The 71,096-nt window shown below is 43.4% G+C and overlaps 3 protein-coding genes and 4 non-coding genes across 14 annotated transcripts; 6 read left to right on the top strand and 1 right to left on the bottom strand.

Annotated features, from left to right (window-relative positions):
* The first annotated feature begins 3,033 nt into the window (after positions 1 to 3,033).
* On the top strand, positions 3,034 to 3,107 carry TRNAT-CGU (transfer RNA threonine (anticodon CGU)). The gene has a single exon. It is a non-coding gene; the product is annotated as a tRNA-Thr (tRNA).
* A 4,306-nt stretch (positions 3,108 to 7,413) lies between these two features.
* TRNAM-CAU (transfer RNA methionine (anticodon CAU)) lies at positions 7,414 to 7,486 on the bottom strand. Its single transcript has one exon. It is a non-coding gene; the product is annotated as a tRNA-Met (tRNA).
* Positions 7,487 to 9,107: 1,621 nt separating this feature from the next.
* On the top strand, positions 9,108 to 9,189 carry TRNAL-AAG (transfer RNA leucine (anticodon AAG)). Its single transcript has one exon. It is a non-coding gene; the product is annotated as a tRNA-Leu (tRNA).
* Positions 9,190 to 20,131: 10,942 nt separating this feature from the next.
* Positions 20,132 to 20,205, top strand: TRNAT-UGU (transfer RNA threonine (anticodon UGU)). The gene has a single exon. It is a non-coding gene; the product is annotated as a tRNA-Thr (tRNA).
* A 13,637-nt stretch (positions 20,206 to 33,842) lies between these two features.
* LOC108177333 (olfactory receptor 2B11-like) lies at positions 33,843 to 34,781 on the top strand. Its single transcript, XM_017344809.4, has one exon. The coding sequence runs from the start codon at positions 33,846 to 33,848 to the stop codon at positions 34,779 to 34,781; it is 936 nt and encodes a 311-aa protein (XP_017200298.3). The 5' UTR covers positions 33,843 to 33,845.
* A 4,080-nt stretch (positions 34,782 to 38,861) lies between these two features.
* On the top strand, positions 38,862 to 54,151 carry ZSCAN23 (zinc finger and SCAN domain containing 23). Of its 8 annotated transcripts, XR_016234781.1 has the most exons (6): positions 38,924 to 39,054; positions 41,910 to 42,409; positions 42,632 to 42,776; positions 43,134 to 43,760; positions 52,761 to 52,806; positions 54,031 to 54,151. XR_016234781.1 is itself a non-coding variant. In XM_017344930.4 (5 exons), exons 2-4 carry the CDS (start codon positions 41,999 to 42,001, stop codon positions 43,745 to 43,747), a joined length of 1,158 nt encoding a protein of 385 aa, XP_017200419.3. In that variant the 5' UTR covers positions 38,924 to 39,054; positions 41,910 to 41,998; the 3' UTR covers positions 43,748 to 43,760; positions 52,761 to 53,384. The 8 variants fall into 8 exon arrangements, 7 of the variants coding, with proteins under 7 accessions (XP_089190534.1, XP_017200419.3, XP_017200417.3 ...); XM_017344930.4 differs by lacking the exon at positions 54,031 to 54,151 and having other exon boundaries at positions 42,632 to 42,764; positions 52,761 to 53,384; XM_017344928.4 differs by lacking the exon at positions 54,031 to 54,151 and having other exon boundaries at positions 52,761 to 53,384.
* Positions 54,152 to 56,758: 2,607 nt separating this feature from the next.
* Positions 56,759 to 66,948, top strand: ZSCAN12 (zinc finger and SCAN domain containing 12). Its single transcript, XM_070074345.2, is given in 4 exon segments — positions 56,759 to 56,893; positions 57,769 to 58,248; positions 63,055 to 63,199; positions 65,525 to 66,948. Coding segments are annotated over 3 exon segments (1,842 nt in total). The 5' UTR covers positions 56,759 to 56,893; positions 57,769 to 57,837; the 3' UTR covers positions 66,811 to 66,948.
* Positions 66,949 to 71,096: the final 4,148 nt, after the last annotated feature.

The following is a 71,096-nucleotide window of genomic DNA, read 5'->3' as shown; positions in this document are numbered from 1 at the left end:
TTCTCAAATAAATACAATCAAGTGTTTTTAGAAATACTTTGGCTCAAAGACAAAAAGAAGACTGAAACTACAGGCTATATGAAATAGAATGCCAATAAGAGGATATTTCACAACAGTGGGATGCTACTAAAGCAGGTCAGAGAGTAAGGTGTAGGACTTCAAACGCATCTTTTTAATGGGAAAGATTTAAAATGTTTGAACTGCTGGTCAGTACCTCAATTTAGAAGAAAATAAAAGGCCAACAAAAGCTACCATTGAAAGCAGAAGGAAAGAATTAACGGAGAAATGATATGTACTTGCTGTAAGAGCTAAGAAAGTATTCTGGATAACCAAAAACAAAATAGAAGCCTGTGGAACATTCTCATAGGCAAAAAAAAAAATTACAATGGAAAGTTCTCATTCCCTGCAAAGTGCTGTACATTGTCAAGGGTCATTCGTGTGGGTTGAGCAGTTCCAGGATATAAAGAACTGGAAAACTGCCCAATCCACTCACTAAGGCCACCAAAACTTCACCATCCAAAGCAAAAATAAGAAAACAAATCAGATGAGAACAATTGATTTCTATATCTAGTGATCAGTATATATAAAATATTAAAAAGTAGAATCCAGCCAGTATGTATAAGAATAATTAATTCAATAGATCCAAAGAAAATCCACTCCAGGAATCAAAGGATTTTGAAATGGCCAGCACTCATTATTTAACTAGTGCCTCATAGTGAGTTTGACTTGTAGCTAAATAAAGAGGCCAGAAGTTCTTTTCTAGCTTGATAATCATAAATACTTCAGTTTAAAGCAAGGCGGTTTGTGAGCCACACAATTGCCTGGATTTAGAAAACACTTGCAAGTGAACTCAGAAGAGAAATGAATAACTAGCCAGAAATGATTACATCCACAGCTCATGGGATTTTTACGAAGACCAAATGTCTTAATGAATGTAAGGGTGGCAGATATTTAGCATTTTTTCTGAATGCTAAAGGTCACTGTTAATAGACTGGGCAGGTCATGGGATGGTAGGTGGGTCATGGTACAATAAGGTTGACTGAACATTATCATTAATACCCAAGGAAGCCTAGTGCGTAAGGCCCATCAGCATTAACATCACACCTGTGTTAGATTTATCCATTCCACAGACAGAAACGTTCCACAAACACGTGAGATGGTCAGTAGACCAGGTTGTTCAGAGTAGCATTGGTTATAGGGGAAGAGGACTGGATGGATAAACGCAGAGAGATAGTAGCCAACAGAGAAAAGGAGGAAGTGGATGAAGGTGTACACAGCAGTGTACTTAATACTCCATCCTTCGAGCTAAAAATGAGGACCATGCTACGCAGGGCACACTTGTACTACTTGTGTGTGTAAAACACATCCCTGGAACAAGGCAGAGCAAGTAATGCATTTGCCTGTAAGGCTGGGTCTGGGAGGTCAGATGGGGGGTAATGGATGAGGAGGGTTTGTCTGACATTTTTTTCCAGCGATGTAAAAATATTACCTACACAACATGTGATCCTTTTTACAAAAATCAATCTCTGTTCTTTTGTACTTCAATTCTTGATCAAAGATAGGAAAAATAAGGGGAAAGATGCTTTTTATTGTAACTGAACCTTAATGGCCCTTAATCCATTATGATAAAGACAAACTTTTTTTTTTCTGAACATGTCTCTCCAAACCACCAATTTACCGCTACAAAAAAAAAAAAAAAAAAAAAAAAAAAAAAAGGCATTTCGAATGTTCGAGAACTTAAGCTCATTGCGGACGTTGTGTCTTCTCTATTCCCTTTCCACACACGCTCATTGGGACCTTCACGGTCCTCAGCCCGGTTAAATTAGTGTTCAAACTGTGCGCGCGGCCCAAACCCTGGACCCTCGGCTGCAAGCGCTCGACCTCCTCCGGGCGAAGGCTTCTCCCACAGGGTCAGTTTCGGGTCGTCGGCTGCCCACCAGAACCCCTCAGATGAGCCGAATGACCTAGGAGAACAAAAAGCCGCTCCATTTCTAGAAAAACCCGTCACAGAGAAAACGCTGGGACACCCGACGGCCGAGCTGACTGGGGCGGCGACGGCGCCGGGCGCAGCCTCAGTCGCCGGCGGCGCGGGGGACGCCGTCGGCCGGCTCGCAGCCCCGCGACGCCGCGGCTTCGTCACGGAGCCCCGGCGCTGAGCCCCGCGGAGCCGACGGTGAGGCAGCTCCACTTGTCGCCGAGTGCGCGCGTGGCCCTCGTTCCCGGAGTTCAGGGCACGCGTGCGGTTGCGTTTGATGCGGCTTGGAGAAGCAGCGTCCCGCCGGCTCCAACACCACCAGCGCGGGCTGGGAGGGGACCGGGCGCCGCCTGCGCGGTCGCAGCCCCCTTGCCCTCGTCGCCCGGGCGTCCCGGCCCCTGCCTGTCCCGGGGACCCGGAGCCGCAGCCTCTCCCGGCCTCCCTGCGCCCTCTCCCCGCCGTCCTCGGGGGTTCTCCGCGGCTGGCGGGTCCCGGAGGCAGTGCGAGAAATGGGGTCACCCCGATGGCTTTCTCTCGGTCGGGTTTTCTGTGAGCGTCCATTGCAGTCCTGGCTGTACCGGCCTTCGGAAAACGGCGTTCCGAGACGCGACACCTGTTCGTGCAGCCGCGACGGCCCAGCCCGGCCTGCTGCGCCTCCCCCTGCAAATCCGGGGCGGTTTCAGGCACCCCCAACCCTCGCAGGGCAATCCTTGAAGAGTCAACGCTAAGCGCTCGGGAGGAGCTCCAAGTCGGTGAAGATGGGGTTAAAAGATGGAGTGTGTTTCCCGCGAACCGCTAGAAGTGCACGCAGACGTTTTCGCGGGTAGAGCCTTTCCCACTGTTGCGGAGCCGCCACTTTGTGTAAATCGTGTCACGCGCTCCTTTTTCTAACTCGCAACTGCCTGGTGCTTGCCTCTGCGTATTCTTAGGTCACCCACGCGCGTCGCGAGGAAGTGAGGCTTCTCTCTGGGGTTGGCAGAGCTGAGGGTGACAGTGTTAACGCGTTTATTTTACAGCAGTAAAATGAGGGAGATTCAGTCGGATCTTTGCTCTCACGTGGCCCTATGGCTTAGTTGGTTAAAGCGCCTGTCTCGTAAACAGGAGATCCTGGGTTCGAATCCCAGTAGGGCCTTCTGATACGCCTGTTTTCTTTAACCCCTAAGGAAATCAGCTTTTGTGTTTTTTGGACGGTTATCAAGCTTACAGCAATATAGCACAGTCATACACCTGTAAGTTGTTCGGCTGCAACCTGCTTACATTCCTGAGTTTTAAAAATTAAAAAAAAAATCCTAAAGAGGTGACTATTCAAATGCAAAACACTTCCAAAGGCCCTGTCCCAGGCACTTGTAAGATGTGTCCGGAGTTGTGGCACAGTGAGTTAAAACATCATAAAATGTTTTTGAGTCTCTGAAATATGCTCAGTTTGCAGTACTTCCACACGTATAGGTGCGTCATCTCTTTAGATTCTGATGATCTCCGGTTATAAAATTCACCTTAAGATAAATTAATGGATAATGAACTCACTGTTGGCTACAGAGGAAAATAGGATGTTTTTAGGGACATGTTTATCATTTTGAAGAGACCATGAGGAAAATTATATGCCTATGTTAGTCCTCTAAAGGAAGGACTTGCATAACCTCGCCAGTGATGATCCCTGCAAGCCAAAAATCCTAGAACCCACATACTCTCAGAGCTAGGACAGCATTGCTGTGAGAAGAGATCAGATTTAGGAATTGCACCAAGTATGTAACGTGATTTAAACTTGACCTTAAGGATGCATGGAACTTCTATACCTTTTTGTCTCCCATTCATTCAAGGATTAATTTAATAAATATGAACTCTTGGTGTTTTATGTGCAAGGCATATTTCTGAGGGTAGGAAATACAGAGTGAACAAAGCTCACAAGCTTTGATGGATCTTGTTGGCAGGGACGTCACACACACACACGCAAAGAAATGGATATGTACAATAAGTCAAATTCTGACGACATCTGTGGAGAAATTTAAGGCAGGGAGAGAGTAGGGGGGTGTACAGGTTGGACCCGGGTAATCAGAGATCACCGTCTCTTAGATGAAGTCACAAGTGATTAACTTATTTTCAACCTTTTAATGAGAAATATTCACAGTGTGGTTACTACGTTTCTCCAAGTACCATAGTAGCAAGATTAAATACTGGTAACCAGAAAACTATTCTACATGCCTGAAACCTTTTGACTGGGCCTTTGAAGTATGTGGCGCTACCTGTATTCAGACCTTAGCTGCTATGGGACCTTTGCCAACTTGCTTTAGCTCAGTGGGCAGCCTCTCCTCATACGTGAAGGGAAATAGCAAGAAGCTGACCTAATAGAGCTGATGGAAGAACTTGGTGAGGACACACACATAAAATATTTGAGAAGGGCACCTGACACATAAACAATCAAGTTCACTGTATTGCTTTTCTCATTACTCTTATTTATTAAACACTTATTTGTGGACAAGTGTTTAATTCTTTGATCCATTATTATGCTTAAATTTATGGATAAGTCCAGGCGTGTTTTTGATTGAATAATGTGCTTCCGAAAGATACTCAAGTCCTAATCCCCAGTAACCGTGAATGTGATCTTGTTTAGAAATAGACACTTTGTGTAAGTAATCAAGTTTGGATGAGATCGTATTGAATTAGGGTATGCCATTATCCAGTGACTGGTATCTTGAAAAGAGTAAAGAGAGGGAGACTTGGACACAGAAGCATAGATATACTGGGAAGAAGACCATGGGAAAACAGAGGCAGAGATTGTGGTTATGACCACAGGGCAAGGAACACCAAGCACTGCTAGCGCTAAACAAAAATTATAGCAGGACATTGTTTTGGACTAAATGCGTGCACTGGGCCTCAACGGATTCGACCGGAAATTAAAATGAAGTCATTCATGTTAAAATTCTACATCACCAAATGGCTCTCACTAGGCAGGGGTGCCACCTGGTGAGTTGTCCTTCCTGATGGCCTCTTTGTAGTTAATGCTTACTTCATCCATTCCAGAGGTCTCCCCTACTGGCCATCTCATTTTCCTAAAGGTGACAGCATGTGTGGAACATCCCCATTGCTAACTCTACCCACTGGTGCTATATTGAAGAGAATTGAAATATCCCTGTGAGAGCACAATGAAACAATGCTTTAGCCTGCTCTGTGTGAATGCAGATTGAGTCTCAATCTCCAATGCTGGAGACAGCATTAACCAAATCACTAACAGTGAACCAGTCTCCAGTGTGGGCCACCACCACTTCAGTGATTGCTCTGATGCTGATACTGCTGGAGTCGAGTGGTACCTTGGTCAACGTGCGTTAGTCTACTATCAGCCTCCAGGCTCCTGAGGCCCTTGTTCCAAGCCAGAAATTTTTTTTAAAAAAGATTTATTTATTTGAAAGTCAGAGTTACTCAGAGAGAAGGAGAGGCAGAGAGAGCGAGCTAGCAAGGTCTTCCATTTGCTGGTTCACTCTCCAAATGGCCTTTACAGCTGGAGCTGCACTGATCCAAAGCCAGAAGCCAGGAAGCCCAGTGCCTTGGGCCATCTTCTACTGCTGTCCCAAGCCATAGCAGAGAGCTGGATCGTAGTGGAGCAGCCAGGTCTTGAACCGGAGCCCATATGCGCTGGGCTTTAAGACTTGGTTGTTAAACTAAGACAAGGTGGTGCGTAGCTCTCTTTCTATAGCAAGTTCCGTACCAACAGGATAATATTCTTTCCTCCGCCTAGCATTCAGTACTGCCTTTGTTGAGGACCCTGTCAGCCTTGGATAATTTGGGTGTTGGACAAGAGTGAATGAGTCCCACCATCATGTCTAGAATCTTTTGCTATGAGGTGGCACATTTCCTGATGCTGTCCTGATGCTCTGTGCCACAAGAAACCAAAATGTCAATACTTGTAATGCATTCAGCTCCAAGAATCATGATCACAGGTGTTCAAAATGGCCCAGGGCCCCATGCAAAGCTCACCTGCTGTGAGTCACAGAGTCACTCCTGAAGTCCTCCAATGCCACCAGATTATCCCTACTCTTGCAGAGAGTGAAATTACTGTCACTTGGATCCCAATGTCCAACAGCCCCATAAAAACTCCTGCTCCCCTTTTCCCCATTCCACCTTCTCTTGTCCCTGGCAGGAATGCAGAGAACTTGACCTCATGCTTCATCATTCATTTTGGAAGGAGTAAGGACAGGAGAAACGTGGGAGCCATCCTCCTTACTTGACTCATGCTCACAGTCGGAATTTTCTTCTGCGTCTGGTCAGAACTCATGGTCAGAATTCAGAGGAGCCTTGGTAACCCATTCCACCTTCCCGGATTGAGTTCAGCAACTTGGACGGCTGCTGTCTGGCTGGGATTCTAATTTTTTCCAGTCCTTCAAGCCTTAACTGCTGACTTAGAGAAATCTCCTTCCACCTTATACCATTGGTGGACATAGGTAGGAATCCATCAATTTCTAATTCATCTAGTTTGCGTCGATAGCTCGAGACGACCTTGCTCTAAACTTCAGCTCTGCTCCTTTCTTCCTTTTCCCAGGGCTGCCCTTTGAGGCCCCTTCTTGGCCCCCGGGGGTGTGGCTCCCTATCAGCAGTCTATGCCACTTTGCCTTGCCCAGATGGCAATGCCTGAGACCACCTTGCCATTGTCACCCTGAAGCCAGATGTTGCAGTGAAGTTTCTCCATTGCCTTTTCCATAGTCAGCCCTGGAGGTCGTAAGAGGACCAGAGAGGAGAGCCTTGTCTCAGAAATCTTCCAAGTTGTTGGGTCTTCCATGTCATCTAAATCCCATTGGAGAATGGAATCAGATTCCACATTTCTGTTGTCTCCAGCTGCAGGGCAGTTTTCTGGGGGGCTTTACAAGTCTCTCCCAGTGGAGTGTACAGCTTTTATGCCTTTATCAACCCAAACCAAGAGTGGCATAGTTTTTCTTGCCCCTGTCCTGTTGCTTCTCTCTGAATGCAAAGGCATCCTGCAACAAGGGGTCTGTGGTTGGTTCTCTCAAACCGAATCACATGGCAGGAGACTCCTGAATTTGCAATGCCCCTCATCAAACAGAGATATCAATCAGGTTGCATGAGATTCCCCAGAGAAAGAAGTGTACCGCAAAAGCAGAGTAGTGACGAGGCCATAAGCTGAGGAATATGGCAGCCTGAAGTTGAAAAAGGCAAGGACTGGGTTTTCCCCCAGAACCCTCACAGGGCGCACAGCTGGGCCATACCTTTTACAAGCCACTTTCAACTTCTGACATAAGATAATACATTTGAGCCACTTTGTGATAATTATCTGGAGCAACTACAGGTGTAGGGTATCAGATCCACGTTATCCTATTATATAATGCACCGCAGTCCGTCCTACTAATCCCAGAAGTTCATCTCATTCCCAGTTTAAGGATGGACCCAAGACTCTGGGCATAATACCAAATGCCGCACAGGAATAAAACACGTGCCCTCTCTGAGGTTCGAACTCAGGACCTTCAGATTATGAGACTGACGCGCTGCCTACTGCGCTAAGAAGGCACTCCCTGCCACCGGTGTCGCAATAACGACAATTCTCTTTCCATTTTCCGAAACTATTTTTCTTCACAAAAAGATATGTGTCTCATATCTTAAGCGTTGCTGGTCCAAGTATGTCGTAACGCTGGGCCACAACTATTTCAGTATTTTATCCTTTGTTAAATAAATATGCAACACGGTGGATTTTCCACTGCGCCCTACGCATTCCTGACGGCTGGGAGCCGTTACAGTTCATTAGATTTTCACACCGCCTCACAACACAACGTGTGGTAAGATGTATCGAGAAGGTGACATACAGGTACGGTACAAGAGGCGTGAGCAGGGCCAACGAACATGAAGATCCGCAGGCTGCGAAAATAACAGGAGTGAAGCTTCCGCGGTCTCCTTACCCGGGCACATCTCACGCGCCCAAGCACAATCGCTGTCTAACCGTGACATCTGCAGGCCGTTACAGAGCTAAAGCTCCAGGATGGTGCAAACAGAAGGGCGACAAGGCAGGAGAGAGAAAGAGAAAATGAGCTGACTGAGAACGCAGAAATACTAAGGTGTTGGATTCAAGGTAAAGTAATCGGACGCAGTGGAAAATATTCTAAATTTGACATCGTAGGATTGAGGTGTACATTTTCCATGTGCCCTCTATCGATTCAGTAAACATAAATCGCTCGGTTTTCTTGTGAACGTGCTGCTTAATTTGAAAAGCATCATCATCTGTGAAATGCGATCACATCTCACAGTATCATTGAAGGCTGAAGATTGGATATTCAAAAAAAGTTGTTCTCTAATAAATACGAGGTGATAAAAATGACAGCAAACTACCGCTTATAATGACTCCCTTCTGCATATGAGGAAAGTGGTACTTGCGGAGCTCAAGTGACTTGCCGATGGCCTGTGGCTATTAAGTGGAGCTGCTGGGATTTGAAACCATTTAAGCGGGGCTCGCTCTAAAAGCGGCAGCATCCAACGGGCCAGGCGGGATGGTGAGGGGATGAAAGGCTTGGAGGGCCGGGCAGGGGAGCTGGGGTCTGGGCATCCAGGCCCACAGCCTTCGTGGGGTGCGGGAGAGAACGCGCAGGTCAGCGCCGAGGGCAAACTCAGCCCCGAACCTTGGGGGTCAAGGTCACGGACACAGGGAGCCAAGCTCAGAAGGACACACGAAAGTCACGCAGGTCACAGGAAGAAAGCAAACCCAGGCACACAAACCGCTTCGCGCTCTGGGTGGGTGGGGACGGAGCGCCTGTGTTCTCTGGCTGCAGACATTGAAGATAGGTTCCGTCTGCGCGCCCCTGGCGCGGCGGGAGAACCGGAGACGCCCGACCCCAGCGTCCCGGCAGTCCTGGCACTGCCCCGCCGGCCGCGTTTTCTCCAGGACCGATGCTCCTCGAGTTTGACCGATGTTAGGGATTCGCCTCCCCTCTCTCTTTGTTCTCGGATACTAGAAACACAAAGGACAGGAGGCAAACCCTGGTCTCCCAGCTGCAGGACAAGGGATCTGGACTAGGAGCCTGTTTGCAGATTTCGTCGGTGGTTGGGATGGCTACAGAATCATTTCTTCAGAAAAACTACTGCGTGAACAGGCTTGTGGTTTTTAAGTCATTTAGAATCAGTTCAAACACTTAAGCCATGTGGTAGCGTGGCCGAGCGGTCTAAGGCGCTGGATTAAGGCTCCAGTCTCTTCGGAGGCGTGGGTTCGAATCCCACCGCTGCCAGGCTTATTCTTTAACTTCCTTTAACTTATTCTTTATCTTCCTAGATAAAAGGGAGACATGGCAGCTGGCAAGCGAGAGTCAGTTACACAGGAATGGCTTCGAAACCCACCTGGCAATAGAGCCTGCCTGGCAACAGGCTGTGATTGGCTAGGCCATAAACCGCCTCTTGACTGGATTGGCTGCCCCAGCTATTTAAGCTGCTGTACCAATTGAAAGAGTCTGCAGGCTCTCACCTCTGGCCTGATTTCACCCGACTCACGGGGGTCTGTGTGGTGACTCCACGCCTCTAGCCCCCACGGCGCTCCTCCTCTCAGAATGAATCAACCTCAACATCTGGCGCCCAACGTGACTGAGAGAGAGACAGCGTGACAGACTTGGCGATTTCAGCAAGTAGGCCCCTCAGTGTTTTCTGTGTTGTTCAGTTCTGTGAGGTGAGCACAGAACCCCCTACTACTCCCCCTTTCCTTGTCCTTGTCCTCGGTCTAAGTGACCCCAGGTTAGGCACACACCGCCCAGAAGTGTACGCCGCTTCTCGGCTCCCCTTTTACTTTCGGTTTACCCGGGGAATTCACATAAGGGACTGATCATCCCAGAATTCGGAACCAAGTCATCTTCCCTCACTCGAGAGAGGTGACGCTCCAGAGACACGGTGTGGGCATATGGCCTTGACCTACCGAATCAAGGAAGTCCCCCATTAAGCACAGGACATACGTACGATCTGATACACCACTGTCTGTTCGTCTAATGTAGGGAACCCCTGCAGAATGCCATCAGCCGCTGCGGTGCTAGGAATTTGCTTTGTTATGGCAGCAGTGCTGTGCGTGTCTTTCCTTTGGCTAGAGTTGGCATGGTACGCTGCTCTTAAACACTCAAACATGGGAAAGATAACCCCCTCTCAGAAACCCACACAGATTACCGAACATAATGAATCTGTGAGTGGTAACAGCCTGTCACTCCAGGCCACTACCTCACAGACAACAGTTGATGTCTTAGGGAGAGAGAGCTTCGACAGTGAAAATGACATGGCAGCAGACAATGCAGCAATGCCTGGTCAGCCACTCCCCAAATATCCGTGGGATGAACTTAGATGACCTCGAGGCAATAACCCATGCGGGGTCATCCCATCTGCACCCAGTGAGGATCCCCACATTTGTGGCAGTCCCCGGGCACCCCAGGCTCTCAGGACAGCCGCTAGACCCCATCCCACTGCATGCTTGACGTTAATGTAGGAGCAGATGCAGAATTCAGGCCCTGGATTCCAATGCCTGTAAAAGACCTTACTATGCTACAAAAGGCTTCTCAAGAGTCAGGCCCCGACTCTCCCCACTTTCAACAGGTGCTCACACAATGGGCAGCAAACCTTCAAACTCATTTCCATCAGGTTACACTGCTGAAAGCATGTTTGTCTAGACCACAGTTCTACAGTGGAAAGCCTCCTATGAGGAAGAGGCTGAAACCGTGCTGAGGAATAATGCTGCCCATGGAATAGCAGTAACCTTTGATGTGTTTACAAGCCGCAGCACCTACATATATTCTCATGAACAGGCCCGCATTGGAGTAGTTGCCTATTTTGATCAAGCCAGAGATTTGGCACTTAGAGCCTTAAAAAATATAAATCCTCCTAATTATAGTCAGCTCTTTAGAAACTTGGTTCAAGGCCCAGGCAAATGGTTCCCTGATTTCCTTGCCAGAGTCTTGGAGGCAGTAGAGAAAAGATTACTGCCTGGCCCTGAACAAGACAATTTGGTCAAACAATTAGCTTGGGAAGGTGCTACCAAAAAGGCAAAAGCTGCGATCGCCCCAGTCCGTAATGAAGACCTTTCTAAATCGAGAGTAGCTGCAAAGGAGGTAAACCCTGCTGACACACCCATACAGGCCCTAACTGCAGCCATTAACAAGCTGCACACAAGGAAGTCTAATGATCCTCCGGTTTGTTGGGGATGTCAGGAAATGGGACACCTACGGCAAAACTGCCCAAACGCTGACAGACAGGGCAAGCCCAAAACGTCGTGTCCCAGATGTTAAAAAGGATTTCATTGGGCAAATGATTGCAATACCAAGCCTTTAAACTCCCAGCCGGGCAGCACTCAGCCCTGAAAGTAAGAGGGAGTCCCACCACCATTAACTGGTCAATGCCCATCTTCAATCTGAAACCAAAATTGACCCTATACTTAGATGACATTGCCTTTGTGGGTTTAATTGATACAGGGGTGGATGCCGCTGTCTTAAAAGCTAGGGACACAAGGAAAATGCAATATTGGAAGACAGCGCCCGGGCCCGACCTCCAAGGCATTGGAGGATTAAAATCAGTTGATCAGATCATCATGCCTGTATCGTGGCGAGATGACAGTGAAGATTCGGGAACCATCTTTCCGCTAATTGCTGAGGTTTCCATGACCATATGGGGGAGAGATGTGCTCTCACACATGCAAGCGGTCCTTACTACGGATCGCAGATCTCCACGAGCCAACAGCTTTAATGGAGAGCCTACAAATAAGATTCACCCCCAATTCTAGGGGCCACTGCTCCCCTCATACAAAAGACAGGCCCAATCCCCATTGAATAGGAAAAAACAGGAAACATCTGGGTAGAGCAGTGGCCAATATTACAACCCAAACTTGGCATCCTTAGAGAATTGGTGCAGGAACAATTGGAAAAGGGACACATAGAGCCCTCCACTAGCCCTCACAACACACCCATTTTTGTGATACCAAAGAAAAAGGGAAAATATAGGCTATTACAGGATTTGAGAGCCATCAACAAAATCATAAAAAAGATAGGAACATTCCAGGCTGGCATTCCCCATCCAGGGGCCATTCCTAACAGATACCACATAGTTACCATTGATATCAAAGATTGCTTTTTTCCATTCTCATCACAGAGGAGGAGGAGGAGGAGAAGGTCTACTTTGCCTTTACAGTATGGGAGCCCAATTTCCAGCTCCCTGCAAAAAGATTCCAGTGGACAGTACTCCCACAAGGCATGAAAAATAGCCCTGCCATTTGCCAAAGATACATTTCTCATGCGACCAGCACACTTAAAGATCAGTGCTTGGTCATACATTATATGGATGATAGCTTACTTGCTCATGAGAATGTGGCAACTCTGAAGGCCTATTTAAGTGAGACAGTAAGAAATTTACAATTTGTGGGTTTGTCTATTGCCACAGAAAAGGTACAACATTTTCCTCCCTTTCAATTCCTGGGTTATCAAATCTCCTCTCATATCTCCAATGGGCCCAAACCTAAAAGGCAAGCATAAATACTCACTTAATGAACTTCAGCAACTATGCAGCCAAATAAATTGGCTGAAACCCTTCCTTCCCCTAACACCTGCAGAGCTTAGACCGCTATTCAATTTACTGACTAAGGGGAACAGCCCTTCTTCAAAAAGCACATTGACATCAGCAGCTGAATCCACTATAGAAAAGATCAACAGCCAGTTGTCAAATTTAAAAACCTTTAGATATGACCCTCAGGTGCCTCTCTTTGCCATAACCATATCTACCCTCTAGGCCCCCTTAGGAGTTATTTGGCAACAAGACAGACCACTTTTTTGGGCACACATAGCCTGGAGCAAATGTCATAAAATAGTTAACAAAGTGGATGCCATCCTTATGACGGGACTTAAATTAAGATATTATGCCTGTAAGATATTTAACACAGAGCCAGACATAGTGGTCCTGCTCCTATCGCAATTACAACTGTCCACATTGATGCAGAATAGCACGCTCTTTAAAACTTTAATGATAAATTTCCCAGGACAGGTTGACAATCACCTACCAGTGGACAGGCTACTCCAGACATTACAAACCTTAGAAATAGACTATGCAAAACATGCTTTCCCTGCTAATCAACCTATACCCATGGCACCGTGTGCGTTTATGGACACCAATAAGTCATTGTTTGGAATAGTGATCAAATCTTCAACAGAAAAAGATAAGATCCATGTAGAACCCCCCGGGGGATCAATGCAGTTGGGAGAAATAAGGGCAATAGTCAAGGTTCTACTCTTTAGCCAGGATGGGCCAGTAAATATATTTTCGGACAGCAAATACTCAGTACAGGTAGCAAAAATGATCCCCTTTGCAGTCTTTAACCTGACCAATAAGCCAATTGGCCAGATGTTCACAACACTTAAAGAGCTAATTGAGAATAGAAAACACCCATGGTATATTTCACACGTAAGTTCAGATACTGGGTTACCTAGCTTTATTTTCCAAGGCAATGAAAAGGTTGATCATCTTATCTCCTGCAACACAGCTTCCATCGGACACCTAGAACAAGTCTGTATTCTACACCAAAAATTTCATGTCAGCAAGCAACATAAAATTGCTTTTCCTGGAGCTGAGTCAATGCAAACACCTAGTGCACCCTTGCAAGAACTGTGCCCCTCACGCCCCATTAGGCCCACTGCAACAAGCAGGAGTCAACCCACGAGGCCTTGCTCCTAATAAGCTCTGGCAAGTGGACGTCACCCACATTAACTCCTTTGGTAAACTTAAGTTTGTCTATGTGGTGGTAGATACTTATTCAAAGGCTATTTGGAGAAAAGGCTAGTAATGTGATAAAGGCAGTTAAGTCAGCCATGCTGGTCCTTGGCATCCCCTGGACCATAAAGACTGATAATGGGCCAGTGTATACATCACACGAATTTAATTTCTTCCTGAGGTCCTGGAACAGACATTCTGCCACAGGTATCCCATACAACCCACAGGGACAGACAATCATCAAAAGAACTCATAGGACAATTAAAGATCTCTTACAAAGACAGAAAAGCAATCATATGCCCCCAGACCCACAGCTTGCTTTGACTGAGGTCCTTTTCACTATCCATTTTCTTACTTTTGATTCCCAAGGGATCAGCCCAGCTTATAAACACTGGGGATCCTTTTCTTCCCAGATCCCAGCCCCTATGGTTAGGTAGAAAGACCCCCTGACAGGAGAATGGAAGGGACCACATCCTCTGCTAACCAAGGGCCAAGGATATGCTTGTGTCTTTACAGAGAATGTGGAACACACTATTTGGGTACCAGCCAGAAACATCAAGCCTGCAACTGACAGCCAACCAGAACCAGCTGAGTCTGAGAGTCTGCCTTGTTAGCGGATGCACCTGCTACCGATTGTCAAAATGCTGCTCTATCATCCTGCCCTGAGAAACTGCCCATAGCCACATCCGTTACTGCTTTATACCCCACATAGCTCTGGTCAGCCACTCATTTGGCCCACAGCCTGTGTGCTATCATGCCATTCCTGATTACCACTGTTCCTCATTCCTACCCCCATCTGAGCAAGCACTCCTGTGGTCTCCTGTGTTGAGGGCTGGTTAGTCAACGACAGGTAAGATCCCCTGGGGGACAACCTAAAACAGGCACAGCCACGTATGGAGACCACATGGAAATGGAGTCAACAATGGTATGGCCAAGGATCATGCCTCCCGTTGCTCAAAAATAAATGAAAAGTTCAAGGTCACTAGCAATCAGGGAAATGCAAATCAAAAGCACAATGAGGTTTCACCTCACCCCGGTTAGAATGGCTCACATACAGAAATCTACCAACAACAGATGCTGGCGAGGATGTGGGGAAAAAGGGACACTAACCCACTGTTGGTGGGAATGCAAACTGGTCAAGCCACTATGGAAATCAGTCTGGAGATTCCTCAGAAACCTGAAGATAACCCTACCGTTCGACCCAGCCATCCCACTCCTTGGAATTTACCCAAAGGAGTTTAAATTGATAAACAAAAAAGCGGTCTGCACCCTAATGTTTATTGCAGCACAATTCACAATAGCCAAGACCTGGAACCAACCTAAATGCCCATCAACGGTAGACTGGATAAAGAAATTATGGGATATGTATTCTTTAGAGTACTATACCGCAGTAAGAAACAACGAAATCCAGTCATTTGCAACAAAATGGAGGAATCTGGAACACATCATGCTGAGTGAAGTAAGCCAGTCCCAAAGGGACAAATACCATATGTTCTCCCTGATCGGTGACAACTGACTGAACACCAAAGGGGAAACCTCCTGAAGTGAAGTGGACACTATGAGAAATGGTGACTTGATCAGCATAGCCCTGACTGCTGATGGACAACTTAATACATTATCCCTCATAGTATTTTTTTTTGTCTGTTCTACTTGATATGACTGGTTTAATTCTGTAATTATCACACAGTTATTCTTGAGTGTTGAAAATTAACTGAAATGTGATCCCTGTTTAACGTAAGAGTGGGAATAAGAGAGGGAAGAGATGTGTAATTTGGGGCATGCTCGGGCTGACTTGCCCCAATTGGTAGAGTTGGAAACATACCAGGGGATTCCAATTCAATCCCATCAAGGTGGCATGTGCCAATGCCATCTCGCTATTCCAGGTGATCAATTTCAGTTCACAATTGATCATAATGAAAGGACTGAGAGTCAAGGGGAGCACATGGGCAAGTCTAGTATCTGCTGACACCAACCGATAGAATGGATAAAGGGGAGAGTGGTCCAGCATGGGAAGTGAGATGCTCAGCAGACTCATAGAATGGCGGATGTCCTAAATAGCACTCTGGCCTCAGAATCAGCCCTGAAGGCACTCGGATCTGGCTGAAAAGCCCATGAGAGTATTTCAGGCATGGAAAGCCAAGACACTCTGGCAAAAAGATCTCTGTGAGTGAGATCCCAGTGGAAAGAACAGGTCTTCAAAGAGGGAGGTGCCTTTCTCTGAAGGGAGGAGAGAACCTCCACTTTGACTATGACCGTGTCTAAACAAGATAAGAGTCGGAGAACTCAGGGGGCTTCCATAGCCTTGGAAACTCATAACTGGTGCATAGGGAGATTACTGATGCCATAAACAGGAGTGTCAATTTGTGAAGTCAACGGCAGGAGTCACTGTGCACTTACTCCTCATGTAGGATCTCTGTCCTTAACGTGCTGTACACTGAGGCTTAATGCTATAACGAGTACTCAAACAGTATATTTCACTTTGTGTTTCTATGGGGGTGCAAACGATTGAAATCTTTACTTAATGTACACTAAACTGATCTTCTGTAAAAAAAAAAAAATTATCAATTCCCAACTTGACTCTCACTGGGATTAAACATGACAATAGGTCTGATCTGATTTCATCATCATTTAAAAAAAATCATCTATTATTTTTCACTTTATGTTTCTGTGTGGGAGCAAACTGTTGAAATACTTACTTAAGGTATGCTAGGCTGATCTTCTGTATATTAAGATAATCGAAAATGAATCTTGACGTGAATGGAGGGGGAGAGGGAGTGGGAAGGGGGGGGTTGTGGGTGGGAGGGACGGTATGGGGGGGGAAGCCATTGTAACACATGAGTCGTACTTTGGAAATTTATATTCATTAAATAAAAGATAAAAAATAAAAAATAAAAAATAAAAAAAAAATAAATGAAAAGAGGAAATGAGGTGGAATGAGAAGGCCATGCCAAGATGGCCACTGGCAAGCCAGTGTCAGTTACTCAGGAATGGCTTCGGAATCAACCTAGCAATGGAGCCTGCCTGGCAACAGGCTGTGATTGGTTAGGGCATAAACTGCCCCTTGACCGGACTGGCTGCCTCAGCTATATAAGCTGCTGTACCAACTGAAATAAATGGGTCTGCGGGCTGCTTGCCTCTAGCCCTCTTTCACCTGACTCCCAGTGTCTGTGTGGTGATGCCGCACTTCTTGCCCCCCACCACGTTCCTCCTCTCACAACGAATCCACAGCAACAAATGACACCATTTTTACTCCCACTTTTATCTAGGAGCAAGATCTCCTATCTAAGGAGACACTTCTTTTTTTTCTATAGCTCAAAATGACAAAAATCTAAGAATACATGTACACTGTGAAAATCTGTCCCCACCTAGCCCGTCCCACCTGGCACCTGATTCCAGCTGCTCCAACAACCATATTAGAGTCTGGAATTCCACTCAAGGTACAGTTCTGGCATATACCAATCAACAGACACCTTCTATTTTCCTCACATTTTACATGTTCCATACCTGTCCTGCTGCACCTGGACCTTTCCAGTTCATGCATGCTGAAGCAATCCACGCCAACACATCAAGAGCTTTCCCCCTCTGTTTCATATTCCATTTTATGCTAATTTTGGTGGTTCTCGTCTCATGTCCTTCTCTAAATATTACTAATTTGTCCTCCTATAGCAACACCCTGATCAGCACAGAACATTGTTGTAATGGACTTACCAGTAATTTAACTCATACTGAGCTCCACAAACTGTCACAAGTTCTTTGCATATATTAAGTAACACTCTCAATAATACAAATATTATCCATATTTTACAGAAAAGAAACCTGACGTTGTGACCAGTTAACCCCTTGCCTAAGGGTTATGTTTTGAGTAGTGTTTGACACCCCAAACTCATGTAGATATTTGAACCCCAAAGTCTTATGTCAATGGTTATTGAATTGATGATTGATAGATTAGGATGGAGGCTTGATCCATTATAGTGTCTGAAGGTGAAGACTTCGGGAAATGATTAGGTTAGAGGATAGTGTCCTATGACCAAATCATGATGGCATTGTTGAGGAGAGAGTAGGTAGAGGAAGAATGTGTTCAAACAGACTCTCTGCATCCTGGCTCATCAAGATACCCACATACCCTCTGCCAGTGTCAGTCTCCCTCATATGCGAGGCTGACAGGCCCACCTGATCTTGAACTGTGAATCTCCAAATAGAACTTCTTCCTGCCTAGGAAGGTCCTTTCCTATGTTTTAAATGAAAAGAAGATGACCATACCCAAATCATAGATTATAGGTTGAGGAATAAAGATATTAATTTCTGGGGTAGGCTGAAAAATGCTCCCTTCACTAAAGAAATAGTCACCTTTTAACTCCAAGACCTGGAGTTGTGCAGCCACAAGTCAATGAATGCTGGCAGCGCCGGGCACTGAAAGAGCCAAGCACAGATTCTCCTTAGAGCATCTTCTGGCAGCAGACTTCCCAACACCTGATTTTAGAACAGCAATTCTGATGTCAGACTTCTGTCCTCCAGAACTGTGATACCATCAATTTCTGCCCTTTGAGTCACCAAGTGTGCAGTGATTTGTTACAGAATCCACAGGAAATCAATGCAATGTCTTACTACTAGCACTGGAACAATTGTTTTTGTTTGCAGTATGACATGGAAAAGGTGTTATTTAATCCTTGTTCTACAGCTCCCTCCTAGCAGTTCTCCCATTAACAGTAACATTCAAAATTTCTTCAAATTTTCAGAGCCATTTGTTTTTCCTTTTCATGAAGGCAGCATTCCCATGCACGGTTTTCCTGTGAGTTGGGATTTTTCTTGCTGAGATATAGAAGTTCCTTACGTACTAGGACATTTAAGCCTTGAAAACATGAGTTACACATGTGTTTTTCCCACAGTTTCATCATTCCATTCCTTTTCATTTTGTTTATGCATTTTTGAGAGGATGAGGGCTTATTCAGGCAGAATTTTTTAACATAGTAAATGATGTTAAATTTCACTGGGCCTGAATTTTTGTAAAAATTGTTTTCCTACATCAACATTATATAAAATTTCTTTTTTCACATTTCTAGAAGTTATATTTGTGGATTGTTTTCAATCTTTCAAAATTTATGTCTATCTGGAGCTTATTTTACTATCACCATATTTTACTATCAACCATATTGATTTAAGTTTTTTTTCTAGATGGCTATCTATCTAGCTCCACATCATGTTTTGAATAGTCCATCTGTATCAATTGAATTGTCATTTGTATCATATTCTCATACTGATTTATTTTTCTCTATGTTTGGACTTTTCATTTTGCTATATTCATTATAAATGAACTCTTAAAAAATCATTTGTTTTCCAATTTCTGGGTATCTTTATTGGAAAAAGCACTGTTTGCTTTGTCTACCAATGGCTTGTTCCCCCTTTGTTTATATTTGGATGTATCATTTACCCAAGGCCTGGGAATGCAGTGTGTCGGTTGTGTGTTTACTACTTTATTTTACAAAGTAGGAGAGTTAGCTTTATTGTTTTTATGATATATATTTATTATTTTTCTGGTTCTAAAAGTTATCAGAGTTGTAGTTAATTTAAGCTTTCATTTTAATAGAACAAAAGTTTAAGTTAAACTCTTGACAACAGATGTTGCTGTCTCTGCTTTCACAAGGCTTTTCTTACGTGAGCCACTGTTGGTCTTATCTCAGCAACATAAAAACGAAGGCGATTTCTCATCTTCACCCTTGAGCTCTGAATTATAATCTTTGTAGAAAATTCCAAATTCATTGCTTAAATGATCCATTTTGGAAACAAGGTTGAGATTCCAGAAAATTCTTGTGAGTTTCCTTTGATTAGCTTAACCGCTTACCTTTCCCAACCTAGAGACACAAACAGATCCGCAGATCTTTCCAGATGTAGCACAGGGAAATGAAACAAAATAGAACTCAGCGTGAGCTGAGACAAAGTCTAAAGAAAATAAGCCCAGACAGCCAGCAGGGGCGTGGTGTTCACACCGAGGAGGGGCTGATGCGCCGGACCAGTCTCCAGCTCATTGCCTGCTCCCTACAGGGGACTGTGCGGGCACCTAGTGTACTAACCCTCCTGTCTGAGGTCTCTTGGTGGAGCTCTTTCGTCAGAGATCCCCATGTAGGGCACTTGCATGAAGAACTCAAGTTTAGAAAGATGCAGTAACAGCGAAGTGTGCTTTTAAAAGACTTTATCTCATTTGGGAAGAGTGGGTGGCCTCCACTTTTGCTGATGATTCTTTGGATTATTGAAACATTTCATTGGCATTAACCATCATCCAAGTGGTCCCAAACGTTTTCCATTTATGTCAGTCTGGCAGTGCATCTAAACGGGTAAAACGAGTTCTGGGAATGTGTCCAGCTTTCTCAAGGTAGTCAGTTTTAGGTGATACAGACTGATAAGAATATTTAATCGAATACCAAGGACAGACTCAGCGTCAAGTCAGCTGCACTTGTAGGCCCTATGGCTTAGTTGGTTAAAGCGCCTGTCTTGTAAACAGGAGATCCTGGGTTCGAATCCCAGTGGGGCCTTGGTTTTTCCTCTCCAGGGAAGATAGCAACTTCACTAATCCCTAGGTGCATCTAAATTCTCCACGGTATTTAGTGTGCTGTGACTCCTGATCCAATTAATTATTAGCTGTTGTTACTACAAAACAGCCACCCTCAAAACAGAAAGATAATGGACCCCTAGTGCATACTTTGGACTTATGGAAGCAGTTGTTTTTCTCAAACATTTCTTTATATTATACAGATTCAAAAACCTGTAAGACTTAGGTTATATCATCTCTAGACTCCAATAATGTCCAGCTCTCTGACTTCAGCAGAGTTCATATAAATTAATCAGCAGATAATCCACAATAAAATGGAGGGCAAAGTAGGATATTTTCAAGGTTACACTTGCATTTTGAGAGGAAAATAATTACAAACTCCTGATAACCCTACAAAAAGAACTAAGAACACCTTATAATTGCCAGGGACTGTTCATCTTTGGAGTTGGAACAAAAGTGCCCAAGGGATGAATAAGTTGAGATACATTTTTCAAATATGAAAGCTAACAAGTGCCAGCCTTTGTTGACATTTATGAGGGGTATTAACCAAAGAGATTTTCCCTGCCATTCTAACAAGCTATGAACAGATCTATATCTTGTTTCCCATTATCTTGTACACTAGAAGCTATCACAGATGAGCATGATCGCCGGGTTCCTTTGAAAACTGTAGGTAGCATCCTTTAGTAGTCTATTGTTCCACTTTACCTTTGCTGCACACCATTAAACGCTGTAGTCTTAGACACTGGGCTTGTGAAAGGGATCCTTTTGAAGTCAAGTCAGAGAGCCTGGCTACACACCTCAGCTGCCCCTTTAATAACTTCCTCAGCTTTGGCAAACTGCATACATTCACTCGGCCTCATTTTCCTTATTTGTTTAATGATGATAGAATTGCTGTAAAAACTTGAAAAATATGTTGCTTTTAAATAAAACGCTCCTTAATAATGGTCACCATACACCTTTTAAGTTCTTATTCCATTTTACAATGAAGATGCAGAAGGTTAAAAATGTAGTGACTTCTACTAGCAAGTAAATAAAATCTCTCTCTTTTCTCATTGATATATGTACAGAAATAAAAATCCTTTAAATCATTATTAAGGAAATTAATTATTTGCCAGTTAAAACATCAAGAGAATGTGCATGAAAGCATTAGGCTATGTATTCCTTATGAGCTAATGTTTATAGAAACCCATAAAATAATTAAAAATATTTGCATAATAAATTTTAATCTTTGTTGCTTGTTATATACTCATAATATTAATAATTCAAAATTTTAAGTACAATATGAATTCCTGTTATTCTATTCAATTAGACCATTAGTTTGTATTTAGGTACTTTATTTTATTCTATAATAAAGTCTGTCTTTCAAGAAAATTTTCTACTATGAAATTATGAGAGTGAATAAAACAAACCTTTTAAATATGATTTAAAATGCCAATTTATTATAGCTTTGAAAAGCCCATTGAAATGATCACTACAGATAATTGAATATTTCATTGAAGCTGAATAATTTTTTCTAGTTTGCCAAAGCCATGATACAAGACTTCTAGAAAACATACTGCCAAAAAGCTCTTCTCTGAATTACATGCTGCTACACACACAAGACTAGTGCATAAATGGGAATTTTAATGCATTAATGGTGCTTTCTTATTATGGCCTCAGACGTTTATTTATACAGAATAACTTGTGTGCCCAGACCAATAGCAATTCAGATTCTTGTATGTCCATGGAGAGGGGAGAAGAGTCAGCGATTTCTTACTTTCCATTTATCTGAGAGCAACCACTCAGGATGGAGATTCTTTCTGCATACCCACGTTTCTCAGCAATTGTGGAGGAAAACCAACTTTTTGGTTTTTACCATCATAGTCAAATTTTATCTGTAAATTGGACACTAGAAAGATCACTGGTGATCTCCAAATCACCAATCTTGGCTGCTGTTGTTGAAACTGCTGGGTCTTAGTCCACCCGAACGAGGATGGACTGAGTCCGAAGAAAGGTAAGTGCACTGCTCGCCAGTTCCCCAGCCTCCCATCCCGGAGACAATCAGACGCAGCGGGGAGTCAAGTCAAGCAAGCAAAGACTCCGTTTATTGGCACATGGCAAAGTCTTTTAAAGCACAAGACCACATGATTACTGGGGCAGGGCTTAAGGACCAACCAATTACTTAAAAGGTCATTTTACAGGGTAACTTTTTACAGGACCAGCCATATGTCTGTACACTCATCATCAGTTGTCACCTCACCTGATGCTGCGCAGCCAATCAGCTTTGGTGGTAAACGACTTTGGGCACCGCCCACCTTACTTCCTTTGGGCGCTATCTTTGAATTGCCACGTGTGCCTAATTTCCCTTCAGCCACCATCTTTGAATTGCCTCCGGTGCCTAATTTCCCCACAGAAACCACGTCTATTTCTAATAGGATCAGGTGCCATAACCTATGACTGTCACTCTGCAAGAAGTGTCCAAGCAAGATCTGGGGACTTAAAAATGAAAACAAAACAAGACACTAACTTCACTGTCTCTTCTTTCTGTTCAGTCTAAGACCAAAATGACTACCTCCACCCCTGTCTGTCCTTGGGAAGACAGGGGTCAGAACTAAGGCATCGAGCCATTATCCTTAGAGATATTAGTGATGCACTTACACTGGATTTTATTCAGGCTAAACTAAAATGGATTTACAAATATTTCTGTTAAGAATTAAATTATTCATCTTTTCAAAACAAGATGCTGAGAAAAAAGTACTAAAGATATTTGAAAAAGAATGTACACTGAGAACACATTTCTGCACTAACGTGAAATTGTAGTTTGCTCAGGGCATTAATGGAAATATGGATTATTCGAGTTTCTTGTTTTTGTCTTCTGTACAGCATAATGATAATTAAGATATGTTAAAGCTTTCTCATTACTTATTTGTACTCAATGCATATATTAGAGAATGAGCAATGTCCCAAGACCAGCAAGCTGTACACTTCTGAATGTACAAATATCTTAGGTTCTCAGGGGAAAAATTAGCATAGCAATCATAAAACAAGTGAATTTCTACTTCAAAGAATTGAATCCTATTGTCTACACCCCTAAACATACGATTTCTTGATATGAATATCTGTAAGTGCTTTTACAAAAACGTCACAACATTTTGATAGAACTCCTTTTCAAGTACTCGATTTTGTAAAATTCTATTTACCTTGTTTATCTTCTTACTCTGAATTAGCACAGTATTGACTTCTTTAAGGCCAGTTAATTAGTCCCTAGATTTATAATAGTTCATTCAATTGTTACAAAATTAGTTAAAACTCCAAGGTGATTGCATAACCAATTCTTAAGTGATTATTGTGTAAACTTTCAACAGAGTAATAGGAAAATGATTCAGGAATGTAGTATAAAGCTGAAGTAAATGACCCTGAATCACTTATTTAGATAGAATTTTTATCAACTCAAGCTCTCAGCTCATTGCTAAGCCACGCCTTTGGGGCTTCAGAGCAAATGATGATTCCTACTGTGTGGACTCTGAAGGGGAGATCGTAAGATGAGATCCAGATGAGCAAAGGGTCCACTTAATTTATCTGAAAGTTAATGCCCAGGACTTCAGGTCTTTGAGTTCAGCCACTAGAGTAAATGATTTCAGTTAGATCAAGCAGTAGGGTGTGTCTGGAAGGAGGCTGCAGTACTGTAAATGTCACAGCAAAACCAGGGACAGTTGGAATCCTGTGTACAGGACTTCACAAATGGCATTGGCCCTGCAGGGAAGGACCCTTGGCATCGCTTTGACAGATAATAGGGAAGAAACGAGTACTGAGGTGGGGGGATGTTTTTAAATAATTGGGTTTTTTTCCTCATACAGCAGACCATGTCTTGTTACGACATGTCCTTGTTCAGCTTTGCTTTTGAGTTTTTGTACACGACACACAGGAGCACTAAAGTGACTATGTCATTTTTCATATATTGAGAATATAAGCAGTGTTTCAGTGCCCAAGTCTGAGATAAACAAAGCAAATTGAAACTGCGGTACATTTGGATTCTTCTCAACCTTAAAACTGTTTAGCCCAGTTGCACAGTGTTATGTTAGAAGATGCTTTATCCAGCATGACTGGCTGAACACGGCAAAGCTTCCCACACTTGCTGATTTATTCCACCGTATTCAGTCACGGGGGAGCTCTGTGTCTCCAGGTATTTTCAAGTCCTGGATTAGCTTCTTATATTTTCTAAAACTACTGAATCTTGAGAACGTTTGCAGAGAGACTTAGAAGACACCCTGAAATATATTTGTGGGAGCTGTGTTCGGTTTACGGTGGAACGCTCCCATGGAAAAACCCCTTTAAGTAGCCAACAATTCCCATCCACTGCACAATTCAGCAGCAGCTAAAGGAGCAAAGACTGTTAACTGACTGAAATTGACACTGTGTTCTTTTAACCCATCAGCCAACTCAGTAGCCACCAAGCTCTTAGGCAGCTAAGCATGGGGATACAATGTTAGCCCTTCATTTTTCTATGAGGTCATTGGCAACCGCTTGGACAAACATATTGCAATTAATCCAAATGATGTGATTCAGGTATAGCTAAATCAGTAAGGGGCTGATCCAGCTGAACCAATGGTGGCTTTAAACTGGAAACCATGTCCATAGCCTCTTGGTATGTGAAGTCTACAGCGTGAGTTTCAGGATAGAAGGTGTAATTTCAAGCTTCATAAGAAAATATCTGGGTGTGTTAGGGATTATTTCAGACCAGAACCCTAGTTTTGCAATACCCAAAACCAAGCCATCTAAGAAATACTGTGTCTCCAGGGAACTGGAATGTAGACATTTAGATAATCTCTCTATTTCTGCAGCAAAATTGGAGTGAATAGGTATTATCTACTCAAAAGTCAATAGCAGTGACTTCTTGTTTCTTCACTATCCCAAAATCATCTTAAAGTTATTTTTATTTTTAAAACTTTGAAACTCCAGGGCTAGAGTATGGCATAGTGGGTAAAGCCACCACCTGCAATGCCGCCTTCCCATATGGGCACTGGTTTGACTCCTGGCTGCTCCACTTCCAATCCAGCTCCCTGCTAATGGACCTGGGAAAGCAACAGAAGGTGGCCCAAATGCTTGGTCCCCTGCACCCACGTGAAAGACCCAGGAGAAGCTCCTGGCACTTGGCTTGGGCTTAGCCCAGCTCTGGCTATCGCTGCCATTTCAGAAGTGAACCAGTAGATGGAACATTTCTTTGCCTCTGCCTCTGTCTCTCCCTCTCTGTAAGTCTGCCTTTCAAATAAATAAATCTTAGAAAAGCAAAAGAAATATTTGAAACCCCGCTTGAAATCTTTCCAATCTCAGTTTAAAACCCCATAAGATATCACTGTTAGAATTGATGGTTTGTTAAAAAGGAAAATCTTTCCTTCCATTTGAATCAAAAAGAAACTCACCAAAAAGGTAGGGAGCCGTGTTGTTTTGAGATCGACTTGAAATTTCCTAGCATTTATGTGGAATAAATGTTCTTATGATGACATATTGTCAAAGAAACACTTTTTGAATGTATTGTGTGGTATAAAATGATGCTAGATGTGTTGTCATATTATGTCACTGCTGAAAGTTATTTGCACTGTTGGTAAGGCATTTTCTACCCAAAAAAGAGCTTTTCTCAACTTAGCTCAAATTTTAGCATTTGAATTTGTGGTAGAAAATATTCTGAAAAATAATGATTCCATAAAATATTTTCACAATGAATATTTTATGTTTAGGCACAGAACTGACTATCAAGCCTGGAAACCAGTATATATTTGTGAGTTATCTATCCAGCTAAATGTGATAGGCTCTATAGCCACCCATACTTTCTGTTTATGCTCTGCTCAACCAGATACAAACACTTTCTAGTGACTTATTTTTCAGGCTAATTTTGGAAATAGAGTATTTCTTTTAGATGTGTAGCACATAATAAGCACTAGTTTATTATTTTATCTACATAGATATAGATGAAATATATACATTTATGAACAAGGAAATCATACCCATTCCCCATAGAGTCTATCAAATTCTCCAGCATGACTTTCCAGGTTTTCTCTAGTTAGTCTGTATGTTATCACCCATAACTTTCCATCAGAAATCCTCCAGCCTCCAATGGGTGAGTACCCAAGGTCTTTCCAGAACTTTCTTTGTGACATCTTTGCTGAAGCTCTTCCTTGTCTTTTTTTTTTTTTTTTTTTTTGATGGTGAGGAGAGGTAAGAAAAAATTCCCAATCCTTAAAGCCCTTTTCTGAATTTTTATGTGTTTTAGTATTGTTTCTAAAGAACCTAGAATCATGCTATTTGGTTTGCATGTGATTTTCTAAGTATTACGAAATTGTAACAAGAATAATTTATATTTGCTTATATGCACTTAGTCTTCAAGGAAGGATTTTAGTCTCTAAGGAAACAAATAAATTGGCTCCCTGGAAATTGAAATTCAATTTAAAAGAATTGAACGTTCCTTTAAGGTAGTAATTCCCCCAGCTTAAGTGTGAATTGGAATCACCTAACGAACTATTTACAATAGTGTCTTAAGACTCATCCCCACAGGTTTTAATTCTTGTTTGGTTCAGGGCCTACCTACAAGTATGTGTTTTTAAGAAGCATTTCAAGTGACTTTGAAGCAAGAGCAACACATTTGCCAAACTCAGGTTTAAAATAATACACACAGGGACAGGCCTTCGGCAGGAGTGGTTAAGATGCCACTTGGGACCCTTGCATCCCATATTGGAGTGCCCGGATTCAAGGCCCAGCCCTACTCCTGATTCCCACTTCCCACTGATGAGTATCCTGGAAGACAGCAGGTTGTGACTCAAGTACTTGAGTCCCTGATAGTTATGTGGGAGACACAGCCCAATCCAGCCCTGGCCGCTGCAGGCATTTGGGGAATAAACTAGCAGAGAGATGGGTTCTCTCTCTTCCCTCTCTCTGTCACTCCCTCCCCTTCTCTCTCTCTCTCTCTCTCTCTCTCTCTCTCTCTGTCCCTGTTTTTTAAATAAAACAAATAGATAAAATTGTTTTTAATTAATAAAATATTACACACAGAGCTGAACTGAAAGTGAGGATCATCCATGCCATCAACATGACTCATTTACATACTTAGCATCAAAGGAAGAGGAGGAATTAGTTAATGGAACTCCTCAATATTCTGTTGTTTCCAGACTCAATCTTATTTAATTAATTTAGCAATCCTGTTACAAATACATTATAATCAGCTCTTCAAAGATGGGGAAACATGTTTGATGAAGTTCACTGTAACACAGCCAGTAAGTGGCAAAGTTCAATTTCAAACCCAGACCAGTCTGACTCTGTAACCCATGCTTTTCCCATGACACATATCTTCTATGTGATTACAGTCAAGGATGAAGTTTATGACTAAATAAACTTAAGTGACTTAAGTTGATCTCAAACCTTAGCCTCATGAATTAGGAGGCCTAAATTAACTATCTGTTTTCTGCAAGAAGTTATTTGCCTAGTAAGTTGCTTTTTTTTTTTTTTTTGACCAAATAGAAGTCTTCAGGACTTTATTCCACTGCAGTTTATCCTATAAGCATCAGTCTTGCTGACCAGATTGCTAGTTTTCTTTTTTTTTCCCCCAATAAACCTTTTATTTAATAAGTACAAATTTCATAAGTACAACTTTAGGAATATAGTGATTCTTCCCACACTACCCGCCCTCCCACTCCACCTCCTCCTCCCATTCTCCATTAAATTTCATTTTCAATTAACTTTATACACAGAAGACCAACTCTATACTACGTAAAGTTTTCAACAATTTGCACACACACACACACACACAAACTGCTTGGGAACAAGTTTTACAGCTAATTCTCATAATGCAACTCACTGAGGACAGAAGTCCTGCATGGGAAGTAAGTGCACAGTGACTCCTGTTGTTAATTTAACAATTAACACTCTTATGTATGACATCAGTGATCACCCGAGGCTCTTGACATGAGCTGCCAAGGCTATGGAAGCCTTTTGAATCCACAAACTCTGTCAGTATTTGGCCAAGGCCATAAGCAAAGTGGAATTTCTCTCCACCCTCCATCCTTTAAGGATGTGCTACACACAGAAACACAGAATATGTTAAGCAATTATTATTATTATTATTATTTTGACAGGCAGAGTGGACAGTGAGAGAGAGAGACAGAGAGAAAGGTCTTCCTTTGCTGTTGGTTCACCCTCCAATGGCCGCCTTGGCTGGCACGCTACTGCCGGCGCACTGCGCCTATCAGAAGGCAGGAGCCAGGTGCTTATCCTGGTCTCCCATGAGGTGCAGGGCCCAAGCACTTAGGCCATCCTCCACTGTACTCCTGGGCCACAGCAGAGAGCTGGCCTGGAAGAGGGGCAACCGGGACAGAATCCGGTGCCCTGACTGGGACTAGAACCCAGTGTGCTGGCGCCGCAAGGCGGAGGATTAGCCAGCAATTATTATTATTATTACTGCAGTATTTGTTTGCCTTCTGTAAAGTGTTGAGGGTAAATCCCACTCTCCCTTGCTATTAAGATGAGATTACTGAGTGGAAAAACTGATGCAATCTATAATGATAGCCAAAATGGTAAATACAAGACTGATACTATTTCCCCAGGGAGAGTCCTTCGTTAGTGATGGTCCCTAAGGGAGCATTGGCACACTGGGTGAGAACGTGTCTTATCTGCCTTTATGTTAGGCTTGGAACCAAGAGAGAATATTCTCTGCCTGCAGAATGAGATTCATCCTACCTGGCATAGCAAGACCTTGGTGACTCTCACTGTGCACTGGCCTGCCCCCTTCCCTCAAAACCTTTGGAATCTAACCCTCTGTCACCTTTCTCCTGGTTAGGCTTCTCTAGCTAGTGACGCTGGCTTAATACCAGTCTAAATGAGAAAAGGTATGTTCTGAGGATGCTTGTTTCTATTCACACCAGCCTAGAGGGCCTCGGGTTTTGTTTGGTTTTAGGAGATAAAATTAAATTTCTGAGCCTTGCACATGATCAACCAGGGTAAGATGCTTCAAGAGCTGAGTGAATTTTCATTATGCCAAACCAATGGCTGTCACTTATTCATCTCAATTCTAGAATCATGTCCAAAAGACCCAACGGTCTAGGAGAAAGCAAAGAATGAGAGAGCAAGTCACTAAACAGCAATTATCTTAAATCTAGTATTCTGAAGATCAAACAATATGAACGATGACCACTAAAAAGCCAAAATATTGAGGCTATTAGTTAGAGAGTAGGATATTGTTCTGCTCTTTTCCTCTGCCACTTTATATGCAAATACATTGACTTCCCGTAAAGTGTAGATTAGTATCCTCTCTGGTTTTGGATACATATTCCCTTGTCATTATCTCTAACTCTATATCTGCCCCAGCTCCTGTCCTTGGTAATTAAACAACTGCAGCAAACCATCCTAGCCACAGACTCTGGCGGTTGTATGATATTTTGCAAATGGGAGCTGGTGAAATTGACCTGCAGTTGTCTGGGAGAGACAGAAATCCCTCCTCTGGTGAATGGACCATCAGGCTAATCCTCACAGGCCAAATGGAGAATTTACCTTTTTAAAGAGTTTTTGTAGTTGTTGTTGTTAAATTGTCTATTCCAGTCAATCCTCACATGCATGCCCCTTTCTGTTAATTTCATTTTCATTCTCCCAGCATCTTAGATTAAAACATCAGTTTCTTTTAACTGCTTCCTCTGTTTGACACCCACTCCTTGCTCTTGATTTCTGTTGCTCTTATCCCAGCTAACATTCTCAGCATCTTTGCAGCAGCCTGCCATATGACCTCTCAACTTCCAGTCTTTTCTGTAGTCCCTCATTATGTTGCCATAACGAATGCTCTAAAGTATTGCTTCCATCATATCATACCCCTCCTGAAAATTTTTTTAACTTGACTCCTTAACTTAATATTGAGGATTTTCCTGTTTTAAGACCCAAGTTATTCTTAGTTTTTGACAAAACACCAGTGTGCGCATATTATGCATTTAAATCTATCAGATCTGCAAATTTTTTAAAAAGATTTTAAAAAATTTATTTGAAAGGCAGAGTTTCAGAAAGGCAGAGGCGGGGAGAGGGGTGGGAGAGGGAGAGGGAGAGGGAGAGAGAGGGAGATCTTCCATACACTGGTTCACTCTCCAAATGACTGCAACGGCCAGAGGTGGCCCAATCTGAAGCCAGAAACCAGGAGCTTCTTCTGGGTCTCCCACATGGGTGCAGGGGCCCAAGCACTTGGGCCATTTTCTACTGTTTTCCCAGGCACATAAGCAGGGAGCTGGATTGGAAGTGGAGCAGCCGGAACTTGAACCAACCAGATCTGCAAATTTGATAGATGGAACTATGCTTGACTTAGACACTTCCTGTCTCTTGGGTAAGAATAGACAATGTGTGGTTTTTATCTGTTCAAACATGGCATTTACCTATAATGCCCTTTACCATAGTTTATCAATATTAAGATACTTTCTGGGGCCAGCATTGTGGCACAGCAGTTTAAGCGGCCACCTGTGACGCCAGCATCCCAAATGGGCTCCATACAGCTTCCATTTCAAGTCCCAACTGTTCTACCTCCAATCCAGCTCCCTGTTAATGCCCCTGGGAAAGCAGAAGAAAATAGTCCAAGTACTGGTACTCCTGCCATCTATGTGGGAGACCTAGTGGAGTTCTGGGCTCCTGGCTTCAGCCAGATCAGCCCCAGCTGTTGCAGTCATTTGGGTAAGGAACCAATGGATAGAAGATTGCCCTGTTTCTCTGTCTCTACCTCGGTCTCTATAATTCTTTCAAATAAATAAATCTCTTTCAAATAAATAAATCAACCAATAAAGCTTTTTTAAAGAAAGATACTTTATATTCTTTTTACTTAATTTTCATTTTTATTAAAGATATAAATGTTAAGAGTTAAAAACAATCAAATACTACTAGGAGTTTGCAATGAAAACAGCGATTCCTTTCCTCATTGCTCCTCACTCTCCTGAGGCAATACATTCTTCATAATTTCAGAGTTTTCTTCTATCTTTCCTGTTTCTTAGCAACAAGCTTTATTCTGTTCTGGTTTTTCACTTTCCAATATTATTTGCAGTTTCCTAACTGCACAAATCTTAGTCACAGTGAAATGCTGTAATGGACTATGATTACCTAGAAGTCTTCGCTCAGTTCTTCACTCATACCAAGAGCGACAAGCTGTGCCATTTTTCCCCCTTAGAGAAATGGCTCCTGGTGCCTGCAATCTTGGTTGTTTCCAAGTTGTCTCCTGAAAGCTCTCTTTCCATGGTCGTGGAGGTTCCCTTCATCCTCTTGGGTGGATTTTCTGTTTTTTGGATATCTTCTTTTTCTCTTTACATTCTCATTTTGGTGGTACATACCCTCCGATAGCTCCCTAAAAAATGCTGCCTGGAAGATAAAACTTTGGGGGATTTTCCATGTCTTAAAATGTTCTATGCTAACTTCACAAGTGATTGGTTGCAGGTAGAAATCTAGATTGGGAATAATTTTTAATATTATTTAATTTAATAATAATAATAATAATAATAGGTTTGGGAATAATATTTCCTCAGGATTTTTTAAAGTTTTTATTTAATGAATGCATTTTTTTAAAGATACAACTTTAGGAATACAGTTGTTCTTTCCCCCATACCACCCCCCCCCCAACTCTCATCCCACCTCCCTCTCCCTCTCCTGTCTCCTTCTTCATTATGGTTCATTTTTAGTTTGACTTTATATACAGAGGACCAACTCTATGCTAAGCATCGACTTCAACAGTTTGCACCCGTGCACACACACAACATATAGAGTACAGTTTGGAAACAAAATTTGCAGTTGATTCTCATAATACAACTCATTAGGGACGGAGGTCCTATATGGGGAGTAAGTGCACAATGACTTCTGTTGTCTCTTTAACAATTAACACTCCTATTTATGATGTCAGTGATCACCCGAGGCTCTTGCCATGGGCTGCCTAGGCTATGGAAGCCTTCTGTGACCATAGACTCCTTCGGTATTTGGACATGGCCATCAGCATGTGGATGTTCTCTGCTCCCTTCAGAGAAGAGTACCTCCTTCTTTGATGACCCTTTCCTCAGAATGTTTTAAGCCTCACAGTCTTACTTTCACAGTTGCTACTCAGAAGTCAAGTCCATTTTTGTTTACTTTCTAGTTTATATGTGTATGTCTCCCCTTCTGGAAATCTTTGGGATCTTCTCATCTTAATTAATCTGAAATCCTTTCAATGTGCCGAATACTTGGCCAACGCTGTCCTTTAGTGTGGGTATTTTCTTATAAAAATTCCTTTCATATTTTGTTCCTCCTTTCTTATTAGAACTTTGATAAGGGAGGAGGAAATACTTATTCTCTCACCTCCAGGTTTCAGAGTGGAAGAATTTGCATAACATTCACCAAGAAAGGAATGTACAGGAAGAATGTTTTCAGTTTATCTCAACTCTCATTCATAGTTTCACAAAAGAAGTAGGAATTTACCAGTTTGGTAACTTTGACAGATCTGAGTACGCTTGGTTTAGCCACTTCTTTTTCCTCTAGTTGAATCTAGTTGAATCTACAGCCTGTCCTGGGATTCGTTCTGCTCAGCTCCTCCATGCCTTGAATTATAGACACAGATACATTCATTCATTTCTCTTTCTACATTTTTCATTTGTAATGAATTCGGAAAGAAGCATTATTATTTAACACTTTATTTATTATTTTGATTATATATTATTATAAATTATTACATATATTATAATATATTATTAGTTGTTATTATTTATTATTATAAAATTGATAATTGAGAGATAAAACAGACACCCCCCCCCAAAAAAAAAGGAAGACTGCCTGGGCTAGGACGGGTTGTAGGTGGTGCAGTGCCACAATCATTTCAGATGCCCACATATTCTAATTTATTCTAATTCTAATTCTTGGAATCGAACACTTGTCTTCATCAGTGACCTGACTTACAACAGACCTGCAGAATATTTCAATTCATTTTCTGTATTAGTCAAGGTGCTTGCTTGAAAACAAGAACAAGACTAACAGCCAAAACAGGAAAAGAGAATAGAAGAAAAGTGGTAGTTCACAGAACCAGTGGGAAAGTTGAGGAACAGAACTTGGCAAAGAAGCAGCAGCAGCAGCAAGACACAGCCAGTAGCCCAGCTTTGGAAGAGACTGTGTATGTAAGGACACTTTGGTGCTGTCACCACCAGGGGGCAGTCATCGGGAAGGAAGCTGCTCTGAATTTCTGATACTCCCTTCCCCTCCTCATTTCTTTGTATCATTTCGCTACACTCAAATCCTGGGCAGAACCACCTGATCGACAGTCTCTAGCTCACACATTTATCCAGCTCTCTGGGATCTGGGAGAAGAATGTGGTGCCTTTCTTCCACTGGTATAATGCTTATTAGCATCCACTCACCTACCACACAGGGCTTCGACGTGGGGGAAAAATATGAAACCACTTTTGCGACTGGCAAAGCCTTTCAAATGTGACTTTGTGAAGTTAGGTATAGTAACTATGTCATTAAGTATTATTTTTCTGATTCCTACTGGGAGTTTGCCCCATCTCTTCCTTATAACACACCTTTTTTCCTAGTGTCTTTAGAGCTTCTGTCAACTCAGAATTCTCTTTAACCACGCTCATCTTCCTTGGTTTTAGCAGATCCTTCCCATCAAAACTCAGTGAAGCCCATGAATGCGAGTTTTCCAGAAGCTTTTATCCTTGTGGGCTTTACCAAATACCCATGGCTGGATCTTCCTCTTTTCTTCATCTTCCTGACCTCCTACACGCTCACGTTGCTGGGAAACATTGCTATTATCCTGGTATCTCAATTCGATTCTCACCTCAAAAGTCCTATGTATTTTTTTCTCACCAACCTTTCGTTTTTGGATCTCTGTTTCACCACTACAACAGTACCTCAAATGCTGTTCAACTTAGGGGGAGCAAACAAGAACATCACTTACATAGGCTGCATGGCCCAGGCCTATGTATTCCACTGGCTAGGCTGTACTGAATGTGTCTTGCTTGGTATCATGGCCCTAGACCGCTATGTGGCTGTGTGTAAGCCTCTGAGGTACTCTGTGATCATGGATCATAAACTCTGCCTGCACCTGTCCAGCACTGCATGGCTCAGTGGTCTGGCCAATTCCCTACTGCAGTCCACACTCACAGTCCAGCTGCCTCTCTGTGGGAACCAGGTGCTGGACCACTTCTTTTGTGAGTTGCCTGGTCTTATTAAGATGGCTTGTGTGGACACCACAGTCAACGAGATGACTTTAGCAGTGGTGGCCACCCTCCTGATAATGGGTCCTCTCTCCATGATTCTTGTCTCCTACAGTTACATTGCCAAAGCTGTATTTCAAATTCCTTCTGCTGCTGGGAGACTTAAGGCCTTCAACACTTGCTCATCACACTTACTCGTGGTGTCTTTATTTTACGGGCCTGGCATCTACATTTACATGCAGCCCTTGGGAGATGGTCCTCAAGACCTTGTCAAAGTCTTGACCTTGTTTTACTGCGTGATTACTCCTATGGCCAATCCATTCATCTACACCCTGAGGAACAAGGATGTTATAGGAGCTTTGAAGAGGCTTCTGAGGAAGGTCGCTTCATTGAAGAGCATATGAGAGAATCATATCAATATGGACTCATAATCTTTCTTCCTTTTGAAAAGATTTATTTTATATTCATTAAAAAGGTCTATAAGCAAGGACAACATAATAGCTATAGACTCCCCTAATACCTAAGAGATTTTAAATAGAAATACTTACTAAACTTGTTCAATATCTGTATGAGTATACTTCAGAAAGCTTGTGGAAATGGAACTAAAAGATAAGTTTATTTTGGTGGGGAAACATTTGGAAATCCATGAATAGTTTCTCACAATGTACATTCTCCATGAATTTTTCAAAGATTCCTCATAAAAAAAAAAGTAAAGAAGGGGCCAGTGTCATGGCATAACACGTTAAGTCACCGCCTGCAATGCTGGCATCCAATATGGGCACCAGTACATGTCCAGCTGCAATCCAGCTCCTTCGTAATGCACCTGGGAAAGCAGCAGAAAATGGCCCAAGTCCTTGGGCCCCTGCACCCATGTGGGAGGCCCTGATGAAGCTCCTGGCTCCTGGCTTCGGGTCTGTGCAGCTCCAGCCATTGCGGCCAATTGGAGAGTGAACCAGCCTCTTCCCCCCACCCCCGCCTCTTCTCTGTGTAACTCTGACTTTCAAATAAATAAATAAATCTTTAAAAAAAATTGTTCCTATTCCCACCCCAATATTACATATTTATTCCTTGGGTATGTTTACTTCCTTGACTGAGCTTCATAAATATTTATGTATTGTTGAGACAGCATAGATTAAAAAAAGCAATGATCCCTCAGGAGTTTACTATGATGGTACTTCAAAAAGTTCATGGAAAATGGGATTAAATGATAACCTTATTTTAGTGCAAAAATTTTTTTGAAATCCATGCATAGTTTTTCATAAAACATTGCTCATGAAATTTTTAAAGACCCTTCATATTTCAAAAGTTCAAAAGATGACATTTCAGTGTACCTTTACCAATGTCTCAAATTTTCCATAATGAAAGATTTAAAAAGAAAGTGACCTTTGCATGATCCATTTCTTATTTTAGAAAGTGAGGTGGCGGGCCGGCGCGGTGGCACACTTGGTTAATCCTCCGCCTGCGGCACCGGCATCCCATATGGGCACCGGGTTCTGATCTTCTTCCAGTCCAGCTCTCTGCTGTGGCCCGGGAGTGCAGTGGAGGATGGCCCAAGTGCTTGGGCCCTGCACCCCATGGGAGACCAGGATAAGTACCTGGCTCCTGCTTCGGATCGGCGTAGCTCCGACCGTGGCGGCTATTTGGGGAGTGAGCCAACAGAAAGAAGACCTTTCTCTCTCTTTCTCTCTCTCTCTCTCTTACTGTCTGTAATTCTACCTGTCAAATAAACAAATAAAAATCTTTAAAAAAAATGCTAAAGAAAGTGAGGTGGTACCTGAGACAGGAAAATTGACTCCAAAGCAGTGAGCATCTGAAGAGATGGAATCACAGAGAATGATACTCAACAGAATCTGCAGAGGCAGGAGTGGGGTCCAGGGTGCTCATCTGGGAGACCTGCGTGACCGCATGGATAAGACTGAAAGCCATTAGGGAAATTCAGAGAAAGGAAAAGAAGACAGATGTTATCAGTGTGGGAAAGGTTTCAGGTGCAGCGTCAATCTTATTGGACATCAGCGAATCAAAAAACAAAACAAAAAAAAAGAACAGCAAAACCCTTTCAGTGTAGAGTACGGGGGAGCCTTCTGTCCAAACACGGCTCTTTTCAAACACCTCCTGGTTCACACTGGTGAAAAGCCTCACCTGTGCTATCGTTGTGGCAAAGTTCCGTTTAAGGCTCAGTCCTTAATACACGTTAGGGAAATCACCCTGGGGAGCACTGCCCTTCCCCAACATCAGAAACATTATCATACCTTAACAAAACGTAACCAGTGTTGAGCGTGGGAAGGTTTTCAGGGTAAAGTTCAAACCTCACTAGACATCAGCAGATTCATACAGAAGCAAAACTGCATCATGCGACGAATGTGGAACAACTTTCAGTTGAAGTTCTGACCTTCGGTTCAGTGGAAGTTCTGACCTTAACAGAAATGAGAGAATGAACTCTGGGGAGAAACCCTGTGGATGTGACCATTGAGTGAAGGCCTTCTCACACCAGGAAATTCACACAACGAAAAACCTCATGTGAGTAAGAGTTGCTGAAAATCTTCCACACAGAGGTCAGATCTCTTTCAACCTAAAAAATAAACGCAACTGAGGCAAGCATTTGGCTCGGTGGTTAAAACACTGCTCAGGATGCCTGCATTCCATATTGGGTGCCTGGTTTGAGCCCCAGCTCCTCCACTTCCGGCTTCCTGCTAATCCTTGGTATCCACTTGGGAGACTCAAACTGGGTTCCAGGCTCCTGGTTTCAGCCTGGCTCAGCCTCAGCTACTGCAGGCATGTGGGTGGTGAACCAATACAGGGAGAAGACCCCTCTCTGTCTCTCCACGAAGACTGCATGAAAAGTCCCATAATCCTGGCCAACACTTGGTTTGTAAATCCATTTTATTAGGGATTTTGGCATTGGCTCTGTGGTTCCTTAAGAAATATCTAGCAACCTGAGATACTGGAAAAATTCAGAAGCCTGAAAACGTACAGTTCAGAAGACTGTGTGACAACAAGCAGTCTCCCACTTTGCTGCTGAGAGTGCAGAATGCTACAACCCTACAAGGACATCCCCTCCTCTTTCTTCACAGCAGCTTGATGTGTTGAAGCAAAATACTAGAAACAACCCAAATATTCATTGTTAAGAAAATAGTTTCAAAATACTATTATATTTTAATAACTTAATAATTAAAATATTATTTAAAAGTAAAATATATACCCACAAAGGATATATTATGTAGGCATTTAAAAACAAGTGTATTTCTATGAACTAATTTAGAAAAGTTTCCTGGTTCTTTTGTTAAACAAAAACTCTACAGAAGAGTGTGTGTAATGACAACTTAATAGGGGTAAGCGAGGTAAATACTTCTTTTTGTGAGACAAAGAATGGAGGAAGGGAAAGGAGCAAGGAATGGGGGAAGGAAAGGTAAGAGAGGAGGAAAGAAAAACAAAGCACTAATGAAAATGAGGTCTGAGTATATACAAAGTATAGGGGTTAGGGATGGAAGCAAAATACTGAATACACATTTCTATATAATGTTGACTTTCAACTAAGGTAATGTTTTGCATATTCAAAAAGGGCTTGAAGAGGGATTTAAAGGAAGAAAACCCTGAAGGAAATAAGCCTGTTTATCAAGTTTGTAATATAACCAGATAGGGGAAATTAACTCAAATAAGGTATGTGCACAGAATTTTGACAATATTCCCTAAATGGAATATAATTCAAGAACAGTAAAATAATCTACTTCCAATTCTACATAGTAGAATGCTATTGCTGGTAATACTGGTGTTATAATGTTGTTTTCTAGTTTGTAAATTGGTTTTGTAATTTTGTGCTTGTGTGACACAACAATTTGAGTGACGATATTGATGCTGTTAGGAATTTTTCACTATAGGAAAAAAACCAGATGTACAATAGTGAAAATGGAGAAGGATTCTGCAGATTTGTACTTGAACACGAAGTATCCTGTAAAACCCTCATTGTACACATACTTCCCAGTGCTTGTCCACTGATGGGACCTAGAAGCAATGACATATCCTACTAGCGATGAGTTTATTAATTGCCCAAAACTCAGATCTGGAATTTCTGGGTACTGTGCTGCACCAGGTGGAAGGGAGCACTGATGGAGGAAAGGCTGAGTATTCAAGGAGCTTGAAATGTGTTGCGTGGGAAAGTGAAGTGCACAAACGGTGTTGGGAACTTGTCTATGGACACGGAAAGCAGTCTGAAAGGGCTCCAGCTAATAACGTTTTCTATAATTTGAGCACTAAAATCACGACAGTGGCTCTTTATGAATTTTTAAGGATCCACGAGCGAGCTGGGAAAACGCAACTAGCAAACGTAGACGAGACGCGCCTCAGTTCCTCCTCCGTTCAATGGGGATAATGGTACCTAACTCACAGGGTTGTTCGGCGGCTGAGGAAAGCACTTCGTTAGCTATTCCATCGCCCCGGAAGAGAAAGTGTCGCCTGGCATCTCACTGCGCCCAGAGAGGGAACTCGGCGAGGCGACCACAGAGGAGTGCAAACCTCCGGGCTTCCTAGAAGGAACGGAGCCAGAACCGCTGTTCTACACCGTGCGGGCCGCTGTGACGCACTTCCGGCCTTTGTAGTTTATCTTTCTCTGGGCTACGGTTGGCAAGGATTCAGAGGTGGCGTGACCGGGGCTTGGTGGCATCTCTCCTCACGGATGCCTCGGTGAGCTTCGGAGTTGGGCTCCTGCCGAGGGCCTTCGGATGGGCGGGTCTTCACGCGGGGGTCCCAGACGGGGCGCGCGAGGAGGCAGGTGAAGGGTTGCTCCGGAGCCCGGGGGAGCCCTGGGGTCTGAGTCCGAGCCCTCGCCCCCACCCCACCCAGCTCTCTCCGTCTATTCCAGAGCTCCCCGGTCTCTGCCCCAGTGCCAGTGCTCCTCCAGGCTCTCCCTGCCCACCCTCTGAGGGTCTGAATACATTCAGGTCCTGGAATGTTCGTGTTTTCTTCCCATGCCCATCCTCTTCTGTGCTCTTGTTTTAAACAGCGAGCAAGGATGGTTTTAAAATATAGCACAACTTCTGTTAGTCCGGTTCACATAATAGCTGTTGATTTTTGAAACATAATTCCGTAGTAATATGTGCGGGACAAGCGCTGGTCTAACTAAGCACTCTACATTTATTTACTTAGAACTCCATGAGGTAGGCATTGCTATTATGTAGCCCCTCTTACTCCTCCCACCCCGCAACCCCTCTCCCGCTTGTTTTCATGTTTAAGAAGACAACCAGTTTAAAAGTCTTGCCAAAGCCATCTCTAAAAGTCTTGCCAAGGCCATCTCTCCGTACCTTCCTTCCTCCCACAAAGGGATGGTGATGTAGCTGTTGAGACTATAATCCTGAAGGCGGATTCAGGTTCATCTTGCAACTTCATCGCTTCCTACCTGTGAACCATTACAGGTCCTGTTTAAACTCTGTGTCTCGGTTTTCTCATCTGTAACACGGGGCCAATGATAGTCTCTTACGTTTTGAAGATGAAGTGGGTCATTACATCTGAAGTATCTGGAACAATGCCTGGCACGTTAAAAACACTGCACATGCCCGCTGTTACTAATACTTGGAATATGGTAAACTCTGAATAAATATTTGTTAACTGAATGTGTGATGGATGAACAGGCTTGGAAGAAGTAAGGTGCTCCTCAGCGGTGATGAGTCAGCACCAAGAAAAGTTAGGGAAAAACATGAACTTGAGGGGTGTATCTTTGGAGGAAAAAATCCTCTCCATGGTTCCTGGGGTGGTGATTACTGAAGTCAACCACCCCAGAGATTTCAGAAATTTGTGGAGGTGATTATGTTTGCAAGTTACCTGGAAGGATGTTGTCTCATCGCATGGAGTTTTTTTCCCCTTTGATAAATATAGCCAATAATGACAATAGGAATTTAACTTTTCTTCTGATGGGGCGGGTGTTCACTTGTGATTTGAATACCCTATTCTTAGTTATTTTTGAAATGCATGTCAATACCTAAGAATAGTAAAGGGGTTCTTTTTAAAGTAGATTGTAATAAACTTACTTAATATCTTCTTAAGAGAAAAACATTTTAAGGGCCCAGTGATTAAACCAACAGTATCCCATATCAAAGTGCCCATTCAAGTCCCAAATACTCCGTTTCTGATCCAGCTCCCTGCTGTTGTGCCTGGGAAGGCAGCATAAGATGGTTCTTGAGTTCTTGAGTTCCTGTCACCCACATGGGTGATCACATGCTTCCTGGTTGCTGGCTTCTGCCTGGCACAGACCCAGCTGTTGCAGCCATTTGGGGAGTGAATCAGCAGATGGAAGATCTCTTTTTCAGTCTCTCCCTCTGTCTCTGTTGCTCTAACTTTCAAAGAAATTAAAAAAAAAAAAAAATCTTAAAAAAAGGCCGTCACCGTGACTCACTAGGCTAATCCTGCACCTGTGGCACCAGCACCCTGGGTTCTAGTCCCAGTCAGGGCACTGGATTCTGTCCTGGTTGCCCCTCTTCCAGTCCAGCTCTCTGCTGTGGCCCCGGAGTGCAGTGGAGGATGGCCAGGTCCTTGGGCCCTGCACCCACATGGGAGACCAGGAGGAAGCACCTGGCTCCTGGCTCCTGGCGGCCATTTGGGGGGTGAACCAATGGAAGGAAGACCTTTCTCTCTGTCTCTCTCTCTCTCACTAACTCTGCTTGTCAAAAAAAAAAAAAAAAAAAACTTAAAAAAAATTTTTTTAAGCTACAGGCCGGTGTGGGTGTTGTGGCACAGTGGGATAAGCTGCAGCTTGGGAGGCTTGTGTCATATGTCAGAGTGCCTGGGATCAAGTCCCACCTTCACTTTTTAAAAAATTAATTTATTTATTTGAAAAGCAGAGTTACAGAGAGGCAGAGGCTGAGAGAGAGGGAGAGAGAGAGGTCGTCCATCCACTTTTACACTCCAGATGGCCTCTTGGGACTCAAACCAGTGCCTATATGGGATACTGGTGCTGTGGCATAGTTGGTAAAGATACAGCTTCCTGGTGGTGAGCTCTCTGGGTGGCAGCACCTAGTGGCTCAAGTAGTTGGGTCCCTGCCACCCATGTGGGAGATCTGAATGGAGATCTGCGCTTATGGCTTTCCCCTAGCCTAGCCCTGGCTATTGCAGGCTTTTGGAGAGTGAACCAGCAGAAGGAGTATTATTCCTTGAATAATACTGACAACCTAGAAAGACAGTGTTGTTTTAGGATTCCTGTTTTATAGACTGAGATGTTTAAAACTCAAAACAGGAAGCCCAAGACTGGGGAAGATCACTTTGATCTGAGATTGTGAGCCTAGTACTTGCCATTCACGCTGATTCGCACTATTGCATTCAGGATGATCAAAATGGTTCCTTCCTTGATTAAGCTGGGAGGTTTCTTGTTTGTTTCATTTGTTTTCCCTCCTATGCTACTCACATCAGTATTTGCATAGTCCTTCTCATTCATCATGCATTCAGTGCCCTTTCTTCATGAGACAAAGTGGACTGATTTTGCTATAAATGCTTCAAGTGCCTGCTGTTCATTAGATTTTGTGCATTTTTGTAATTTTTTTTCTTTGCAGATTGTTTCTTAGATCTCGGGATTTCCAGAAGGAAAGACCAAGGGGGAATTATCAAGCACAGATTCTTTTTCTGAATAGTTAAACCTAAAATGGCCACGACCTTGGCCCTTCAGACTGCAGAGATGCAAGAAGCGCACCTTCTGGCAGTGAAAGTCGAGGAGGAGGATAGGGACCACAGCTGTGGGCAAGAATCTGGCCGGCCAGGAAACGACCCTCATACCAGAGAGATCTTTCGCAGACGCTTCAGGCACTTCTGCTACCAGGAGACCCCTGGGCCCCGGGAAGCTCTTCGAAGACTCCGCGAGCTCTGCCATCAGTGGCTGAGGCCAGAGACGCACAGCAAGGAGCAGATCCTGGAGCTGCTGGTGCTGGAGCAGTTTCTGGCCATCCTGCCTGAGGAGCTGCGGGCCTGGGTGAGGCAGCACCACCCAGAGAGCGGGGAGGAGGCGGTGACGGTGCTGGAGGATTTGGAGCGAGAGCTGGATGAGCCGGCACAGCAGGTAGGGAGATGGAAGAGCAGGAGTTTGTACCTTTAGGAGCAAGTTTGAGGTTTCTGTCAACAGGAGAAGAGGAGGACGATTTCTTTATACATGCTTGATCCACTTTAGGCTCTTAATCTCCCTTATTTTTTTTTCAGGGGGGGGGGTCTTCTTTTTTTTCTCCCATGGCCCAGAGAAGGCCCCCTCTGAATTTGTTTCCCAACTGTCTTTCGTTTCCACCAGGCGCAAACCCATGCTGAGCAGGAGGCGTTCACAAAGGTGAAGACAACTCTAAGAGCAGCCGAGGAGGCATCGGGTGGCCAGCCCCGAGGCTTGGAAGAGCAGCTTCCGTGTAGTTTGCGAGATGCGCGCCCAGGTCAGGAGATGGGTGAGAATTAGCACTTCCTAGGGGAGCCTTCCTCGTTCTCTGGATATTCACCAGTTCGACACATTTATTTAGTGTCTGCTGTGTACAGGCACTGTTCCAGGAGACACTGGGGAGACAGTGATGAGCGAGGCAACGTGGTCCCTGCTCTCGCTGTTGTAGTCTGGTGGGGGAAGCAGAAATTCAGACGAGCAGTTACAGTGCAGTGCATCTTCTCCCTGAGGTCCCGGTGTAACTGTTTGAGGGTGGGAAAGTAAACAGAAAGTGGTTACTTGTTCCATTCCTCTGATCCTCCTAATCACTTTTCTAAAAGTTTGTCTTTGGAAAAATTACATTCACGTAGCCCACTTATTATTTCAGATGGTGAGGCCGGAACTCAGAGTGTGGAATTAGCCACGAAGAAAGAGACTTCTAAAGAAATGAAGTCTCTTGTCGAAACACCTGCAAAACTGAATGGTGATCTTGCTCGGGTTCCTGAATGTGGAGACACCTGTGACCCTGATGGAAGGTCAGACAGGCAGCGGGTAAGCTCTTCCACGGAGAGACCCTATATTTGTGGTGAATGTGGAAAAAGCTTCACCCAGAATTCCATCCTGATCGAGCACCAGAGAACGCACACCGGCGAGAAGCCCTACGAATGTGATGAGTGTGGGCGCGCCTTCAGCCAGCGGTCAGGCTTGTTCCAGCACCAGAGGCTCCACACCGGGGAGAAGCGCTACCAGTGCAGCGTGTGCGGCAAAGCCTTCAGCCAGAACGCCGGGCTGTTCCATCACCTCCGAATCCATACTGGCGAGAAACCTCACCAGTGCCATCAGTGCAGCAAGAGTTTTAGCCGACGTTCTGTCCTCGTTAAGCATCAAAGAATTCACACTGGAGAGAGACCTTATGAATGTGAAGAATGTGGCAAGAACTTCATATACCAGTGCAACCTTATCCAGCATCGGAAGGTCCACGCTGGGGCTGAAGTGAGCTAGCTCCTTGGATCAGGTAGGGCAAGATTTCCCCACACCCGACCTGGGCAAGGTAGCAAGAAATGTTTCTTCGTTTATCCCTGAGAGAACAAAAACAGTTTCACCTTGGAGCATAGGGAGTTCCATGAGGTTTCATCTACATAGAAAGTTCCAGGGAAAGCCAGTGAAGATGGCTATTTAAAAATTTTGCTATTTAAAAATTAATTTTAAAGAAATTATAGTGAAATGTTTAAACTAGCTGATTTCTTTTAATTTATATAAGATATGACAATTAGCTTTTTAACCTACAAAAGGGGAGCAGGCAAATCCTCTTAAATACATGTACAAGTGACTTCCTCCCAGCAGTTTTTAGTAACTCAGCATCAGTCATGTGTCAAAGAATTGAAGCACCATAGGTTACTAGCAGCTCCATAGCTCATCACGATGTATTGCTCATGCTTTTGAATTTATACAGGGAACAAGAATCTTTGCCTTGAAAACGTAGGCTTCCTTGCATTTTTCCTGTGACATACAAGTATAATGAACATTTTTGTTTTTTTGCCTTTTCCTCCTTATTCCAAGTTCCATATGAAACACTTCAAACATGACAAGAGCAGAGTATGAGCAGCCTTCCTTATTAACTGGTTTGTATAACTTTAGCACTTCTTGGCACTCCCTGGTGATCTTAACAGCATTCTACATAAACAGATTTCTTACCCTTAACATTGATGAACTGTCTACAAAGCTTTATACTCAATCCAGGAGACAAAGAAATGAAAAACCAGTGGTCTTAGCAGTCAGAACTGGAAGACCAAATATGCAACACAGAACTTAAGAATAATAGAATGTACTCCATTCTCTGTCCATTTCTTCCTTACCTTCATCACTGATTGAGAGCTTTGAATGGTCTGGCCCTTGGCCAGAGGTGCCCTGTGAACAAGGCTGCCTGTGTGACCTGGTGCACATTCCGTCCTGTGGGCCCAGGAAAACACTCTAGCCAATTCCCAGAGCACAGGCTAGCTCTGTCTGCTCAGTGCTTCGGGTTGGTTCTTGGCCTCCATCTGCTTTCTGGTGTCTCCTACTTCCCCAGGGTATTTGGTTAGCCTTGGCCCCAGGCCCACAAGCCAAGGGGTAACCTTTGACTTCCTTGCCAACTTCCCACTGCCCAGGGCCTCAGACCCAGACATTGTAGAAAGGAGAGCTGGGGAAACACGGGTCATTCTTTCCTGAATTACATGCACATATCCTTTCTTAACTGTGGTTTGTCAGCTTCTGTTCAGATTGCTTTGTGCCGGACAAGGCTAAGAGTTCATCAGATTGTCATTTACTATTGGCTCATAAAGGAGAATGGTGCTACATAGTGTCTTAAAGCAGGAAATTGGAAATGTATCAGCATCACCAGATTCTAGAAACTCTAAAAGTGGCCTGCATTTCCCTGCAGAGTTCATGCATATGCTTCATGAGAGGAATTCAATTAAAGGTTATTTCCTGAAGAACCCCCCCCCCCCCAAAAAAAAAGAATAATAGAATCACTGTCAGGACCTTGGAGTCACTTTCACATACCTTTATTTGACAGGGAAAGGAGTCTGAAGTAGTTCAGATCCTACAGCCAGTTCTAGCAGAGCTGGAACCGGAACCCTGTCTTCTGATTCCTAGTACAGTACTCTTTCTACCAGGCATTAAATCATCCAACAGAAATGATAAGTATATGGATCTTAAAGGATTTATGTCACTGATGTTTTGCTTTGTAACTCCACAAACCCTCCCATGTATGTTTCAATAAAGCCACAGTTGCTCTACATAATTTACAGTCGAGTCCAAAAAAAGACCCCTCCCACTTATCCCTCATTTGCAGCATTTTACTTATTTTTTGTGAAGATCATTTATTTTCAGTTTTTAAAATTTAGTTTGCTTAGTGGGACTTTAAAATAAAAGAAAATTCATTCTTCACTTGATTCAAAAATCCAAACAATAATAAAAAGGTGCCCATTTTGCATCTTACAGGTAGCCATTGTACTGGTTCCTTGTGAGTTGTTTCACTGTTTCTTTATGTAAATATAAGAAAATGCTAACATTCTCTTTCCTCCATCTTGCAGAAAAATGACACTGTACTCTTTTACACCTTGCTGTTCCATGAGAGGACAGACTCTTTAGAGATTTCCACATCACAACAAAAAGAATTTGCTGATTCTTTTTTATGACTAGATAGTATTTCATTTGCTGGTACTCCATAAGAAACCCCTATAGATGAAACAAAAGCACCATTTAAAAAAGTTACATATTTGGTTTCCTTCTTCTCCCCAGTACAGCCCAAGTCAAGTTCTTCCTCCTCTGAAGCTGACAGCTTTCACATGAGCTAGGAAGCAGGGTTTGAGCAATATTATTCTATAGACAGATGGAGAAGTGATAGGTGGTATTTTCAGTTTAGTAATTTTGATTTTATTATATATTCTTAGACATGACATACAAAATATCTTTGTCACCACTTATGGCTAATTGTGCATATTTCAAAAATCTTAAATTTTCTCAAGATAATATTTCTTTGTGTCCTCAGGTTAAATTATTTACATGTGAAATTAGAGTAAAATTAAGGAAAATATAGTAGGCTTAAGTATGAAGTAGAATCAACTTCTCAAGTTAATATCCACTTTATAAAATTATATATTACATATTCTATAATAATCTGAGTTTGTAAGTATCTTAATTAAATGCCTTTCCATAAGTTGAAGCAGCATGTTTGGATGATTCCATTACAACAGATCTTAAAAGTTTAATATGAGCAGGGGCCTGTGCTGTGGCTTTTTTTAAAAAAAAGATTTTCTTTTATTTATTTTTTATTTTATTTTATTTGAAAGGTAGAGTGACAGTGAAAAAAGAGAAGAAGAGACACACAGAGAAAGAGATCTATACACTCTCCAAATGGCCACAACGGCTGGGACTGGTCCAGGTTGAAGCCAGGATCCTGGAAGTCCATCCAGGTCTCCCACCTGAGTGGTAGGGACCCGACTACCTGGGCCATCCTAGGCTGCTTTCCCAGGCATGCTAGCAGGAAACTGGATTGGAAGCAGAGCAGTCTGGACTCAAACTGGCTCTCCAATGTGGGATGCCCTTGTCACAGGTAGTGGCTTAGCCTGTTGCGCCACAATGCCAGCCCCAAAAGATTTATTTCTTATAGAATGAGTTTTTGTACCTGCAGTGGAACATTGGACATTTGGATTGTTTTATGCTTTTTTTTTTTTACAGCTTCTCAAAAATTATTTTTCTCAGCAACTGGTGAAATACTAAGAGACAAAAGGTGTTGTGTACGCTGTAGAGACAGGTGTACTATCTGCCTAATGATTAAAGTGGCTAATAGTTCACCAAACTAATTTTCCTTGTTTATGATACTAATTGTACTAATTCTTTTATCTAGGATGCATATGTCTCATTACTTGCGAAACAATATTTGAATTAACTGGTAGAGAGTGGTAGGTAGAGTGTGGCTTCCTCTGTGATTATTCCTGGCTGGAAGATTTTGGTTGTCTCCCTTTCACATTTCTAAATTTCCCTTGCTTCTTTATTTACCTCTTTCTATCCTGGTGCCTTTTATTTAACCTGTGAAATCTCTAGCCTTGTTCTCCTTCCAGGTCTTCACTGGACCAGTATCTACTCCTTTATATCCAGTTTGAAATAACAGGGCCGTGCAAGCTCTGTGGCTGAGAAAGGTATAGGAAATACTGACTCAAATCCAATCCAATAGCCACATCTGTTCTTGAGGGTAATCTTGCATCCCTCTGTGCACAGTTCAGGACAGTGAACACTATACATCAAGAATGGCTGAGGTCTTGTAACCAAAACCTGCTTAGAGCTACAGATAGGGTCCTGAAAACTTTATCATTTTGATTTCAGGGGTCTCAAGACTCTGCCAGTATTTTATATTTGAAAATGACTTATTTTCTATAACTGAGATATTTTCTTTTAAAAGATTATTTATAAGGAAAGGTTATATTTTTACAAAAATTATCCCTGAGTAGATTTTAAAATTAAAGTATGTCTAAGATCAAGGTTACAGTACAGTTTGAGATTATCTGTGAGAAACTTTGAAGTACAAAACATACACCAGAATACTCGCATCATTGGTTAAATGTTGAGCCAGTAATTAAGATAAAAGTAGATCCTTGACAGTGGGAGATAGAGTGGGAACAAGGTAAGGCAAAGCCTATAAGAGATTTGCTCAGGAACCAGGAATTCTCCGTTTTAACTGGATCGCAGAATTCCTGTAAGGAAGTATAGGAATGAGAGATTGTAGCTAGGAGCCAGATGGGGAGGGCTTTGAACACTTTTTTTTTATTTTATTTATTTATTTTTAAAGATTTTTAAAATTTTATTTATTTGAAAGAGTTACAGAGAGAGGTAGAGCCAGAGAGAGAGAAAGGTCTTCTATCCACTGGCTCACTCCTCAAATGACCACAATGGCCAGAGCTGAGCTGTTCCAAAGCCAGGAGCTTCTACTAGGTCTCCCACGCAGGTCCAAGCAATTGGGCCATCGTCCATTGCTTTCCCAGGCCATAGCAGAGAGCTGATCAGGAGAGGAGCAGCTGGGATCAGCACCCATATGGGATACTGGCACCGTAGGCTGGGGCTTTAACCCACTGTGCCACAGTGTTGGCCCTGCTTGAACACTTGCAATGAATTTAATCCTTGTTTGGTAAGAGAATATTAGCTTTAAAAAGCTGTCTTTGGAATTTAGCCCATTTCATGCCTACATGAGAAAAGAGAAGCCCAAAATGCTTTAGTTTTTTTGTAATGATCTTTTTTTTTATTACATCACAAAATTTTAAAACAAAACCAGCTATGACCAAAGAGCATTGTGAGTTATATGTCATTTTATAGACACTTAGAGCCGAGAGACACATTTTAACCATCTGAAAACAGTAGCAGCAACAGAATAGGCTGGAAAAAGAAAAAGGAAGAAGAAAATATAAGAATATAAACGAATCTGAAGGCAAAAGTAGATGCTAAAACTCTGAATAAGGCTAGCAAATGGTGACCAAAGAGGTAAAATAAAAAGATGCAGAGATGGTGTATTACCAAAAAGTGCTTCATTTTCATACTACTTATTAGGAATCTGCATCTTTAAAGCAGTCCAAGTGTGTTAAGTACCATTCTCTTCATCAGTGAAAATTGTCTCAGTTCCCTTCATTCTTCACTCTTAGTATTTTTCATACAAAAGATAATAGGGAGAACAGCACGGTCTATAAATCACTATAATATTTATGTCGCTGAACGCACTCCCAGTTTTATATGCCACCTACTTCTCCTTTATCACTATGCAGTGATGAAAGCTGTATTTCTTGCTGCATTTCTCAATGTAGAATCACCTGGGTTTATTTGACGAGAAGTTTCTTGGCCCCCACCCCAAGCTACTGAATCAGATTCTTGTGCAGGGCCTGGGGATCTGCCTTTTAACTAGCCTATCCCTGGTTCTTAGACATAAGGTAACTGTGTAATTTGTTGTCCAGCCTGGAACACATGAGAATAAAAAACGCTATTAGTAATTGCTGTTGATGATTAATAATGAGCCAGCATGTATAGGCCCCCTACTGATGACTTTTGCAATAGGCAGTATCTTTTCAATTAGGAGACAGAAGATGAGACAGAATCAGAAAGAGTACAGTGTTCACAAAGCCAAGGCAGAACATACAGGAAAGAGGCTGAAGACAAGTTGATTGTAGTCACTGGACCAAGGAAGCCAGCACCTTCTTTGCTTGAAATAATCCCCAATAACAGATCTATTGAATTAGCTAAGAAAGAGCAGAACAGTGTGGCTATAAAAACAAAGATAAATGACTCTCACCACCCCCCCCAAATAAAACAATGATTAAAATAGCTCCGCTTAAAATGAAGCTGTTGAGTGAGTGATTTATCAGGCAAGATGGATGACATCCTAGAAGCACAAGAGACTTCAGTGGTACACAGATCAACGGAACAGCAGGGACGTCCAACTCACATCGTGGAGGAAAGTGGAAGGTGGGCATGGGTCAGAAGCTGGTAGGGATAAGGCAGAGGGCGAGTAGGTAGTTAGGATGAAAGGAGGCAAGACACTGTGCCGAATAGTTTCATAAATTATCACATTTAATCCATAGAACTCACTGTGGAGTCCGAGCTCTCTTTACAAACGACATAGTTACAAAGACAAACTGCCCTAGCTGACCCCGCCTCCTTGCAGGGGTTGCCTCTAGATCATTCTCTGCACGAGACGGATGGGGGGGGGGGGGAGTAATGAAGGCTTTCGCTGCCCCCCCCCCCGCTACATTTTCTGAGCTTGCTGGTGATTCGTCATAGAAAGCTAAATAGTCAAGAACCTATACACTCACACTTGCTAGTAAGTTCTCAGAATTACCTTTTTTTTCCAATTTAATATTTTATTATTTTTGAGATACCATTTTTAATTTACGCTGTAGTCAAAGTCTTAATACTCCCCAAGGATTTCAACAAATATAAAGTGAAAGACCATAGTTCAGCAGGAAAATAGGCAAGGGCTATAAACAATAGGGATCTGATTTACTTAAAGATTTGAGACAGTGGAGAGCAAACATCTGCCCCTCTCGTAGACGCTTTCCTCAGATTAGTGTTGACTCATGGGGCAGCAGGTTCAAAAAGTCCTGGACCTCGGAGGACGGGAACACAGGGCCGGGCAGGATCTGTCAGATGAGAGCGATCGAAAGTGTTGAGGGAGAGAAGTCGGCCCAGGTAGAGCCCTGATCTCCCACCCCTGCCAGAGGGGTCCTGAGGAGGCTTCTCAGCTCGCGAAGGCGGGGTCGGTGCTGAGCACAGACCAACCACCGAGATGGCGGGTCCTCCAAGCTTCCTAGAGCGGCGCTGGGAGCCGGCCGAGGCGGCGATCCCTGGATGTACTTCCGGTGTCTCCAAAGGGTTGTGGACCAAATACGCCTTGTCTGTAGTGCCCCTCACCGCCGACTCTGAGTGGGTGTACGCCTGAACTTATCTTCCTTTCCCTGTGCAAAGCCCTCTGTGCAGAGATCACAATACTGGAGGCGGGGTGGGGTGGGGGTGTCTTGCCCCCTTTGCCCAGGCCTGGCTCAGGCGCCCCTGCTTTCTGTAGAGCCTTCAGAATCCAGATTTCCTGTTCCGTGGCTGCGAGTCCAGACGTTTCGAAGACCCAGAGAACTGGACATAAGCGCTGTACAGGACTAGGTCTGTGCAGACCAGCAGCTTCTCAAATGAGGACACAGATTTAGCAGGGAGACCTCTGGGGGTCCTTGCTGACGGGTCCTTGCTGCAAAAAGTTGACTTCTTTGCTTGTGCTTTTCTTAAATCTTGGCGCCGTTTTACAGGAACAGTTTTTCCGAGTTTTCGTAAAAATATCCTATAGTAGTGGCCATATTACATGTTTGCACTGTAAAAGCCTAGCACTTTGTGAAAGTATTCTACCATCATTTGAAACAATTTTGCAAAAACAATGGGAAAAGCTATGTGAATTTTAGTGGTAAGAAAACAGGTTCAGAAGTTAGTATATTCATCGAACAAATATTTATTGAGTGCCAAAGGTGTACCAGGCTTTATGTACCAGGCAGAAATTGGTAATAAATCAAAGAGATATAGTCCCTGTAGTGGACCTCAACCAGTTGCAGGATATGTCCTCTCAGAAAGTGACGGACTTGCGGTGGAAGCAGCGCTCCTAGCTGATGCCCCTCCTCAACACTAAGGAGGAAGCACAGCAGAGGAAGTAACCGGAAGTGCTAAGGACGCACCTGCCAGAAAATAAGGGCGCACACCTTAAAAAAAAATCTCAGATTAAGATGCTCTTCCTCCTGTGCACTGTGTGACCCTGGTGGAGGCTGGGAGCTGAGAATGCCCTCCAGGTGGGGAGCAGGGACCCAGTTATTTGGGTCATCACTAACGCCTACCAGAGCCTGTACTGGCAGGGAGCTGGAGTCAGGACTGGAGCTGGGAGTCAAACTCTGGTACACCGATATGGGACCCAGAAATCAAACGTCTAGGCTAACTGCCCGCTCCCCGTAAACTATTTTAAAGCAACTGTTCTCTCCCTCTAGAGTAGCATAGAGAAAACAATCCACATCTCTCTTAAAAAAAAGATTTGTATTATTTATTTGAGAGGTAGTTAGAGAGAGAGATCTTCCATCTGCTGGTTCACTCCCAAAATGGCTGCAAAGCCTGAAGCTGGGTGGATCCAGAGCCAGGAGCTTCTTCCCAGTGTCCTGTGCTGGCTGGTGCAGGGGCCCAAGCACTTGGGCCACCTTCCACTGCTTTCCCAGGCCATAAGCAGGGAGCTGGTTCAGAAGAAGAGCAGCCCAGACACAAACCAGTGCCCACTTGGGATGCTGGCGCCACAGTCAGAGGCTTAACCATAGCTCTGGCCTCTCAACATCTCTTATAAGCTCTCCAATACTTACCTTTTAAGTATTTGGTCTCCAACTCTGAGACAAATCAAATTATATTTTCCTCAGTTACTTCAGGTATCAAGGATTAACAAATGTACATAGTGCTTTTAAAATATGTCTTAAAGTCCCGCAAATTATCTATGCCAGAAAACTCAGGTAGATGCTTTCTTTAGTAACAAGTGTGAGCAGGATGATTGTTTACTGTCCTCCCGCAACACATTTAGTCCCTTGTTACTGAAAATGCTCAGTAGACCAATAGTTGGGGCATCACCCAGACTTCCTGAGTCAGTGTGCATTGTTGCAATACCTTAAACTTAGCAGCATCCGTCTGTCCTATTTCCCCAATTCTCCCTGGAAAACCTCCCAAGTATGTTTCATTGCCAAGAGCCCGTGAACGGTTAAACAAAATGCCTCATTAGGTTTGTTAAAGAATAAGTGATTGTATTTCATGAAACAGTTTGAAGGCCCAGGGGACAAGTGTGAAAGTCCCCAGTACAAGCCTGCCTTGTACTAAAATCCATTGTGACGAATTTGGAGTTAATATCTACGGTTTTATAATGCTTACTGAGTATTTTCACATGTTCTCCTTTAATCCTTACAGCTCTGAGCTAGTTAGTGTCTGTTTTCTACAGATGATGAGGCCAAGGAAGATGAAGATTTGTCCAGTGTTATAAAATGGTAAGCCAGAATGAGCCCTGGGATGTGGATACAGCTCAGCGTTCAGTCCACCTCAAAATCCATCAGCTTCTATAAATTCCTAACACTGTGAGCAACTAAAGAAATGTTAAAAAAAAAATTGAGTGCCTATTGTGTACCATAAAAGCACAAGGTTACCTCCTCAAATACTGAAACAATGTCAACTGGGTGTTTCAAAGTTAGGAAGGAAGGCACTGGGTAGAATGAAACATTTATTTCGCCCTTTAAATTGCATATTTGTAGGGGTTCAGCTTGGCGTAGCCACAACCATTTGGGTTGTATACATCATCTTGCCCTTTAGATTACCCTGCAGGCCATCCTAAGCCCTGTTAGATAAGCAAAGTCATTAAAATAACCTGCTACTCTTATCTGACACCTGGAGTATTGCTTAGGAATGTTAATATTTCTTGAAAAAGTCTAGGGATGTTCCAATTAGCCTTGGGACAGTTTTGTCTATAAAACCCTTTTTCTCTTGGCTCCTGGCATGGAGATCCATATGTCTTGCAGCAGCCCAAGACCACACTATGTCCTTAAATCCCTCTAATAAATGACATTTTCTGTAATCCTGTTTTTGCCTCTCTTTGCTCTCTAGGCCAGTATGCCTTTGGCAGCTGGTTCTCACACGTTAGGGTATTTTTCCTCCTAGAGCCATGACAATGTACGCATTTTTCCTGCTGTCAAGACATCAGTAAGTAGTGCTAGAGGTTGAACTTGTGTTTAAACAGTCACTAACAAGAATGAAACGATTGGTTTATGATTAAATGGACTGATTTCTCCATATTTGGTGAGAATTATATTTTAGTGTCCTGCAAGTTATTTTATCACCAGATGACCAAACCAATGGGAATATCCAATCTTGGCTTCTGAACCTCCAAACACCCCCCCCCCCAAAAAAAAAAAAAAACTCCTTCCTTTACAAGTAGCTTGCCTTAGGTATTTTGTTGCTGTAACAAAAAGCTGACTAATGCTGTGGATTCAAGCAGCCCAGCTAAGCCTAAAATAACAGACAGCTGAAGCTCCTCAGAGGACTCTTTCCTAGTCTGAAAAACAAACCAAAAAGGAGGGAACCTGAGATGGAAATCTAGTGATCCAACCCCTTGTTTCATGGTTTACAAAACAGAATCAGAGGTGGCCGGCAGCCGCGGGGCGCACGGTGACTTCGTTCGCGGGCTGTGCCCACTGTGGCAGCTCTGCTCGTTCCCACAGGTCAGCTCTGCCCGAGGGGAAGCGATGGAAGAGCCCAAGAGGGGGTCGGAGCGGCTGTCAGCGAAGCCCAGGAAGGAAGGATAAGTCATCAGACAAAAAAGTGTGCAAGCAAAGAGGGAGAGAGAAGCAAAGGGAAACCAGGCCAAGGTGCTCACCAAGAAGCTAAAGTTGCCTGGAGGAAACAGAGAAACTCAACATGAGGAGAACCCAGCCTCTGCCTCTGGTGAAGCAGAAGAGAAAGCAGCCAAGTCCGATGAACATCATACACCATGCGTTACCAGTGGTCCCTGTCTCCCTTCTTGTACGAGCCAGAGGAATGTTTTTATGAACTAGTTTGTAAATGTATAGGAATAGAACCGAGGCCCATAATGTGCCGTAAAGGCGACAACTTTACCAGCGTGCCACAATGCCAGCCTCTAGACTCCTTTCTTATTTCGGTGAAATAACTCCTTTGAAAACATTTGTAGGAGAGTGGGAGAAAGGAAGAGAGAAGAGAGAGGAAGGGGGGGGGGCGGGGAGTAAAAAGAGAGAGAGAGATCACATCATGAAACAGGAAGAAAAAGAGATTCAGGGGCCAGGCTCACTCCTCTCATAACTCCCTTTTGCGGGAGCTGAACAGGGTCCATCAAGAACTACATTAGTCCCTTCTGAGGGCAGTGTCCTCGATGACCTGATCGCCTTCCACTGGGCCCCAGCTCTTAAAGATTCTGTCGCTTCAACACCACACTGGGGACCACGCTTCCAGCATGAACTTCTGGAGGATGCACTCAAACCATATTCAAAGCACAGCAATCCTCATACTTGGATCCAATGTTTTGATCCAATCATAGCAGTCTTCCAATTAAGAATCATTTCCTGTAGCACCTCCAGGTGGTCACAAAAACTGTTTTACCAAAAGATAAAGGCCTATATTTAAAAAGAAATTAGCTAACAATATATATAAAGTGTGTGGCATGTGTGTGTGTGTGTGTACGTGGTATAGATGGGCCATGAGATATTAGTGACTCACGAATCCAAGACTTATGAAACTGTAACTCAGGTAACATGCATCCCCCCCAAAGAAATCTTCTGTGGTAAACAATGAAACTGACCAGTTGATGCTCTGCAGATAGGTACATTTTACTCTCTGTTAATATATTCAATTGTTTACCTTAGGCATTAGCATCCACATTTTGGCAAGTACTCAAAATGTTAATTTTCCCTTTTTCTGTTTTTTTTTTTCTTTAACAAAAGCAATATAGGCTTATAATTTTGAAAAGATCAAATGGCACAGGTTTTATGATGAAAAGCAACAGATCTTGCTTTACCAATAGCCTCACTCCCTGACCCACCTGAGGGGTGATACTTTTTCTGTCTCTGATTCTCGTAATTGTTGTTTCCATATCATTGAATGATGTTCTGCTACTAGTTTTTGTTTACTCTAGACATCAGATGCTGAATATTTGCTATGTTCAATTGGAGTTTAAGTCACAATATCCAAACTATGTTATTATTCTTGGTTCCTCCTTTTATTACCTTGGGGAGGGGCTTCAATTTTTTACTCATTTATTTTAAACAAGGATTTACTGTACACTCTGCATCACAGTTTATGTCTTGTTATAAGGCATAGCTTCTGCTTAGCAGCATGGACCTACTGAAATATTCCTGCGCCTTTTCCTGTCCGTTTCACATATCTTAAAATTGGATGAGCTGCTTGGTCTGCACACACACACAAAATGGCATCAGTGGTTTTTCAATAGACACACACTGATTCTATTTAAACAGCTGCTTGTATCTTCTCCCATTAGATGTGTGAAAAGGAAGCAAAACATTCTGTTGTCTCCATGTAAACGCTGAAAGTTCCTCCTTTGTTGACATGTTTTGCCTGTATTCTAAATTATGTGCTTCTAGATGCTCACAGAATTCACATCACAAAACCTTGCTTTGCTTTTGGCTTCTGATTTCAAATCTGGAAGTGAAATCCTTCTTTTATGATCATTTGTGATGTATTAGAACTAAAAGTATTTTCAATAAAAATATGAAATTTTCAAAGTTAGCTAAATGTTAAATATTATATTGAGTTTGTTTACATCTCTTTCAGATGAGATATATGGATTTAAAATACAAACATATGGAAGGATGTTATGCAGAAAGTTAAGCCACCACTTAGGACACTCACATCTCATTTCAGGGTGCCAGTTCCCGCCCAGTTACTCTCATTCTGATCCAGTTTCTTGCTGACGCATCCTAGGAGGGAGCAAACAGCGGCCAAAGTGCTTGGGCTGCTTCTGCCCACTTGGGAGACACAGATGGAGCTCCTGGCTCCTGACTTCAATCTGCCCCAGCCCTGGCTATTGTGGATATTTGAGGAGTGAAGATTCTCTCTCTCTCTCTCTCTCTCTCTCTCTCTCTCTCTCTCTCTCTCTCTGCCTTTCAAACAAAATGGAGAGAGAAGAGGGAGGGAGGAAGAGGAGGGATGGGGGAGGGAGGGAGAAAGACGGAAAGGAAAGGAAAAAGAGAAGAAAAGGAAGGAACTCTGTAATCGTCCATAGAAGATCACTGTACGCATAAGATTAACAATTACAGCTGGGGCCGGCGCTCTGGCGTAGTGGGTACCCCTCAGGTCGGGGGAAGCGGGGACAAGGGCTGCGTGAAGATCATGTTCATTTACTCGCGGAAAAACGACCGAGTCGGAGCCCCCGCTGCCCCTTCCCGGCGCTGCCGCGGAAGTGCGCCACGCGCGAGCTCGGCGACGCCCTGCCCCGCACCTGCCGCCGCTTCCGGCCTTTGTGGGCTCCGCGGTGGGCTCCGGCCCCGCAGGGGTTCACGGCCTCTGCCCTTCGCCCAGAGGAGGGAGAGCTCTGCTGGCCTCTTGGGGCCGCGGGTGAGCGAACCTGAGTCCGGGGAGTGGGCGGGGGTTGCAGCGTTCCCACTGCCGGATCCCTCCCACCCGTTTCCAGCAGGTGCGGTGCGGGCCAGGAGCCCCCGCCTCCCTGCCCCTTGGAGACCGGCCGGAGCCCGGGCCGCTGTGGTCCGCCCCGCCTCTGCAGTGAGTCGGTGGTGCGCACCGCGTGGTCCCGGTTTTGTCTCGCAGTTTGGACCTCACACCTTGTATCCTCGGATTCCTTCTCTCCCGATCTTTGGCCAGCATCCCAGCGACCGTTAAGTGCGCCCATCCTGTTTACACTTAGAGTCACAGAAAAGGAAGGTAGGAGGAACCTAGAAGAGGAACCTCCCCAGCTTTCTTTATATAAAGTGCAAATCAGAGAGACTAAATCTGAGGACATAAATTCGTGGGATGTCAAGGTTTCCAACAAACATCTGGACATTTAGAAAGGTGTAAAAAGCAACTAATCAAGGCTGTTCTAAATCTGTATATCTGAAATGCATGAAACCTGTATAACAAATACAAATTTTTAAAAATAACTTACCATATTGTTTAAAATAAAGACTATTTAAAGCATCTTTTATTACTGTATGCACTTATTCTAAATGTCAGTTTTATTCCATTTAGTTATCCTTTATTTTAGGACTAAATGAAAATAAATGCCCTACCAGATCTCACTGTTTCTTCTGAAATCCCTAAAACAAATTGACAGCTTTTCCTTTCGTCTTTGTTTTCAGTCCATTCTTAAGTCTTTTCTGTATTTCCTGAATCTAGTAAATTAACCTGGAAGCAGGTGTTCAAAGGTGATGCTTCCCAGAGTTTGCACTTGTTTGTGGTGCAGTTTTTGTTGATAATGATGACTTGTCCCTCAGGTCCACCTAGGAAGACGCTTTGCGGGGAGGTCTTACTTGAAGCCCGGATAGAGCTTTGGCACCGCTGTGATGGCATCTACTTGGGATAGCCAGTCCCGTAAGGAACGGGATGAGGTTTTGGAAGTAAAGATAGAGGAGGAGGAAGAGAAGTATAAGCACACTACCAGACAGGACTGGAGCCTGCAGGACACCACCCCTAACAGAGAGGTTTTCCGGTGGGACTTCAGGCACTTCTGCTACCAGGAAACTTCTGGACCTCGTGAGGCTCTGGACCGCCTCCGGGAACTTTGCCGTCAGTGGTTGAGGCCAGAGACGCACACCACGGAGCAGATCCTGGAGCTGCTGGTGCTGGAGCAGTTCCTGGCCATCCTGCCAGAGGAGCTGCGAGCCTGGGTGAGGCAGCACCACCCAGAGAGCGGGGAGGAGGCGGTGACGGTGCTGGAGGATTTGGAGCGAGAGCTGGATGAGCCGGGATGCCAGGTGAGGGGGAAAATGGTGTGATGTCTGTGTGAGAACAGATGAATGGTGGGTTTCTTTTATAAAATTGTTCTTGGCCGGGGCGGCGGCTCACTAGGCTAATCCTCCGCCTTGCGGCGCCGGCACACCAGGTTCTAGTCCCAGTCGGGGCGCCGGATTCTGTCCCGGTTGCCCCTCTTCCAGGCCAGCTCTCTGCTGTGGCCAGGGAGTGCAGTGGAGGATGGCCCAAGTGCTTGGGCCCTGCACCCCATGGGAGACCAGGATGAGTACCTGACTCCTGCCTTCGCAGCGCGCCGGCCGTGGTGGCCATTGAAGGGTGAACCAACGACAAAGGAAGACGTTTCTCTCTGTCTCTCTCACTGTCCACTCTGCCTGTCTAAATAAATAAATAAATAAATATTGTTCTTGATGCTTTGATGCATCAGAGAGTTTCATGGAAAAGTGGCTAATGTGTTCCTAACCTATTTATACCTTTTCTATGGAGGGACTGCGTATTTCTGAACCGAGCTACAAAATTCTGATTTTAGGAACATGCTACTCAGCTGAGAAATAGAAGGTTTTTAGTATAAGAGAGAAGGTGTGAAGAGAGATGATGCTAGCAGAGTGGGAAGCAGCCCCTGAAACGGGCATCGCTCCTGCTGCACAATACAAATAATTAGGAAAGTTTTACAGGTAATCTGCTGTCCTGGCCTTCTTTAAAAGATTAAAGATAGAGAAGTCTATGGCCATACCACCCCCATACCACGCCCAATCTTGTCTGATCTCAGCAGATAGAGAAATCATCTTAGAGGAAGCAGACTTTGAGGTGTAGAAGCACATTGTAAAGTTAGGGAGGGAGAGGCAGACAGATTCTCTCTCTCTCTCTCTCTCTCCCTCTCTCCCTCTCTCTCTCTCTCTCAAACCCACCTATATTGGAAACATTAGTTATGAGAAGATAGAGCGTCTAGGACCTTGACTATCAATCCCTGGAGTTTAGATTTTATTCTATAAGACAGAGGCTTCTAAGCTTATTTTTTTTTTAAGATTTATTTATTTAGTTGAAAGTCAGAGTTACACAGAGAGACAAGAGGGAGAGAGAGAGAGAGAAAGAGAGAGATCATCCATCCAAGGCTTCTAACCTTTTCTCCTTGAGTCTGAATGAGATTTACTAACCCTGAAATATAAGAGAACCAAATTAGGTAGAACATTTTTGTTATAACAGTGATACAAGGCTATGGCTCTTGACCAGTGACCGTTTTGTGCCCTGAAGGGCATTTGGCAATCTTTTGGGACATTTTTGGTTGTCATAACTGGGGGAGGTGCTACTGGTATCTCGTGAGTAGAGAATGGGATAATGCTAAACATCTTACAGTGTGCAGGACAGCCTCCAACAACAGAGAATTATCTGACCCAACATGTCAATATGTTGACCCAATGTTAGGAAACTTTGGTATAGAGAGTATGAAAGTTGGGGCAAGAGCTTTGGCTTAGCAGGTTAAAGCCCTGGCCTGCAGCACCAGCATCCCATTGGCCACTGGTTTGAGTCCTGGCTGCTCCACTTCCAATCCAGCTCCCTTCTGATGGCCCGGGAAAGCAGTGGAAGATGGCCCAAGTGCTTGGGCTCCTGCACCTGCATGAGAGACCTGGAAGAAGCTCTTGACTCCTGGCTTTGGTTTGGCTCAGTTCTGGTCATTGTGACCATGTGGGGAGTGAACCGGTAGATGGAAGACCTCTTTTTCGCTCACTCGGTATCTACCTCTCTCTGTAACTCTGTCTTTCAAATAAATAAAGTAAACCTTAAAAAAAAAATATGAAACTTGATGATGTAATGAAACAAGTTTAATATAGCACTGGGGAATAAACAAAGGTTGGAAGTTTGAAATACAGTCGGGAAATGGGACTACAAAGAATGAAACATGCCCTGGGTAAGAATTAACTGGAAATGGCCTATGGCCATACCACCTTCCTTGAATGCCCTAATCTCAAGCTAAACAGGGTCTGGCTTATTTAGTACTTGGATAGGAGAATCAACTGGAAATAATGACACATTATATCTTTAAAGAAGGAAGAACCAATGGAGAACTTTTTTTTTTTTCAGGAAAATTCCTTTATTTATTTGAAAAGTACAGTGACAGAGGGAAAGAGGAAGAGAGAGATCCTCCATCTGCTAGTTCACTCCCCAAATGACTGCAACAGCCAGGATTGGGCCAGGCCAAAGCCAGGAGCCTGGAACTCCATCCAGGTCTCCCATGTAGGGGCGGGGACTCAAGCAATTGAGTCTTCATCATCTGCTTTCCCAGGTACATTAGCAAGAAGCTAAATCAGAAGCAGAGTAACTGGGTCTCCAACAGCACTCTACTATGAGATGTGGATGTTGCAAACAGCTTAATCCATTGGGCCACAGTGCTGGCCCCCAGTGGAGAATTCTTTACTGAATAATCTATTCAAGGCTAAGCAGTAGAGATTTGAGGTGTGAAACACAGCTGGAACAGGTACACTCCTAATACAGTTAAAGACTGCAGAGGATAACTTAGCAGATATTTAGCAAATATCTATTTTGTACCAAGCACCATTTTAGGCACTGAGAATACAGCACGAACAAAGCGAAGATGGTTGCTGTTGTCATATAGAGTCTAGTCTACTGAGAGAACAGACAGTAAGCAAAGAATCAACGAACATAAGATATCAAGTGTTGATAAAACAAAGGGGCAGGCATTTGGCCTCACAGTTAAAATGCTTGTGTCCTATAAGGAGTGCCTGAGCTTGAAATCCAGCTCCTGACTCCCAACTTCCTGCTAATGCAGACCCTGGGAGGCAGCAGTGATGGCTCAAGTCATTGGGTTCCTACTGCTCATTTCAAGTAATTAGCTTCCTGCTATCCAGGTGGGAGACCTGGATTGGATTCCCAACTCCTGCTTCAGCCGTGGCTCAGTCGTAGCTATCACAGGCATTTGGGGAATGAACCAGCAAATGATAGCTTTCTCTCCCTCTGTCTCTCTCAAATAAATAAACATTTTTTAAAGATTGATTTATATATTTGAAAGGCAGAGTTACAGAGAGGCTGAGGCAGAGAGATCTTCCATCTGCTGGTTCACTCCCCAAATGACCGCAATGGCTGGAGCTGCACTGATCTGAAGCCAGGAGCCAGGAGCTTCCTCTGGGTCTCCCATGTGGATGCAGAGGTCCAAGGACTCGGGCCATCTTCTGCTGCTTTCCCAGGCCATAGCAGAGACCTGGATCAGAAGAGGAGCAGCCAAGACTTGAACTGGCACCCACAGGGATGCTGGCACCATAGGTGGTGTCCTTACCTGCTATGTCACAGCACCAATCCCAATAAATAAAACTTTTGAAATAAAAAAAAAAATAGTGAGGCCGGCGCGGCAGCTCACTAGGCTAATCCTCCACCTGTGGCGCCGGCACCCCAGGTTCTAGTCCCAGTTGGGGCACCAGATTCTGTCCCAGTTGCTCCTCTTCCAGGCCAGCTCTCTGCTGTGGCCTGGGAGGGCAGTGGAGGATGGCCCAAGTGCTTGGGCTCTGCACCTGCATGGGAGACCAGGAGGAAGCACCTGGCAACTGGTTTTGGATTGGTGCAGTGTGCTAGCCACAACCCACCGGCCATAGCGGCCACTTGGGGGGTGAACCAACGGAAAAAGGAAGACCTTTCTCTCTGTCTCTCTCTCTCACTGTCCACTCTGTCCAAAAAAAAAAAAAAAAAGTGAAGCAGAGGAAAGGAAAAGTGAAGGAAATGAAGATTGGGATTTGAGTGCTGTGTTCAATATATCCACCAGGAAAGACTTCAGACGAGGTGACATTTAAAGCAGACAACTGAAATGAAAGGGCAGCCAAGTAGTTACCAAGGATAAGCAGATTCAGGCAGAGGAAATGGATAATGGATAGGCCTTTAGGTGAGAATGCACTTGTCATGATAGAAATGTGCTCATTAAGGTGGAGATGAAATAAAATAATTACAAAGAGAGGTAGGCAATTGGCACACAGTGAAGACCCACTTTTTAAAGATGCTTACTTAATTCACAGAGTGGCTGAAATTACTGATTAAATCAATTAATTTGGGGAGCAAGGGACAAAGCAGAGAGAGATGGTATGAAAGGAAAAGAGAGATGAGCCTTAAAAAATAAAAAAGATGTGTTTCTGTGAGATAGAAGGGAAGGAGATGATGTGGGTAGAGACGGGTGTAGCGAGGGGTAAATGAGTTCTGAGATAGTCCGGATCTCAGATAAATAGAAAATAAAAGCATCTTCCCAGCGGGAAGTGGGATGGGAACTTCAGAAGGGCCACTCCTGAGAACAGCTTCTGGAATGAATATGCCAGAGATTCCTCTCCTGTCCCAGCTTTTCTCATCTTTCTTTTCTTCTTTCTCTTCTATTCCCTTCTGATTTTCTTCTTTAACATTTCTCTATATTATTTCCTTTCACCTGTCCTTTCTCCTTTTTCTCTTCTGTGTTATGTTCTCCTAAATTATGTATTTTTCCTCCCTTCTGCCCTTTTTTTTAAAAAACACTTGTTTTCCTTCTCTGCTTTATTTGTTCTTTCTTTCCCTTCTCTACTTCTTTAAGACGAAGAAGTTAAAGTAGTACGATCAATATTCTTTAGCTGTTAACAACAAGGGACATTATTTCTGGTCAGGGAAGGGAAGCCCTACAGGAGGCAACATTTACTTTGACCTTGAAGAATAGGTAGGATTATGGCCAGCTCATATCTACAAAAGCCATTTCAAGTTTGAGCGAGCTTGGTGCCACTGCTGTAAATAGCATTTCCTTTTGTTCTCTGTTCCCACAGCAAGTCTCTGAGCTGTATCTCATGTTTCCCCAGGTCTTAGTCCACACTGAGAAACAGGAAATGTCCTTGCAAGAGATGGTACCACTAGGAACAGAACCAGAACCCGGTATATTCCTCCAGTCCACAAAAGCCCAAATAAAGTGTGAATCACCAGACCATGAAGCCCAACAGGAGCAAGGTAAGGAGGAGAGATCCATCTCAGGAGGAGCAGGAAGATAGAGTGACATACACAGATTCTTTTTTTTTTTTTTTAAGATTTATTTTATTTATTTGAAAGGTAGAGTTATTGGGGGGAGGGGCAGGGGAAAGCAGGGAGAGATACATCTTCCCTCTGCTGGTCCATTCTTCAAGGGGCTGCAATGACCAGGTCTGGGTCAGGCCAAAGCCAGGAGCCAGGAACTTCTGGGTCTCTCGCTTGGGTTGTATGGTGCCATCTTCCACTGCTTTCCCAGGCACATTAGCAGGGAGCTGGATCGCAAGTGGAGCAGCCAGAACTGGATGCCAGCATTGCAGGTGGGGGCTTAACCTGTTATGCCACAACACTGGCCTCCCTGAGGCTCTTTTATACTTAGTACTGTTTCTAATCATGAACATCTAGAATTTCTAGGAATCTACAGCTCAGCTCAGACAACCTGATTTCTCTTTCTCTCTCTCTCTCTCTCTCTCTCTCTCTCTCTCTCTTTTTTAAGATTTATTTTAGGGGCCAACGTTGTGGCGTAGCAGGAAAAGCCATCACCCGCAGTGCCAGCATCCCATATGTGCACCAGTTCAAGTCCCAGCTGCCTCACTGCCAATCTAGCTCTTTGCTATGGCCTGGGAAAGCAGTGGAAGATGGCCCAAGTGCATCTGCATGGGAGACCCAGAAGAAGCTTCTGGCTCCTGGCTTTGTATTGGCCCAGCTCCAGGCGTTGTAACCATTTGGAGTGAACCAGTGGATGGAAGAGTTCTCTGTCTCTCTACCTCTCTATAACTCTGCCTTTTGAATAAATCTTTTTTTTAAAAAAAAAAGCTTTATTTTATTTATTTGAAAGACAGAGTACAGAGATAGTGGGAGAGACAGAGAGAGAGAGAGAGAGAGAGAGAGAGAGAGAGGAGAGATCTTCCATCCTCTGGTTCACTCTCCCAAATGGCCACAATGGCCAGAGCTGATTCAGCCAGAAGCCAGGAGCCTGGAATTCTATCCAGGCCTCCTACATGGGTGACAGAGGGCCAAGCACTTGAGCCATGTTCTGCTGCTTGCCCAGGAAGCTGGATCAGAAACAGAGCAGCCAAGACTCTGCTATGGGATGCCAGTGTCTCAGGCAGCAGCTCAACCCACTGTGCCACAACACTGGCCCCTCTCTAATTCTTTTTTATTTTTACATTCATATTTTTCTAAATTCAGACTATATGTTATTTGAAATCACTTAATTTACTACTTTGTACTCAACTCCCTTTTATTTCTAACATTTGCCCTACCAGACATTCCCGCTGTCTTCTGCTAGGACTCTGTACTTCCTCCTTCAGTAAATAAACCTTTGTGCCATGATGTCTACAACTCTTAGAGGAAAAAACTGTGCAAATTATAAAGAGAAGGAATAATGAAGAAATAATAAGGCAAATGTGATAAAATGTTTGCTACTACTTCCTCTATATTTTTTTCACCCATGTAATTTTTTAAATAAGTCTGAATTGTTCAAAACCAAGTTTCCCTCCTACTCAGTTTGCACAGCCATCTAGTCTCCTCCCCCTAATTATTAGTTTCTTGTATGTCCTCCCAGAGAGTTTTTCTACGTGTGCATTTTTAATATAGAAACAGATATCTTTTCCTCTATTTATCATGAATATGATAGAATCTCACATTTAAAAAATGTCTTAATGGCTGCTTTATATTAAAATGTATGGATAAACCACACAATTATTAGCCAGTTTCTTACTGATGTCACTTGTCTCTGTTGTTTTGCTCCAATAAATTATGTTACAGTGAATAACTGTGTATGTGAATACATCTGTAGCATACATTCCTATATGAGGAACTTTTAGGAAGAGGGTTACATACTATTGTGATTTGATAGATTTTATAAAATGCTCTTCTATATAGGCTTGGGTTTGGATCAGTTCATACTCCTGCCAAGAATGTGTGATATCTATTTCATTAACAGTGTTATATCAAACTGATTAGATACACTCTGATGGGTGAAAAGTTATATCTCAATATCGTTTAAATTTGCTTTTCCAAGATTGTGAGATGGAACATCTTTTCTTTTGGTTAAGAACTATTTTGCTTGCTTCACTAGAAACCATCAACTTTTCCTTTGCCCAGTCCTCTGCTGGGTTATTGATGTCTCCCTTCACAATTGTTGCAGTACATTGTGTATGAGGGCCTTCCTATAATCTAATGCCATTTTATTGTCACATAGAAACTCTAGATTGTTACATGTTTTCCATTTGAATCATTTTAATCGCCTGCTGAAGTTACTCTGCTATAACTGGAAACTAGGTAATATTTATGATCCCCTTGTAGTTTCAGATGTTGAGGCTGGAAATGAGTACAGGAATTTAAAGCAAGAAGTTGCAGAAGAAATGGAATCACGTGGGACTATATGCAGAAGATTTGAGAATGATACACCCCAGGCTGCCGAAGGTGGAGCTACCCATGAACCTAAAGGAAAAACAGAATCTTATCAGTACTCCAGGCAAGAGAAACCACCTGCATGTGATGAAAATGGAGTGAGTCTGACTGCAAACACGGAGCACACCGAACACCAGAGACTCTGTCCCGGAGCAAACTCCCATGAATGTGATAACCGTGGAAAAGCTTTTAGTCAGCACTCACGCCTTACAGAACATCAGAGAACCCATACTGGAGACAGGCCCTACAAGTGTGAAGAATGTGGAAAGACTTTCCGTGGGAGAACTGTGCTTATTCGACACAAAATAATATACACTGGAGAGAAACCATATAAATGCAATGAGTGTGGCAAAGCCTTTGGCCGCTGGTCCGCTCTTAATCAACATCAGAGACTTCACACAGGAGAGAAACACTACCATTGTAATGAGTGTGGCAAAGCCTTTAGCCAAAAAGCAGGCCTCTTTCACCATCTTAAGATCCACACGTGAGACAAACCTTATCAGTGTACCCAGTGTGATAAGAGTTTTAGTCGGCATTCCATACTTCTTCAGCACCAGGGAATGCACACCGGGGCGAAGCCCTTTGAGTGCAATGACTGTGGGAAGGCTTTTGTTTACAGCTCCTCCCTGGTTTCCCATCAGGAGATCCACCATAAAGAAAAATGCTATCAGTGCAAAGAATGTGGGAAAGCCTTCAGCCACAGTGGCCTTATTCAGCATCAGCGAATCCACATTGGGGAGAAACCTTACAAGTGTGACGTGTGTGAAAAAGCCTTTATTCAAAGAACAAGTCTTATTGAACACCAGCGGACTCACACTGGAGAGAGACCCTATAAATGTGACAGATGTGGGAAGGCCTTTACTCAAAGGTCAGTCCTCACGGAGCATCAGAGAATCCACACTGGAGAGAGGCCCTACACGTGTGATGAGTGTGGGAATGCCTTCCGGGGAATCACCAGCCTCATTCAGCATCAGCGGATCCACACGGGGGAGAAACCCTACCAATGTGATGAGTGCGGCAAAGCCTTCAGACAGAGGTCAGATCTTAGTAAACATCAGAGAACCCATAATAGAGGTGGTCCCTATACATGTAATAAGTGTGGGGAATTGTTCAGGCAGAACTCAGTTCTTATTCAACATCAGACTCTCCACAAAGGAGAAAAATCAGTTTCTGTGTGATGACTCTAGGGAAGCTCCCTCACCAGCAGGCTGGTGAGGAAGACCAGCTTTGTCATGATTTGGGGCAAAACTTCAGTCACTATTGCTCTAGGGAACCATCCAATCTTTAAACAGGAACCCACTGTATAATGTCCATTATGTTAGGCACTGTGGAAAACAAGACGCATTAACATCCGATTTCTTTTCTCAGTTTACAATCTAGTTTGAGATTGCTACATGCACATATTTAGTTAAATAAGACTACAGGATGGTAGAGTTGATGCTCAGTGTGGCATAGAAAGTGACACTTGACAGACAATAAGTGCTATAAATTCTGTAGAACAGATTATTTTGCCTAGTGTGATCAGTTTTTTACTGACAAGGATTTGATGGGAAGATGTGGAAAGCAAAAGGGATAAAACATTAAGGTCAAACAAGTACAAGCAGAAGTCAGAATGCGTGTAATCTGGAAGCAGTCATGACAAAATTAAGAGAGTTCATTCAAATTGGGCAGTTGATGGTCTTAAGTTGGAAACATCTTGGAGATAGACTGTGAGAGGACTGGAATGCCAGTAATTTCATTTAATACTTTAGAGCATTTTGACAACTAGGACTTTTCTCATTCAATTTATAAAGGACCTCTGTAACCAAAATTATTTCCCATTTTAAAGATGAAGAGCCTCTTGTTCATGGAGATGGTGTGTCATAGCTATGTTAGCTGTGATACTACACAGCTTACATGCAGTTTTATATGACTTCTAGTTCTGTCTGTTACTCTAGAGCCTCGCCAGTTTTGATGGACGTCAGGATCACCTGGGGAGCTGTTGCAACCACCCGAGTCCCACTCACAGATACTCTGCTTCACTGGGCCTAGGATGGACTTGACAATGTTCATTTTTATAGCTCAGGACCACCTGATATATTCTAAAATTTCAGAGACATTCTGTTGAATCACAGATGCCTTCATGGTTGCCTGTGAACTGAAGAAGCTGAACACAGCCCTTAGAAACAAGAGTCCACTGTAGATTTTTAGCACAAGGAACACATGCCCCCAGTTCTTGAGGGTGAATTGGAAATGAGATACCACCATGCCCAGAACTAGGGTTTCACATGGTCTTTCCATCTATTCAGACTTAAATGTTTCTACCTTGCATGATAAGGTCCACAATTTCAGGGACTACCTTCCCACCCCAGTCTAACACAGGTTCTCCCCTCAGTTTGAAGTAGCGCTACAGAGACAAAAGGGAAGGAGGAGAAAGGAAATGAAGGGTAATTCAAATTCTTCTTCAGTCCCACTGCTAATTTCCTTTTCTGCCCAGGCCTGTGTCTTTGTTGCATCTTCTTCCCACACATGTTAACATACACTTTTCCCATTTCCCTAGTGCCCCTGTCTCTTGCCCCTCTATCCATAGCCCCAACACAATATCATCACTGGGTTGGAATTAGAAGAGTTCTTAATCATATAGAATACGTGTGTTCCTAGCTCTGCAAGTTATAAATATGAACACATTTTTCTCATAGAAATGATAGTGGTAGTACTATGATATAGCATTTATTGTCAAATTTGCCTTTGGGGTTGGAATTTACATGAACCAATTCTGTATAGCAAAACATTCTTAAGTTTGTCACAGGAAGAATCAAATGAACAGTTAAAACACACATTCAGGGGCCAGCACTGTGGCATAGCTGGTAAAGCTGCTGCCTGCACTGCCTCTGTCCTATATGGGTACTAGTTTTGAGTCCCGGCTGCTCCACTTCCAATCCACCTCTCCTCTATGGTCTGGGAAAGCAGTAAAAGCTCATTGGGCTCCTGCACCCATGTGGGAGACCTGGAAGAAGCTTCTGGTTCCTGGCTTCGGATCAGCCCAGCTCCAGCCCTTGCAGCCATTTGGGGAAAGAACCAGCGGATGGAGGACCTCTTTCTTTCTCTCTCTGCCTCTCTGTAACTCTGCCTTTCATAAATCTTTTTTTTTTAAATTCATAAATCTAGGACAGTTTATTTAGGATCTCATAAACACCAACATTGGAGGTTACACATATACAGCACTAGGAAAAAAATATACCCCAGAGTGAGCCCAAGTGTTGTGTAGCTGTAATTATATAAGACCTATTCCTCCTGAAGCTTACCCTGCCTCCCATCTCTCTCTCTCTCTCTCTCTCTCTCTCATCTTCTTGTTTTATTTGAAAGACAAAGTTACATAGAGAGGAAGACAGACAGAGAAAGATTTCTGTTTACTGGTTCACCCTCCAAACGGCTGCTACAGCCCAGGCTGGGCTGACTGAAGCCAAAAGCCTGGAGCTTCTTCCACGTGGGTAGAGGGGTCAAGCACTTGGACCATCTTCCACTGCTTCTCCAGGCATATTAGCAGGGAGCTGGATCAGAAGTGGAGAAGCCAGGTCTTGAACCAACACCCATATAGGATGCCAGTGTCACAGGCAGAGGCTTAACCTGCTACGCCACACCACCAGCCCCCCATTTCTGACTTTTGTACAGACTCTATTGGAGAGGATTTACTTAGTGACAACCCCCTTTATGAGAATGTCCTTGTCACCAATCCAATGCTGTCCATACTCATCTAACATGATTTCGCAGCTTTATAACAAAACTGAAATTACTCGATTAATCTGCTCGTTGAAATGTAACGCTTGTTTTTTAAAACTTGATTTCTGCTCCTCTTGATGCCTTTACTTGAAGTGTTTTCAGTTCATTTTCTACTTAACGTGTTCTGTCTCTGCACACATGTTGCTCCATTTGCCTTTCTGTATGCTAGTTAATTTAACTCTTCAGTATTTAATACAATAAAGGGGCCATAAACAAAGACCTAGAACAGAGGACTATGCCTATTATATAGAAAGTTACAGTTCGTAATTTGTTTAAAAATAAATGAGTATTTGTTCTAGTTGTTTCTTGAGCTTAAATGTAGTCACACTACCTAAGGGGGAAAATCAGTGAGGGACATGGAATTTTCAAAGGCTATTAAGTTATTTATATGGGATAAAGAAAATATGGTGGAGTACGCTAACTAATTGGAACTAAATTGCCATTACAGAAATATTTGAAGTCCCTGAAGGGCAAGTAGAGAATATGGCAGATGTTAGAGAATGGTGGTGTTACGTTGGGAAGCACAGTAAACAGAATGCTTTGTGATGAAATCAAACATCTTAATGGATAAAAGACGTGTGGCGTGACAGTGCTGGAACCTAAGAAATCAGAGACCTTTGAAGCTCCTTGTGTTCATGGATTTTGAACTCACCAGCAGCTGGAGGCAGAACAGTGAGGACAAATAGGAAAGTAAAGCAGATCTGAGGTGGAAGCAATGGCGGTCGTAGTACTGAGTGTTGTAGACACAAACGGTGAATCATGAAGCAGTGGTTTACAAGTGAGGATGAGAAGAAGACGGACCTGCTTTTCTAACTGACCCACGTTAACCAAAACAGTGTATGTATAATGAGAGCACCGGGAGACAGCAGGGAAAAGCCACGTTTCTAAAGCAATAAAAAGTAACGTGAGCTTAGACATGACCTGTGGAAGAAAAAATAGCCCAACAATCCAGACAGCACAGGAGAAAGGTGTTGCAATGGAAAAAAGATGGGGCCATGTACCCCACCCCCCAAAAAAGGACTGAAGAGGATGCTGGAAATTGAAGTATGAGAGAAAGAACGATAATGGAATTAAGCCAGGCTCTGATCTGATAGATCTCAACTACACAGTGAGGACGAAGGTGGGTGGCACCAAGAAAAACGAACTAAAAATGCTCCACACTCCTGTACTCAGAAGAGAAGCTATCTCTGTAGGAAGACAACTCAGTAGGTTATTGATTGTAGGGTGTTACAGTCAAAACCATCCGCCATTTTTATTGGCCATCTTTTGGAACTGAGAAAAGGATTTACTAACAATAATACTTTACACCTGTTAACATCCCTAAGTACTTTATGTTTTTTTCACTTTCAGCTAGAGAAATTGAAATCAATGAATTAAACTGCTCAAGGTAACAATATGTGGTGGGACCCCCCGTTTTTTTAAGATTTATTTATTTGAAAGAGTTATAGAGAGAAGCAGAGACAGAGAAGGATCTTCCAGCTGCTGGCTCACTCCCCAGATGGCTGCAACACCCAGGAGCTTCTTCCAGGCTCCTGCGTGCGTGGCAGGGGCCCAAACACTTGGGCCATTTTCCACTGCTTTTCCCAGACCATTAGCAGAAGTGGAGCAAACTGCGACACAAAGGGGCGGGATCAAAGCTCCCATTCAGCTCTGCTTTTACTTTCTTGCCTTGGGAACTGCTGAACAGTGGCCGGCAGGGGATAAA

This window comes from Oryctolagus cuniculus, chromosome 5 (assembly GCF_051225735.1).
Source record: "Oryctolagus cuniculus isolate XC-2025 breed Fujian yellow rabbit chromosome 5, ASM5122573v1, whole genome shotgun sequence".
NCBI lineage: Eukaryota > Metazoa > Chordata > Mammalia > Lagomorpha > Leporidae > Oryctolagus > Oryctolagus cuniculus.
This window is presented reverse-complemented; position numbering and strand designations above follow the sequence as displayed.

Bases quoted from the DNA above. Each gene is read 5' to 3' on its own strand.
- ZSCAN23 (XM_017344928.4), top strand. From the start codon at position 41,999: ATGGCCACGACCTTGGCCCTTCAGACTGCAGAGATGCAAGAAGCGCAC. The intron at 42,410-42,631 runs GTAGGGAGATGG...CGTTTCCACCAG, and splicing joins TGGATGAGCCGGCACAGCAG to GCGCAAACCCATGCTGAGCA. The intron at 42,777-43,133 runs GTGAGAATTAGC...TTATTATTTCAG, and splicing joins GCGCCCAGGTCAGGAGATGG to ATGGTGAGGCCGGAACTCAG.
- LOC108177333 (XM_017344809.4), top strand. From the start codon at position 33,846: ATGAATGCGAGTTTTCCAGAAGCTTTTATCCTTGTGGGCTTTACCAAA.